We start from the raw sequence: 72,089 nt of genomic DNA on the forward strand, positions 1-72,089 counted from the left end.
CGGCCCATTCGTGTGTTTCCATCGGACAAGCACTAACTCGACCATCTTGCGTCGCAACTTCTTAGTCTTTCGGTCAACAATTGCCTCTGGTTCTTCAATCAACCTTTTGTTCTCATCGATTCTCAACTCCGAAAGTGGAATCATGTCGGGAACTTCCCCCGTGAACTCTCTCAGATAACACACATGAAAAGTGTTATGAATTCCATTCAGTTCTTCTGGTAGTTCGAGCTTGTAAGCTTGGTTCCCAATCCTCTGAAGAACTTTAAATGGTCCAATAAACCTTGGACTCAAATTTCCCCTTTTACCAAATCTTATAAGTCCCTTCCACGGCGAGACTTTAAGCAAAACCGAATCCCCAACCTCAAAAGTCATCGGTCTTCGCTTCTTGTCAGCATAGCTCTTTTGAAGATCCTGAGCTGCTAACATTCTTTCCCTAATTATTTTCAACTTTTCAGTAGTTTGATGAACCATCTCCGGTCCCATAAACTGCTTTTCCCTAGCCTCAAGCCAACAAGACGGCGTACGACACTTCTGTCCATACAAAGCTTGGTAAGGTGCCATCTTAATGCTCGAGTGGAAACTATTATTGTAGGAAAATTCTACCAAAGGTAAATGTTCATCCCAATTACCTAGGAATTCCAAGGTACATGCTCTCAGCATATCTTCAAGTGTTTGTATCGTTCTTTCACTCTGACCATCAGTCTGCGGATGGTAAGCTGTACTTAAACACAACTTGGTACCCAATTCCTCTTGTAGACTTTTCCAAAACCTTGAAGTGAAACGACTATCACGATCCGACACAATCGTTGACGGAACACCGTGAAGCCTCACAATCTCCTTCACGTAAGAATTTTCAAGCTTTTCCATATACCATTTCTCCTTGGCTGCTATGAAATGCGCACTCTTAGTGAATCGATCAACGACCACCCAAATCATGTCGTGACCATTCTTTGTTCTGGGCAGTTTAGTGACAAAATCCATAGCAATGTCTTCCCACTTACCCATAGGCATAGGAAAAGGTTCTAAACTCCTGTACGGTTTCTGATGTTGTGTCTTTACTCTCGCACAAGTCACACACTCAGCCACATACTTTGCAACATCAAGCTTCATCGTCGGCCACCAGTAGTAGGGTTTCAGGTCCCTATATATTTTAGTGCTACCCGGATGAATCAAGTACATGGTCTTGTGAGCTTCTTCCATCAGAAGATCTCTAATTCCTCCGGACATAGGTACCCAAATCCGATCTTGGAACACTTTCAGTCCGTGACTGTTTATACCGAACACTAACGTTTTGCCCAAACGTTCCTCCTTTCGGTCATTCTTTTCAAAAGCTTCCTCTTGAGCTCTCTTTATACTTTCCACAATGGTCGAGACAACTTCAATTCTCAACGCTCTTGGCCTTTTCCTTTCAATATTGACTTTCCGAATGAGAGCATCAGCAACAACATTTGCTTTACCGGGGTGGTAAAGTATCTCGCAGTCGTAGTCCTTAAGTAACTCTAGTCAGCGTCGTTGCCTCGTATTCAATTCTTTCTGATTAAAGAGATATTGGAGACTTTTATGATCAGTGAAAAGTTTTCACTTTGTGCCATAGAGGTAATGCCTCCATATCTTCAAAGCGAAAACTACCGCTGCCAACTCCAAATCATGAGTCAGGTAATTTTTTTCATGCTCTTTCAGCCGTTGAGACGCATATGCTATCACCTTTTCTCTTTGGGTCAAAACACAACCCAATCCAACCCCAGACGCATCGCTATAAACAACGAAGTCTTCAACTCCATCGGGTAGAGAAAGTATCGGTGCCTCACATAGTTTCTTCTTTAGCTTCTCGAATGCTTCTTTATGCTTATCATTCCAAGCATAAGTAGCTCCTTTGTGGGTCAAAGCTGTCAACGGAGTAGCGATCGAAGAAAAACCTTGGATAAACCTTCGGTAATATCCAGCTAATCCCAAAAAGCTTCGGATCTCCGTGGGACTTTTCGGTTGTTCCCACTTCATTATAGCTTCAATCTTTGCTGGATCAACCATTATCCTTTCTTGGTTGACCACGTGACCCAAGAATTGGACTTCACGAATCCAAAAATCACATTTGGAGAACTTAGCATACAACTTCTCCTTCTTCAAGACTTCCAACACTTCTCGCAAGTGTCTGCCATGCTCCTCTTGGCTTTTTGAATAAATTAGAATGTCATCTATGAACACTATCACAAATTTATCAAGGAACGAATTACAAACCCTATTCATCAAATCCATGAATGCCGCTAGAGCATTGGTTAGTCCAAACGACATAACCAAGAACTCGTAGTGTCCATATCGTGTTCTGAATGCAGTCTTCTCTATATCCTGCTCTCTTACTTTCAGCTGATGATATCCTGACCTTAGGTCGATCTTCGAAAAATAACTTGAACCTTGTAGTTGATCGAACAGGTCATCAATCCTTGGCAACGAATATCTATTCTTTATTGTTGCCTTATTCAGCTCTCGGTAATCAATGCACATTCTCATACTTCCATCTTTCTTCTTCACAAATAACACCGGAGCTCCCCAGGGCGATGAACTAGGTCTAATGAAACCTTTGTCCAATAACTCCTGAAGTTGCATCATCAGCTCCTTCATTTCCGTCGGTGCTAATCGATAAGGTGCTTTTGCAATTGGCGTTGTTCCTGGTAACAAGTCAATTCTGAACTCCACTTGTCTATCAGGCGGTAATCCAGGAAGATTTTCGGGAAATACTTCCGGATAATCACATACGACAGGAATGCTCTGCATCGCCTTTTTCTCCTTCTTAGCATCTATCACGAATGCTAGATACGACGTACATCCTTTAGCCAAAAACTTTCTGGCTTTCATCAATGAAATGATTCCAAAATTTACTCTGCGTTTATCTCCATACACCATAAACGACTCTTTCCCAGGCGGGTTTACTTTGACTATTTTCTTCTTGCATAAAATTTCGGCATCATTGGCGCTAAGCCAATCCATTCCCAAAACGATGTCGAAACCGTTAAGTTCTATAGGCAATAATTCCTCGTGGAACTTATTCCCATTCAGATCAATTAAGATGTTTTTCATACGATGGCTAACAGGTACAAACTTGTCACTAGCAACTTCGACTAATAAGGCATTATTTAGTCTAACAACAGGTAAAGCTAGTTTTCTACCAAATTCATGCGATATAAAGGAGTAGTTGGCTCCAGAATCAAATAAAATTTGGGCAGGCAATGTGTTTACGAGAAAGGTACCTGAAGCGACATCAACTTCATCTTTAGCAGCTTCCAGTGTCATCTGGAATGCTCTCGCCTTTGGCTTTGGCGGAATGTTGGGTCTAGCTGCCTCCTTCTTCTTCGGGCAGTCCCTCGACATGTGTCCCTCCTCACCACAACCATAACAAACCTTCTTAGAGAGGGTGCATTCATTGGCATAGTGCCCTGGCTTTCCACACTTGTAGCACGTGGTCGCTACCTCACATTTTCCATGATGCTTCTTCTTACATTTGTCGCACCATTTCGCTTCGCCTCCACTTCCCCGCGAACCAGACTTCGAGAACTTGTTTTTCTTATTGGACCCTGAAGTTCCATCGAACTTCCTCTTTTCACCAACTTCTATCCTTTCCAGACCCTTTTCCTTCTGCTGGGCCTCCACATTCTTAGCTGCACGAACAACCGTTTTCAGAGTAGTTGCCATCTTGACTGTCGGACCAAAGTCGGCAGGCAGTCCATTAGCAAACCTCACAATCTTGGAGAGTTCCGTTGGCACTAGGTACGGAAATAACTTCATTTTCTCAGTGAATGCAGTAGCATAGTCATCTATGCTCATCCTCCCCTTCTTCAAGTTTTGGAACTCATTATTCAGATCAATCAGATCTATCTCTGAACAATATTGCACCCTTAGTTGTTCCAAGAACTCCTCCCATGACATTTTCAGGGCTTCTCCTCGTGGCATAGTATCTACCAACAACTTCCACCAACTCAAGACTCCAGTCTTTAGTTGTCTAACTGCAAAGACAGTCTTCTATTTGTTGCTACGGTCGCAACTTTCAAATACCATCTCTATTTCGGAGATCCAATCCCTTATCTCAACAGGCTTTGGGCTCCCAGAAAGACTTGGCAGCTTGGCGCCCAAGAAGTTCTTGTACATTTGCCCATCCTTGTTGTTTCTCCTTTTCGGATCGTTTCTTCGTTCTCCTTGAGTCCCAACTTGACTCATAATGCGACTATTGTTCCCTTCCTCCGATTGCTCGGGAATCAATTCGGGTTCCTCAATAGGTATGATAGGTTCGTCCCTATTATCATGCAACATCTGTCGCATCTCATCCCTTTATTCGGCTAGCATAGCCCGAATCATGGCTTGCACCCCAGCCATTGTTATTGGTTCTGGTGTTGCTGCTACAACAGCTATTTGCTCAAACACTGGCGGTTGATTCCTGTTTTCATCCGCGTTTCCAACGCCACTCCTTGTTCTCACCATTTTTGATCTACACACCGAATAAGGTGAAATTTAGATCTTCATTCACGATAGATTTCAAATCATCCTTATCACTCCAAAACGATTACATGCTAGTTCTAATATCGTATACATACGCTTAGAATCCTAAACACATAAACCTTTAGATCCGGTTGGCAAAAAACCGTAGAACCGAACAATTAATATCATATATGGCAAGATATAACATTTAGCACATAAAAGCATTTTAGGCAACTTTCCTAAAATAAACTAGTGCTTGTGTCTAAAATCCAACAAACACACATCTCAAAATTCCACTTAGCATTCTAAGTTTAAGTCTAGAAATCCTACAAATTCCTAGTTCGCTTAAACTAATGCTTTGATACCAACTGTGACATCCCCAAAATCACGGCCAGAAAAGACCGATTTCATTTATGCTTTTTAAAATAATTTCAGAGTAAATCCTTTTGATTTAAAAGTATTGCGGAATTTGTTCCCAAAACAAAACATGATAAAATAATATTTATCAAAGCACTCCATCAAGAGATCCATTTTCATTATATAATCAAAACTCGGAATGTCATGGTCCGATACAGACCATAAAGCATAAACGATAACATTACAAGTCATTCAACAAATATATACATATACAGACTTGTAAACAAAACAACTCGATGATTCATCCATCTTACGCCCTTGCGCCACTTCCTGTAATACAAATAAAACTGAGTGGGTCAGGCTTGGGAGCCTGGTGAGCATATAGGGTTTTCAACTCGATGATTCATCCATCTTACGCCCTTACGCCCTTGCGCCATACTTGTATTATTATCGTGTTTATGAAAGGTAGTATACACTCACTTGATCAGAAGATGATTGGACAACACTACGGCTTACAATAGTAGTAATCGTCAGCAGATCTGGAAGATCTCCACAAAAATCGAACTTCTCACGGGCAGAGCTTCGGCTCGGGAATCTTACTTCTCGGGATCTTCGGGATCTTGAGACTTGCTTCGGGGCTCAATAATGATATCGGGGCTTCGGGGTACTTCTGGCACGCAAATCGATGCAAAACGGGAGAGAGAAGAGAGAAAAATAGCAAAGAGTCGGCTGCCCTCGCATCCTATTTATAGGAGGCTGGAGCCTCGGAGTATGCGGGGTGTACTGCAGTACGCGGGGCGTACTGCCTCAGAATCGTCATTGCTTACGTATCCGAAGAACTCGAGTGCGAGGCGTGTCATGCTTCGCTGTACGCGGGGCGTACGCTAGTACGCTGGGCGTACTTCGGATGAGTCTGATAACTCCTCTTCGGATAATGCCGGATTTAATAATTAAATTTAAATACAAATTATTTAATAAACTTCGGAAATTCATATCTTCTTCATACGAACTCCGTTTTCGACGTGCTTTATATCCACGCGTAGGTGAGACTACGCTCTACAACTTTCGTTTAAACTCCGTCGGCTAATTTTGACTTTACTTTTATTATTTATTTTTAATAGGCCGGGACAGAAAAACTTCGTTATAATTTCATAACTTCTTCGTTTGACGTCCATTCTCGCCTAACTTTTCATCGCTTCGATACCAACAACGAGACCTTCGATCCTCTTTTAGATTGCTTCGGCTAAAAACCGCTCGATCTCAAATCGAGTATTTCAGGCTGTATACCGTTAAGTCGAAACTTCAGAAAATCGTAACTTCCTCATACGAAGTTAGATTTGGGCATTCTTTATATATTCGGAAACCTCGTTTCCACTATTACAACATTATCCAAAGATATCAAGTTTATTTTACACTTTAACTTTGACGCTTATTTTTATTCTTAATTAATCAAACCACATAATTAAGCAATTAAGCACAAAACACATAATACTCAAATAAAATACTTCTATTATTTCAAAACGGGTTACAAAAGTTAACCTAGACTATTATATCAACATTAATGACAGGCCCAGAAACACAGGCGTTACAGTTCGGTCCCTGATGATGCCGAGCCGGAGCGAGATGGGGCGAACCAGAAGCGAGAAGCGAAGGCGAGGGGCTCGGTCCGAAGCAGTCAGAAGCGAACTAGACCGAAAGCACCATGATCCGAAATGGACCGAAGGTTCGGGTTCGGGTGATGTGCATTCGGGCTCGAGAGGACCTTTCGGGTTCGGTTCAGCAGCCTTCGGCTCAGAAGGGTTCGGTCCCTTAAGAGGGCTTTCGGGTCCTAAGAGGGGTTTCGGTTCCTAAGAGGACTTTCGGGTCCTAAGAGGGGTTTCGGGTCCTAAGAGGAGTTTCGGCTCCTTAAGTTCGTTTTTCGCGTAGACTTCCGTTTTTGGGCCGTTTTCGCCAAATTCGAGGGTCGGAATGCCCCGAGTGATTATAGAAAGTTGAGAGAGATTTCGAGAGAGATTTGGGAGAGATTTGTCATACTTGGAGAGATTTGGCATACTTAGAGAGATTTGACATACTTGGAGAGATTTCTCATACAAGGAGATATTTGGGAGAGATTTAACATACTTAGAGAGATTTGGGAGAGATTTGACATTCTTGGAGAGATTTCTCATACAAAGAGATATTTGGGAGAGATTTCACATACTTAGAGAGATTTAGGAGAGATTTGACATTCTTGGAGAGATTTCTCATACAAGGAGATATTTGGGAGAGATTTCACATACTTAGAGAGATTTGGGAGAGATTTGACATTCTTGGAGAGATTTCTCATACAAAGAGATATTTGGAAGAGATTTCACATACTTAGAGAGATTTGGGAGAGATTTGACATTCTTGGAGAGATTTCTCATACAAAGAGAGATTTGGGAGAGATTTCACATTCTTGGAGAGATTTGGGAGAGATTATCGATAAGAAGAGATGGAGTGAAAATGATTGAGAGCGGTTTTGTGTGTGACGAATGTGAGTGTCCGGCTTCGCAATGCAAGGTCCGTAAACCCCGTTAAGCCTTGTTTAAGGATCTTGCATACTCCCGATGAGTATGCAACATTGTTTTATCGGTTTGGCTCGCCACGTACCACAGTTTTAGGTTAAGGAGATCCAGATGTACGCACTTTTCGATTTATGATCTCTCATTAGAATAGCGAGTTGTTTAGAAATTACATAACGTAAACTCTAGTACCTACGGGCAAATCGAGTTGACCGGTTTGACTTGTTGACTTTAGTTGACTTTGACTTGACCGAAAATTGACGGTTGTCACATACTTTGACCTGGTCAAGGGTAAAATGGTCATTTTACCCTAAGTACAGCTAGCAGTATTTGACTGAATGTTTTGTGGGAATTATAGCCGGAGGACTTCCGGAACAGCAGCAGCAGCAGTAGACAGTTAGTTCCCACTTGAATCAGCAGCTATTTTAAGGTGAGTTACATTCTAGTAGCGGTGGGTCTACGACCACAATGCCGGCCCACCAGTAGGAGTTATATGTTAGATGATTGTCTTTGTGATATCATCTAGGTTTGCTACGACCTGGTATGTTATGTGCTGACATGATATGTTATATGTGATAGTAGTAGAGTTCGGTCGTTAGGACCGAAGGGTAGGTTAGACACCCCATCTATGTCTGACAGTATGTGATGATGTGTTTGTATGCTGGCCTGATATGATATATACGTGGTAGTGACAGCATGGGTGAAATAGTCCCCGAGGATCGGTTGTTAGGACCGATGGGTAGTCAGCACCCTAGAATGGCTTGACACGGGTAGGACGGCACCCCAGAATGGCCGCACCGGGTAGTCAGGCACCCCAGAATAGCCTGGCAGTATGTTATGTTACGTGATCGCATGGTATGTGGTACGATGGGGGAACTCACTAAGTTTCGTGCTTACTGTTTACAGTTTTGGTTTCAGGTACCTCTTCGTCGAAGGGGAAGGAGCTGGCATGGTAGCGGCACATCATACACGCACACTGTTTTCCGTATTCATGGGATTGTTCTGGGATTCATACTCTGATATTTTGATCGTTCACATGTTTTGGTTTTCAGACATAGTATATGTTTTTGAAACGGTTCGATCAGAAAATGTTTATTTGCAAATGATTTTACTAAATATTAATTGGAAAATGAAATTTTTGGACGTGAAAAAAATGGGTCGATACATATATGAAATTGATCATAAGCAATTCTCTATCTAATTAATCACAAAACAACAAGGTATTTTATGTGTTTCAAATTTAGAAGTGAGATGACTTTTAAATTGCCATTTTTATATTATTCAAATCTAATTTAATGATACCCAAAATTATAAGGTTGAAATCACAGATTTTAGAAAATGATTGCAATCACGATCTTAAAAAATATCGAAGTTTATTGATATTCTAAAGACTCAAAATCTAACATCACAAACCACCGTGGTGTTCAAGGTCAATAGTCGTTGCCACGTAAATCGTGAACGTGCTTGTTGCCGGTACTCGCAAGGCCTAAACCACATGTACCATTTTTAAAATCTGGTAAAATACGTAATTTCAAGTTGCATTGTAAAATGTTGGATATTGTGTTGATATTTTGTACTAATATTAAAGGTTATTTGATATTTGACATTTGTTGTTAGTATTTTGTTTGGAGAAGATACCTTTACTTCTTCACGAAAGTATCCAAAGTCCCGATAAATGAGGTTACACGAGGCATCGTATTTCGGGTAATGCATACGCACACTTCCCTATGTTTGGGCAGAATGCACGTGCATCCTGTTGGCTGCCCGCGGTCAGCGGCAACTCTAAACCACACTCACACAAGGTACCAATAGTCTAGTACCACCGGAGTAAAGTTTCCAGATCTCAGAATATTAAATTTCACTTTTTAGCCCCCTTATTTTCACCTTTAATACATTTCACACCCAAGCTTTCTTTTATCATAAAACCTCTGTTTTCTTCGCTTTTACCCATGTTCTAATTTTCTAATGCCAATGGAACCTGATAAGTTTCTCTATGCATACTCTTAAAACTGCATTACATGATGATTTGTTCTGGTTCTCATTTAGTCAACATGCTAAAATAATGCCCACATTGAGTGTATCAAACATCCTTCATAATCCGATAAATAAATATCAAATTATAAAATAAATATGATAACAACATCAATAAATTCATAGGTTGCGTAAAATAACTGTGAATTTAACATCCCCACATTGTTACTACCATCAATTCAAAAGTATAATAGGATCATGTTTTTAAAGTTAAAAGGTGCTCAAAGCCAAATATCCAAATTTTCATACCATAAACTATGATTGTTTTATTTTTTTATTTAACTAATTAGCTAATTATGTAAAATAAATTAACTTACCATAAACAAAAACTAAATGAAAAGGCTCTATGACATAACCTTAGTAGTAAAAATTTAAATGAAAAAACATAAGTAAAGTCATTATTTTGAATTAGAAAAATAAATATTTCGATTATTATATATCCAAAAACTTATAAAATGATCATCCAAGTCCGAAAAATAGAATATTAAAAAATTCGGATAAATTTGCATCTGATTTTCAGAGACGAATATTTTTTTCAACACCCCTACTGAATGTACTTCATGACACTCTATGGTTGTAAGTGTTAGGTAAAACTCTATGATTTAATTCAGATTATCGTTCTTTTCAACAACTATAAAAGAATTGATAAACGCAAATCGAATACCTGGAAACACAAAAGAAGAGAGTATCTGGAGCAACATGCTAGCCGAATTTGCATAGAGAGCAGAGAGGAGAAGAAGTCTTAGATTTTTTCGTGTTGGACACGAGAAGTCCTGTTTATATTAATCTAAAAACCCTTAAAAAACCAAACTAATGACGACATCTAACGTATCATAGGTTGCCACATCACACTTTGTTTACTAGGTAAAATCCTAAGATTCGACGTTATCTGAAAGCTTTTGGAAGATTTTATGATGCTTATCCATGAAGTTAAAGTGTCGTCAACTCTTACTTGGTCGCAAGATCACAACTTCATTCGTTCATCTCGATTTAAGCGGATGATCATATCATATGTTAGTCCCTTTATGATATTGTGTATTTAGCTGTACATGGTTACATTATTTTTTTTCGCTTAAGGTTTTTTTTTTTTTTTTTTTTCATAATTGTTTTGGTTTGCATCTACAAATTGAAGTTAATGTTAGGAAATTCAAATTGATTCAATCATTAATATCTTAATCAAAATAAATAATAATAAGGATTACACAAATAAAACATTGCGGGTGAGTTTGAAGAATAATATCTTCCGATCCTAATCCAAACCGATATTACAACGTTAATCTTGCAAAATATAATGCAAGGAACACAACTTTCACATGCGGGGACATATATGAGGCACCCCAAAACCATGTAGGTACAGTCGAAGCATAGGCCATAGCGTTTACATAAAGTTATGCTGGACAATTAAAAAGAAATGAAGTTGGGGCAGAAACGTGAAACTTGGTAAAACATTATTAAACCACATAATGTAGCGAAAAGGTATACTGTTCTTCTATGGCGGGTGGTGAGGTTTATGAAGGGTTTCTCTGCTAATACTCGGATCCCTTTTTGTCGGCACTCTCTCTCTCTCTCTCTCTCTCTCTGGTTTGCAGTACAGAGTACGCCTTACTGCAGTTACCCTAAAATCAATCTCTTACAGAAACCCTTAATTATGATCCATTTCTGAGCCGTTATACACCAACGCTTCTGTCAATGATGCCGGATCCCCAAATCCGTACCACTACCAGAAATCGTAATCGTCCTCGGCGTCTCTCCGCCTGCCACCGTCACCCTAGTGAACCCGTGACGGGGTTCTGTGCATTGTGCCTACGAGACCGTCTTGCCGGTTTAGATTCATCGGCTGCTGAAGCTGAAGTTGAGAAGGTAGCCGTTTGTAGCCGCCGTACCAGAGGCCACGCGGATGCTTCTTCGTCCACGGCTGCTCCGGGGCTGCGACGGAGCAAGTCTGTTGCTGCTGAGAAAGGCGAGAGTTTGAACGGTTTGGTTACGGATCAACGGAGAAAGTCGTGTGATGTAAGAGGTCGTAGTACTCTGTCGGATCTGTTCGTCGTCGATGATACGAAGAAAGGAGGAGGTGGTGTTGCGAGGGTCGAATCGAGGAATTTAGGGTTCTCGAGCTTTGCAGAGCCGGTGTTGGAGACGAAGGAAGATGAAGAAGACGACGACGAAGAAGAACACGATGACGATGACGATGACGATGACAATGAAATTAGGGTTTCTGGTGATGTTTTTGTGCGAAATGAAGTTGATGATGATGGCGACATTGAAGAAGGGGATCTGAAGACGATGAAGGAGTTCATTGATATCGAATTGCAGAACAAGAGGAGGAATTTTTGGGAAGCAGCTTCTGTGTTCAGTCAGAAGTTACGAAAATGGAGACAAAAACAGAAGCAAAAGAAGCAAAACAGAGACTGCAATGGCGGAACCGACATTGATAGGTCGAAATTAGGGCAATTCAGAGATACCCAATCTGAGGTAGCAGACTACGGATTGGGTCGTCGATCTTGCGATACAGAACCCAGGTTTTCAATCGATGCTCATAGATTGTCTGTTGAAGATCCAAGATTTTCCTTCGATGAACACAGATCCTCTTGGGATGGATACATGATCGCAAGAACAATTCCTCGCCTTACACCAATGCTGTCTATTGTCGACAGCATGATCATACCTCCTCCCGTAAACAGGGGCACAATTACCACCATGGAAAACCTGCAAATGCATTCCATAAGTGAAGATGGAGCTAGTTCTGGTCAATCTAACTCTAATTCAGACGCTTCTACATCAAATAGAGGAAGCAGTTCAAGCTCCATGAAGAGTTTCAGCACCAAAACAACCGGATTAGGAGGAGATGAAGTGAAATCCGCTTCAAATGCCAGAGTATCACCTGCAAATGATGTTATCTTCCAAGGAACAAAGCTGGTGATCACCGAAAACGAATTAAAAGATTGGCATTTGAAATCAACCAAGAACAGCAACATTGCATCTGTATCTGTTTCAAACACACCGATTTCAACAACAGTCAACAACTCATCAAACATGCATAAAAAGGCAATGCCAAGTAAATGGAGAAAGGTGTGTAATCTATGGAGTCACAAGAAGAACTTAGAAGAAATTCCAGAAAATGTGAATTCAAATCCAAAACTTGATCGAAACACAAATTCTATGAATTCAAGAAACTTTGTGTTGGATAGGAACAGGAGCACAAGGTATTCAACTAGTGATCTTGATAATAATGGTTTGTTAAGGCTGTATTTGACGCCATTTAGGAACTCTACTAGAAGGAGTAAATCTGGAAAAAGCAGCAGCAAGGGAAGAAACATGTCCCCATCAATGGCTTCCAATAATTTTCAGCTGAATTAAACTTTTAGGTACTCTTACAACTTAAGTAGAGCATAAATCTGTAGAGCCTATTAATTTTCTTGTTATGTGCAAAAAAAAAAAAGTTAACTTAATGCATAATGTTTACTTGTCTCGTGCTTGGTCCTCTGGTGAAAATAGTACAAGTTTAAATATTTATCTGTTAATAATGTCTAGAAATAATCCATAATCCATACCCAAAATTTGGTCACGATTTTCTTGTAACTAGAAAGCACATCTGTCTTTTTGCTGTTTTGAGATTTTATTATTTGGGAAAAGATGGACTCCAGTACTTGAAAAAGTAAGGTGATGAGCATGTGTGTAGATATTCTCTGCCTCAATTCCATATACCCAGGGGTAGCGGGGGGGGGGGGGGGGGGGTGTTACTTTTTATAAGGTACATGGGCATTACTATATTATCTAATATACAAGCGTGCCAGTACCTTTATCTGCCATGTTTTTGTGCCTTGCCCTTTTGCAACCACTCCCATGATATGTCGTCAAAACCCGACTTGGACAAGTCTTTTTGGTTCAGATTTCAGAATTCAGATCGGGTCTTTGGTTATTCGGGCCTGGATGAGCTTTTATCAGTTTATCTACAGTGGAACTTAGCTCTATTATTGGGCTGAGCCGACTTCTTACATGTTTCAATGACTTGTGATATGAAGTATTCAAAAATTGTTTTATTTTTTATATTAACAATGCTTGTAGAGGTGAATATGGATTATGGTATGTTAACACATTTTTTTCCGGTAAATGTAGAGTTTGTAATGCCTCTTATATCTCATATTCTCGAGATTCAAGATTCGAGATCCCACAACATTAAAAGACTATCGTCCCTTTAGTTTTGTCATATGTTTTGTTAAAGTCATTTATAAAATCCTCGGCAATTGCCTAAAAAAGTCATTGTCAAAAGTCATTGTCTCGGTTGTTAGTTACGAACAATTGACATGTGGAATGCGAAACATCTTATGGTCCGTTCATTATCAATGAAACTTATAGTTAGACGAAAAAGGCAAAATTAAAAAATGATACTTTTTAAAGTTGATATTGAAAAGATGTAAGTCCCGATTTGAGATTTTCTAGATTCAAATTGGGCAAATGAATTTTGGGGACAAAATGGAGGAAGTGGATTACGGGTAGTATTAAATTTGGTAGAACTTCGTTAGATTCGGTAGAACTTCGGTTATTTTAATGGATCCCAAACTAACGAGTTTGCTATTTGGCGGGTGGTTGGTAAGGGGACTCACTTCACCGTTCCTGTATTCCTTTTAGGCCAACCGGTATACTGGCCATGAAACTCTTTATGGTCTACCTGGCTATGAACCACTATTGCGAACACCACCCCGAATGTTTACTGGTAGCTAATGGTTGAAGATTAAAATTGTGGTGGGGAGGACGAACCATCATATCCAATGAACTTCTTTCTCTCTATCTCTCTTTACCTCTTTACGTTTTAAGTAATTAAAATACAAGATTAATAAATTGCCACAACCCATGAAGAATCCCGACCAGTTGTATTCCTCTATTCCTTTTAGGCCAACCGGTATACTGGCCATGAAACTCTTTGTGGTCTACCTGGCTACGAACCATTATTGTGAACACCACCCCGAATGTTTAGTGGTAGCTAATGGTTGAAGATTAAAATTGTGGTGAGGAGGACGAACCATCATATCCAATAAACTTCTTTCTCTCTATCTCTCTCTACCTCTTTACGTTTTAAGTAATTAAAATACAAGATTAATAAACTGCCACAACCCATGAAGAATCCCCACCAGTTGTATTCCTCTATTCCTTTTAGGCCAACCGGTATACTGGCCATGAAACTCTTTGTGGTCTACCTGGCTACGAACCACTATTGTGAACACCATCCCGAATGTTTAGTGGTAGCTAATGGTTGAAGATTGAAATTGTGGTGGGGAGGACGAACCATCACATCCAATGAACTTTCTTTCTCTCTATCTCTCTCTACCTCTCTATGTTTTAAGTAATTAAAATACAAGATTAATAAACTGCCACAACCCATGAAGAATCCCCACCAGTTGTATGCATTATTGTTTTAGGATACGATCGTCACTCATACACTCAAAACTAGATGAAATTAATTTTATTTCTTTATAAACTAAAAGTAAATGATTAGTCAAGCCGACCAATCATGTACCTTTGTCCATCCTTGTGGAAATGGATTATTTAGTTGGGACAAATAAAACCCATCTTCTCCTCTAACTAACCAAAAACATTCTTGTGGTTTCAAATACTTATCATTCCTACAATATTGCTTACTAATGGACATACTAAAAACATTAAAAAAAGATTCTTTAGAATTCCAGTAGAAATGAGCGTAAAATAGAGTGGATGAATTCCAGTTCACACAGAAAGTCCAGTTGAAATTAGCTCTAGGTACAAGTGTGCGAACTCCAAGATCATCATCATGTGATTGTATATGAACGTTGATTGGATCACCTATCCCATCGATGATATACATGGTCCATCTTACTAGACAAACCTTGTTTTCTGACTTAGCAATTGGGAATGCATCTATTGTGACAATACAAAAAACTAGCAATAAAAATGAGGTTTTCATGGGTGCCATTGACGAGCGGTTTTTCTATCACACTTGCATCGACATAACTTCATTATATATGGAGTAAGAGATTGCGTAAATATATGCATAACTAAAAAACTTTTTAGAATTGTATTGTTATAGGCATTATAAATGATGTATTGATGGCATATTTATCATTTTATAGAATATAAATAATGTCAAGCAATTAGCATTAAATACCCATAATTACTATCACTCCTTATCATTTTTAAATCTTTCTTTCGAACTTTCAATCTTGATTTTTACCTCTCTCAGTTCCATCTTAGAAAAATAGTTGCTCTAAGCAGTGAGAAATTCGACGAGACCATGAAACCCGATAGAAGAGATAATTTTGACCTGTGCATGAGTCTTTGTATTAGAAAACTCTGCCATCACAACGTATTCAGTGGAGGAAGTTCAAAACTAGAGCAAATAGTGGACCGAGTAAGGAATAGGGTACATGTATGGTTCATTTTGAGGGTAGATTATAGACCATTAAAAATATTTTTTCAAGAGATCGATGAATGAGTTTGTACGTAGCGTGTTTACATAGTAGTACCTTGTGTTGAACAAATCACAAGAAAACTTTTAATTTATATTTTCTTGAACCAGAGTAAGGGATACACATGTTGCGTGTTTCCCTATGAAATCTAGATAACGCATTATATATTTGCCCAATTTTCATAAAGTTTATTAATTTGGTCATGTTTTTTTTTTGTCTTTTTTATAGTTTATGTTTAGCTTTTATTTTATTTACAGGCTTGGTCCAGATCTTTATATAACTCTGTTTTTATTTTTATAAGGTTTTAAGTTTTATACATTTGGCCTAATTTTAGAAAAAGTTTATAAATTTGGTGTAAAACCTCCCCCTCCCCCCTTCCTTCCTTTTTTTTTTTTTTTTTTTTTTTTTTTTTTTTTTTTTTTTAGTTTCTTGCTAATTTTTAATATATATATATATATATATATATATATATATATATATATATATATATATTGTTCAAATCTTTATATAACTTTGTTTTATTCTTTTTTATAATTCATTTTACAATTTTTTAAATTTTACATCCTCATTTTTATACATGGTTTTAACAATTATATTATACTATATTACATTTACCAAGTGGTATAAAATCAAGCTATGGTACTTCTGTATAACATTTACCAAGTGGTATCAGGTGGTGTCCTTCTTCTTTGAGGTCGAGAGTTCAAGTCCGGTCGTGGATATAGGTGGAATAGGTGTTAGCTTAGGAGTAGATTAGATTTGCCGGTTAAAAAAAAAAAAAAACTTACAAAGTGGTATAAAATCATGAACTTTTTTAAATGATTTAATTACACTTTTGGTCCTTTTAGTTTTCAAATAAGAATTTGGTTCTTATTAAATTTAAATATGGGCGCTTTTTGCATTAATAGAACTTCAAGGGTCATCTTTTTTTCATTGCAAACTGTATTTCCAAAACTAATCTCACCACCTCAGGCCTCTCTCTCTCTCCATCTACGACGGATGCCAGCCACGGTGGCGCTTCAGGCTCTCATCGGAGACTACTCGGAGCGGCGACGCTTTTACTATTCTTCTACAGTATTACACTCGATCTCTTCTCAATTCGATCCATCCCTGACTTCTTTTGTGTAAGTATTTCCCTCCTTTTTTCGTAACGCGAATTTGCCATGTATAAATGTTTGTTTGAATACAAAATTAGAATCCACATTTCTTCTAGGTTTAGGTCCGTTGCGTTTACTGGATCTGTTTTGATTTTTTTCTCCTTTATTAAGCTCTTTATACTCGTTTGTGGAGATTAAATGCTTGAATTAATTAGGTTCCGATGTTCCGAGTCAGAAATTTGTGCATTTGTGTTTATATAAACGCACAATTTATGAACTGAAGCTTCGTGTTAATTTTAGAGCTGATAATCATTTCAATTTCGCTCATTGTTCTTGCAAAAACGAAAGAAAAAGAAGTTGATTCCTTGCTTCACGACTGCGTATTTCTGGAGAAAGTTAGAATGTGTCAGAGGGAACTGGATTGATTATGCTTGTTTCGTCTTCTCCTTCAAGAAAAATACATAAATACACTGCATGTAACTATGAATTACAATAATCATCTTTCTAACATTATAGTCAGTGATGTAAATCTGTATCTCCTTTTCAGGTCTGAAGTAAACCCTTAATCGGCAATAGCCTTGAAGAAATGACAGAAATATTGAAGGACACATCTGAGAGACAATTATCCCAACTCTTGTATGCGGTATTCTTCTTTCATGCCTCTGAATACCTTTTAGCAATTGCATGTCATGGGAAATCAAAAGTAACAATCGAGTCTCTTTTAATCAGCAAAGACTACCTCTTAGCAATGATCTTATCCATGCTAGAATACCTACTCGAACTACACTTCTTCCCCAGTTTAAAAAACAATTGGTCAATAAGCAACACAGGGCTTATGTTAGTAATTCTTGGAGAAACCATTAGGAAGCTTGCCATTTTAACAGCTGGAAAGGCTTTTTCTCATATTATTCAAAGATACCATGAAGATGATCACAAATTAATCACTTATGGGATTTATGGAGTAATCCGTCATCCAGGGTACAGTGGTTTCTTGATTTGGTCTGTAGGCACTCAGATTATGTTGTGTAACCCTGTGTCAACCATTGCATTTGCTATAATCCTTTGGGATTTCTTCCATAATAGAATCCCATATGAGGAGTTTTTCTTGAAACAGTTTTTTGGGTTGGAACATGATGCTTATGCTCAACGGGTTTGGTCTGGGATTCCTTTTGTGAAGTAAGTAATTAACAACACATTCGTAAATGTCTAACCTTTCTATACAATTGCAATGTGTGAAGGATTTGAATTTAATTAAGAAGTTGGGTTTACATTTTACAACACATAACAATTGTAAATGAATTTGACTTTTATTGATTTTGTGTTTCTAGATTATGTAGTCATGTTTGAATGAAGTGATATATATGGAGACAATGGGTAAAGGTGGTATAATTTTTGTTGTTCATTTTATTGATTTTATAAATAATTTATGTGCTAAATGTGATATGCTAAGATTACAATAAAATGACATTCAATTCGTGAAAATTATCCTACGCGTTTGTGAGTTCATTTTCCCCCGACATAAATCGACTTTACGGGGCCATTCACGAGATCTCTTAAATTCATGAACTACCTTTATTGCGTGTTTTAAAAGATGACATTTTTTCGTGGGTATCAACCAACATGATTAAGTTTGATCATGTCACATGCAGCTGTTTCCCAAGCATAACTTAATTCAATTCGCTAAGAACTAATAATCATTCTATCGTTTGAACTACTGAGTTTTCCGTAAGAAAGAAATTATTAAGGTTCAAATAAGAAGCAAGAGCCGATGACATTTTTGAAGTACATGGATTCCAAACATAAGAATGCATACTTTAATTTTTATGATCTTATTTTATAATGATATTTGGGTGTAACTTCTAAAAATTTAGAAGTATATCATATGAAACTGAAACTTCTTAAACATAAATTTAGAAGTATAAATCTCCATCAACCACCCGGCAACTATGTTTTTGGATGGTAAAATAAAAGTATTGTAAGTCAGTATGTGACTTAAAGCAAACTTTTAAAACAATAGTATCAAAAATATGATTATGTCATGTTGAAGTATGGATTCAACATTAATATTTGCGGTGAAGTGGTTCCATATAAATGATAATATAAAGATTATTCTATTTATGACTCCATTTTTTGGAACGGTTGGTTAATGGTTAGAAGTTAAATTTACGGAGTTAGTTAATTCACTTACACTCGGATTTGAACCTTAGACCTCCTATTTAAGAGACTTTCCAGCTCTACCAAGTGGGCTAGTTCCACATTGGCCTATTTATGACTACCTTGATAAATGATAATAGGATCTTTGCAACTGCCTTAAACATTACATGTAGATGATTATCGTATAAATTGCATTAAAAATATGATATTGGCAAGAAGACTCATATATAGTAGGTTCATAATTACATATATGGTAGGTTCATAATTACATCTGACCAATGTGAATTCATAAATACATGTATGTATACTTAATGTATTAAGTTAACACAATTATAGAGATATTCAAAAGTGACTGTTGTAGCCATAACCATTATCAATTGATAATAGTAAACATTCCCAGCCTATGTTGACCGAAGATCTTAAAATCTAGAGGGTGTTTGGCTTATCTTTTTGGGAGCCAAAAGTCTTTTTGGCAAAAGTTACAAAAAGACAGCATCTCCAGACTTTTCCAAAAAGTCACTTTTTTCTTATATAAAAAATCAAAAAGTAGCTTTTAAAATGGTGTTACTAAACATTTTTGAATTCTATCTTTTCCAAAAAGAACTTTTGGCCCCTCAAAAGATAAGCCAAACACCCCCTAGTTTCAAAAGGGAAAACTTAATTGCATATAACAAAATTGGATCACTATTGGAATAATCCCAACCCATTCATATGAAGAACAATGATATAAGTTATGCTAATAGGTTTTGATGCTAACATGAAAATAATCAAAATTTAGTTTTTGATGATTCTATTTGAATCACTGAATCACATATGTAAGAGAGAAGTGAGATCATTTCGAAGAGAATTATTGGGGCACAATTCCTAAATCCTAATACAGTAGCACAATTTTTCGTTAGTATATTGACTTGAGCAAATCAATTATATAAAGCAATATATGGTGAAGATCTCCTCAACATTATTGTAATAGACACACATGGAACATTTTATCATCAAAGTATATGAAATAGTCTTTGAGCACATCTAATGTTAAAAACACATTGAATTATTATAACATTTTTACCATTAAAATAAGTAAATATTCTGATTTTATGCATGAAGTTAGGGACATGTTTTCTTATAATATTATACGAAATTTTTTTTCAAAGAAAGAGGTTATATATATATGTAATCAAATGGGGCGAACAACTTCACTTATTATTTTGATTGACCATGAATTACATATTGTTTGTTCATTGACTAATGTGGAAATATGTAATTATGTTATTATGAAAATAAATTGAGAGAAGGAGATGACAACTTCATGTATTATTCTCATCTCAGATCGCCAATTAGACAAAAGTTTGCTCTTCCCCATTTGCTATATAAAAATGAACTCCATGCCTCATATCCTTCAAGGCCTCTTTCATTTACTTTTTCAAAATAAGAAGCTTTCTAGGAATTTTCTTATATGTTTAAGGGAATTCAAAGTTAATAGTATAAAGTTTTTTTAAACCGGTCCAAGTTTAAAACGAATCTAACCGGTTCAACCTGATTTGGACTGAGTTGGTTCATACCCGGTATTGGATCCAGAACCGGCAATTCCACTTCCGGTCTTGTCAAATTATCCGGGTACCCGACCCGGCTCTATATGTATCTTCTAATTTGAGTTTCCCTCCATCCCGATTAGCGGATCCATTCTCGTGCCAAATTATGACGAACGAATTGTGTTCAACTGTGCGAATCCGCGTACTCGATTTCCTCATCCAATCCGCTCAAGTAATCATTCGTAAACCTCATCAGATCGCCATTTTTGCTTGATATATGTCCGTTTTTAATTATGAATAAATTATATCATACAAACAGCAACTTGAAGTTCCTCCCGTTGTCAAGTACTCTGCATTATCCCTCTTTGCCGAAAGATTCTACCCGATTGTCTCCAGGTAATTTATGTTTTACATCCTTCTCTCTGTAATTGAAGTCTGCATCTGAAAAAGTTAATATCGAGATCAGTCAGTTATCAGTAGTTGTATTTCCTCCTTGTTATCATATCTGAATCAATCCAAAACCCTAACTGCGTAAATTACGTGGTCTTAAAAACCCTAGTTATCGATTATTCATGGTGAGAGGCATAGAGGTGTAAATCAAGTCATTGCCATCTGTGAATTCCTATATTGGTTAAAAAATAAGGTATATATTAGTCAACATTACCATCATTAACGGTTTAGTTTGCCAGAACTTTCTCTGCCCTTACCCTTTACTTATTTAAGCAACATGTTACAAGGCCAGTTGTGATTCGGTTATGGAGTTTATATCAAGTTAACAGATTAAATGTTAGACCGGATCCTATTGGAATTCAATTCTATTCTAATCTCGTTTTTTATTGCAAATGATGAATGTACAAAGTCTTCTCTTCTGACCCATGGATATCAAAATTCCATCCTAAAACCCATGGAATGCAATTCCCCACATTTCCTCCTTATCAAAAAACATTCAAATACCCTTTTATCCTTAAATATCTCAAGTAAACTCCTCTTGCTCTTTCTCTCTTCTCCCTCACAAATGCTCAGACAACCAATCATTTGATAGAATTCTATTCTTTAAGATTCCAATTTCTTTTGACATATTTAAATTCCTTGCGAACCCAGTCTTATTTTCTAAATGTTATTATTAAGGGAAGCCCTTTCATAGTTTCATGGTTGTCCAATGCATCCTAGGTCTAATGCAATTTCAAAGAGGTGTCGAATACTCTTATCTGTCCCAAAAACATGTGGGTTGACCAAGAAGAAGTACAATGTTTCTTTCTTTAACAGGATTCCTATTCAAAGTTCCATCAAACAAGTACAAGATATTAGTGAGATAAACCTTGCTCCATAAGTTTTACCAATTCTGCCTTATTATTTAAGGGGTATTTCTGGCATGTGATAATTAATTAAATATGCATAATAACCAAAGAGCCTTTGGCCTATTTGAAAGGTGCTCCTCAAACCAAAAGGTTATACCCCAATGAAATAGGTAAGTATTAAGCTAAACGCAAGAAGTAACAACATACTTGTATATGTTTTGTTTATAATAAACAAAGAAATGAAAGTATATTGCTATTTTGTGCGTTTATGTGAACTGTTAGGTTGTTTTACCTTGAACAGATTTGAGCAGGAGAGCACTGGACACTGGCTTTTACAACCAGTAAGAGAAAGTAATCTTCAGCTGTTTTCTCTTATTGCAATATGGATCTCAAGCAAAGTATGTTAATGTTACCTCAACCTACACTTTTATTACTTCAAATAAACTCTATTATATCTTTTACAATAATTAAAAAAAATATTCGTTTTTTTTTTCTAATAAATTTAAAACCACTTGCAGATTGATGATTCTCTTCCCTTATCGGTAAAAAAGTTGAAAAGTCTGGCAGATAAGATAATACAAGAGCAGCATTATACAACTAGAGATTTTGCAGAAGCTGTAAGCTAATTTTATTATCATTATTATTTTTTCAATCTTTATGGTTGTGATTCTTAAATAGATGAAAAAATTGTGCAGGAAGTGATCTTCATGAAGGTAAATTTTCATACTATATCTATCTCTCTGTACAATAAGGCCATGTTATTTATTTTTTATTTTTTTATTTTTTTGTGACATCATTATGTGGCACCATGAATGAAGGTCTTGGATTATGAGATTGGTACATCAGATATTGTCTTCAGGTTTCTTGAAGACCTAGTTATTCAGTTGAAGTGAGTGAGTGGTTTCAAGTTGTTTTGTTTTTTCATTTGCTAATTACTTTTTGTTAGAGTCACTGATTAATTAATAATAATAATTTTTTGTTTGAGTTTAGGGAGGTTGCAACAGTTGGGGAGCATTTGGATTTTGAAGTATGCATGGACATTATGGATCTTCTTTACGAAAAGGAGGAGACTTCAACTCTTTATAATTCTCCTCATTCTCTTGCTGCATCAATTCTGGCATGTTTCTTACTATTTTTTAATACAAAAGAAAAACATGCTTTATTTATTGGAGTAAAACTTGGAAATTTTTTGATAGTTATTTATTCGTCGTGCAGGTTGCCTCGTATGTGATCACAGTTCCTAAACAAAGATGGGAGTTTCCTATTCTTCCTTGGGGTAAGCTTCCTCCATATATCCTATATCTTTTTTTATTGGTTTAACAAACCTTATATATATTCATCATATAAATCTACAAAAAACTTAAGAAAACCCACAAACCTTCATTTCACCTTTCCACGCATGTCAGCATTGATGTCAACATTGAGATGACAATAATAATAATAATAATAATAATAATAATAATAATAATAATAATAATAATATATGGCTTCGAAAGTCAAACTAAACAAGTGCCATTGTGACCTTGTGTACCATATCCCTTAAAGCTATGAAACAATCCCAGATATGAAAGCATTAAAACAAATAAAAACAAGCCCTTAAATTCACATTAACGTATTGAAAGAGTAACAAGCCTCAATTAAATATTACCTTTTACCATAATTAAACGAAGAGGAAAGAGGGGCGGTGGTACTGTCGACACTGCCGCCCTTTCCGACACCACCACCACCTGGAAAAGTTCCTTTGCAGAGCAGGATTACCAGATCGACACAAATCATGTTTTAAACTTTCAATACTCATACTATGTATGCCACAATTCAAGCTATTCTTTCTCTCTATGCTAGTGGTCATACAACCGGTAAGTATTTTCCGATCGTCTTCTTTTTTGGATTTCGGTGATGGTGTGAGTCATACTGTTCCGATCTATGAAGGTTACGATCCTCGCCAGACTGACGACCTAATGAAGATCCTAACCGAAGGTGGCTACTCTTTAACGAAATCATGATCAGAGCAGAGCGTTACCATCCAAGTTGTAACATCCCAAAACTCAAAACAAAAAATTTTCGATTTTTATATTAAACAAAACTCCAACCAAATATGTTTGTCAAAACCATAAAGTTTTCAGAGCAAAACAAATAACATCCCAAAAGTACATCAGAGTCAATAAGCGGGAAAATCATGGTGTGTGCAATGCGATCATTCCAAGCTCTTCCCTTTTGATCCAAAAGTACATGAAACATAAAATGCAAACCGTAAGCACAAAGCTTAGTGAGTCCCCAAAATACCGCATACCATATATATACGCCAACTCAAGGCTTTACCGGGTCTATTTCACTCCGAGTCTATTTCAACTTATATGTCAGCCCAAGGTGTCAGTACAAGACTGTACCGGTTCTATTTCACCCCATATATATATATATATATATATATATATATATATATATATATATATATATATATATATATATATATATATAGCAAACATGCACACATACATACAACACATACAATAGGAGTCACAAAGACCACAAGCACATTACAATCCCTTTACAATATAGTGAGCAAACTCATCTCAGTCTGTTGTCAGTTAAATAGATGCTTGGGCTGTTTAACCGGAGAATCCCCACAATAATCAATCGAATAAAACCCTAATTAATAATTGGGTCATAAACATAGTCGAGACTTAAACAACTAATCCTAAGTCCTAGGGTAAAAGACCATTTTACCCTTCCCTCAATTGGCCTAAATAACCGAGCCCCAAACTCAATGGCACTAAAAAGCCAACAGTGACCCAAATCCAAAAGACACTTGAGGCCCAACAAAAGCCCAAACCCCTAAAGTCTAAAGGTGGCATATACCACAAAAGCCTATGACTAGGCCGAGTACGCTAAGCGTACCAGAAGTACGCCCGGCGTACTGGGTGGCTTCGGGTGATCGGGGACTCGGATGCGTTTGCGTACGCCCGATGTACGCCCCTTGTTAAGCCATTTTGCCATTAAGCACTTAATGCTTAAGACTCAACGTCCAAAGATCCAAACCTTGGGGAACGTCTTAACCCATAATGTCATTAACTTGATGCCTTTGCATGACTCAAATCAACTCAAACCCTAGATTTAGCATCCTACTTTCACCAAGTGGACATAAACTCATGCATGGTTGATCCTCAACCATCTAGATGCTTACTTTATGGACTAGGGATCTCAGAAACATCAAGAGGAGCTACTCATAACTTCTGGAGCTGTAAAATTCCACTAGATCTCATATATGAGACCAAAAAGTGACCAAAACTCCATAATATCTAGATCTAAGCATAGAATGAGCAAGGTCCAAGCTTTATACCTCAATGAAGCTGGAAATGATGAGTGAAATCTGGATCTACAAGCTCCTCCTTGATCAAAGCTCATTCTCCAAGTTTCTTCTTCTTCAAGGTTCACCAACACTCACTAAAACACACACAAAGGGGGTCAAGTCTCTCTATATATGAACTAGGGTTTCGAAATGAGGCTCCAAAGAGCAATGGAGGTCGGGAAATGAGAGAACCTTGGGACATAAGGTTGTTTAAATGGGGTCCAAACCCTAAAATTAGGGTTTGTCCACTAATTACGTACGCCCAACGTACACACTCTCCTCCCAAAAATTACAATAATGCCCCTAAGGACCAAAATTGCAGACTAATTACACACTAAGGGTCAAAATGAAAAATACATTGAATCGGGTGTTACATAAGTAACCACATCTTGCCACCGTTGCCCAAGCCATCACCGGTTGCCACCGTTGTCCAAGCCATCGCCACTCGCCACCGATTCACCTCCATGGATCTCGATCTCGATATATCATCTTTTAATCTCACCCTTGCCCCTTCCCTATGGTTTGTGTAATGAATTTCAATTTTTTTTTTATATATAATTTTATCATCATAATGAGGTTCATGTTTTAAATTAAATCATAGGTGTGCTGATTTGGATTTGCAGGGTAACGATCCAAATTCTGGGTATTCAAAGAAATAAGGGAAGTTGGGTCAAGAGAAAATGCTTATGTTGCAAGGGGTAATCGGGTTACCTCTTCATACTTTCCCAAGGGACTATTAAACCCGACAAAAGTCACTTTATGCTCCTAAAAAGCAACAAAAATAGTTTACGGACCGATCAAACCACTTCTTGAAACTTCGTAGGGCTAGATTGTCATTTCCCCTTAAAACTTTCCTGTTTCATTTCATTGAGTTATTGCATCAAAGACTTTGTGTGCATCCTCATGAAAGTCGATTGGAGGAGCATAGCAATAGCAATGGATTTTACCGGAAAAAGCCTTGTTGCGTGGTGCAACGATGACGGTAAGACGCATTGACAATAGGTCGTTGGCAATAGCAGTAAAAGTAACCACTATACACTCTTCACATCTAAAAACCGGTGGTAGGACACATTGTAGCTGTAGTTTAGTGGGGCGTTAAAAAAAACTTGTGGGAGGAGGCAGCGATGAAGACGGTCATTTTGCTGGAGGTAAGAGTAAGAGACGCCAGTGGGTTTGACGTCGACGACAGTGGCAGTGGTGGTGGGCATCGCCATTGGTAGAAAGAAAATGGTAGATGATTGTTTCTCTTAAAAAACTGGTGGTAGGAGGTAGCAACTTCGGCGATAGGAGGCGGCAATGGGAGAGGGAGGAGACAGTGGTGGCTCCGATTTTTGCGGTAGTGGTGGGTATCAAGGAGTGATTTTTTTTAAGCAAATCTCGATGGTTTCGTATATATAGCACGAAGATGTTTGATTTTTTTTTTTTTATTATCATCTTTGGCCTTTGAAGCATATTTTATTGCATTTTTAGTGCCTACAAATGAAAGTGATTTTTGAAAAAAAAAAAAAGATAATAATAAAAAAAAGCCATACGAATATACGATAACCTGAGTTTTAGATCTCAATACTCACTAAAATGAGAATTTACAGTGTCTCTTACATTCCTTCAAATAAATAATGCAGTGAAATATGGACTGGCATGCAAAGAGGATATCATAGAAGTTGTTAGAGACATATTGAAACATGTGTTGCAACCATGTTCAATGTGAGATGCTTCCACAAGGCAAAAATATCTCGTACATTCCTTTAAAGCAAAGGACGAATTAACATATTCAAATACTATTCCAAAATGCAATCAAACTTGGTATGGTTGTTAGAATGATCAAATATGGATGGAATTGATGTTTGCATAAATCAAAGAGACATCGACCATGCGCAAACATTGGTAAAATAAAATAGTTTTAGGTCTTAACTAGCTTTTATATGTTCAACTCTTTACTTCAGTAGTTACAAATTTATCTAATAATAACTCATCCAATTTAATATCCAAATTAATATGGTTTAAAATAATCATCTATCTCAAAGCATATTAATTTATTTTGAAGCATATTAATCTAAAACTACAAAAACTTTTTTAATTTATGTATCAATTACTATATCTTAAAATCTATATATTTTTAACTAATAACATTTAAATGATTAATTGAAATGTGATGTTCAATATAATATTTTATTTGAGTTATTTTTTATCTAAAAAGTTATTTTTTAATCTTATAAAGGATAATATTTACGTAATGATATATATATATATATATATATATATATATATATATATATATATATATATATATATATATATATTCTAAATTATAATAATTCGAATATAAGTGTCTATTTTTTTTGTTAGTTTTTAAAAGTAATTAAAACTTATTAAAATCATAAAAGTTCATTTGAAAAAATATGGTTTTGTTAAAGTGGAAATCTTTAAATTCAAGAAAACTTTATAAAAACATTACTCAATAATTTAATGTAATGAATCATACATTAAGGACATAATTATTTAAAAGTATAGTTAATTTATCTTTTTATATATCTATAAGTTTTAGTAGTGACATTAATTTATACCTCTGTATCATGTTACCGAGAAAATAAAAAATAAAAGGAGAAGACATAGTTTACCACCACAAGGTCTCTAATTAGCAAGCCGTCCTAGACAATATTATGATCCTAATACATCAAAGAACACAATCACTTAAAATTATAGTAAGTTGTCATTTTATATATCTATTTAGAAGTGACATTTGTTCGTATCATGTAACCGAGAAGAAAAAAGAAAAGAAAAGAAATAAAAGATAGATGGTTCGTCATTACATGGTCTCTAATCAACATGATCGCCTTAGGTAGCATTATGACCTTGACATGACTATTGTGTTACATCGTCATCCTACAAAATATACGTCATATATAACACATAGCCTTGTGGTAGTTGGTTTAAAAATAAACTATTTGACAATTTTTTAATTTTGATTATGATGATTTTTTGAAATCTTAAATGATGTTTTAGTTGTAATATCACGTTCTTTATTAATATAGAAACTACTTTCTTAAAAAACTTATTGTAACATCCCAATTTTAATGGAGTAATTAAATAGTAAAGCAGGAGTCCCGGGAAGTAATTTTATTATTGTTGTATTTTATTATAGCCCAAAAATCGTATGATAATTGGAGGAGTGTTGGTTCGGGAAGCTAAATGTCAATATTTGAACCTCTGGGGGCTTAATATAAAAGAAATTATGGAAGCAAGGGTTAAAAAGTAAATATTGGACTTGATTAGTAAGGATTTTTCAAAGGAGGGGTCGAAATCGTAAATTAGGTATCAGTTTTGAAAGAAATATGGCAAGGAGGGACCGTTTGTGTTATTATGGGAAAAGTTGGTGATAACCGGGTATAAAGCTTCGCTATTGTTTAAACCCTAAACCTAACACTTCTTTCACCAGCTGCAACCATCCTTATGCCCCCCTCCATTTGGCTGTCACCTTCTCAATGACCACCTTCGGTCGTTGTTGCCTTGCCAAACCCGACCACCACCATAACTTGTTGTCGCGCCTCGTGAACGGAATAGGAGAACCACCGAAGACCGTTGGAACCGTGCCCGCCGACGTCAGCTTAGGCCGTCGGGACCATTGCGGTGGCAATGGCGCTGTGAACGGGTCCGCTCGATTGCGCCGCTGCCACCCTCCGTGTTCTTCTCTCTCTCTTCTCTGTTCCTTTGCTGTTGTGGCTGTCGATTCGAAGCAACCATCGACACTAGGGAAGGTTCTGCCACCAAGGGTCGTCGCTGTTGCCATCGTTGCACGCCACCATCGTCGTTTGCGTCACCAGATGGGGTCGTTGGGCTCTTCTTCACTCAAGAAGAGCGCGTGTGTGCGTTTAGGTGGCTGGTGTGGGTAGCTATGAGCTTGGAAACCAAAAGAGACCACTGCCACCACCTTACGGTGGTGGCTACCATCGTGAATTAGCTATGGTCGCTGCCAAACGCCACTAGGAGGGTGGCTGAATCCAAGTGCAAGCAAGTAATGTATGGGTGTTTGTTTCTATTGTAGTGTGTGTTGTGTGTGTAGTTTAATGGCTGGAAAACTAAGAACCGCCACCGCCACCACCGTGAGGTGGTGGCTGCCACCATGTGTGTGTTTATGTAGTTAGTGTGTGTATATTCTTGGTTAAGGCATTGTAACTTGTAACTAGCAAAAATATAATGAAAGAAAAACCCAAAACACCACTGTAGGGTGGTGGTCGCCACCTCCTGCCGCCGTGTCGGGTGGCGGTGTGTTTTGACCTCGTTTGGGGGTGTTTGGACAATGTGGAATCAAGGAAACCCTAATGGGACCAAAGAAGCCCTAGTGGGCCCAATAAGGCCCAAAGTGACCTAAAAGCCCAATCAAGGGACTAATGGGCTCGTATTGGGTTGGGAAACCCTAATTAGGGTTTGGGAAAAAGCCTAATGCTAATAAAACCCTAATTGTGTGAATTTATCGGAGCACACACGAGATTATTTAGTAACTTGAAATATAAAATAATAATTATTGGCAAATTAACCTAAGGCAATATTGGACTTAATGGATTAAGTCCTTAGTGAATTAAGTCCTTAATAGGTTAAGTAAGAAACACTTAACCCTAATCATCATTTCATGTGAAAGCCCTAATCTCTCTCGGGCCTTGAGTTGGGCCTTCCTATTGGGCTTTGGCAAGTGGATTATTAATGGACCATCCAAGAATGATCAGATGGACTAGAATATATTGATGGGCTTTAGGGTAAGGCCCATCTGAGGGGTTAGGCCCAATTTGGAAAATTAGCCATAGTTTGGGCCTTCATGAGTATGTGATATTGGGCCATGGGAATTGGACTGGAATAGTTGGATGGGCCTTAAGGAAAGACCATGTAGAGGTTTGGGTCCAATTTGGAAAATTGGGCCATATGTTGGGCTTTGGCCCATTACTTGACTGTTGGACTTTTGGTGTGTGTGTTGGATCTTGGGCTTGGAACCCAATTATTAATTGGGTATTGTTTGATGTTGACAGTTAGGGAATCTGTCAACCAGCAGCGGGAGTTTTATTTGCGGGACTTCAGCAGTGTCAGGTGAGTTCTCCTCACTATACAGACAGGGTCTACGACATTAGGTCGGTCCCTTTGGATTTTATCCTGGATTTAGTATGTTATGTTGTTATGATCTGATAGATATGTACCCTGGTAGTTAGGGTGTTACTATGCTGTTATGATCTGTTAGATTTGTACCCTGGTAGTTAGGGTGTTGCTATGCTGTTATGATTTTATATCTGTACCCTGGTAGTTAGGGTGTTGCTATGCTGTTATGATCTGTTAGATCTGTACCCTGGTAGTTAGGGTGTTGCTATGCTGTTATGATATGTTAGATATGTACCCTGGTAGTTAGGGTGTTGCTATGCATTTATGATCTGTTAGATCTGTACCCTGGTAGTTAGGGTGTTATTATGTTGTTATGATCAGTTAGATTTGTACCCTGGTAGTTAGGGTGTTGTTATGCTATCATATGATCTGTTAGATCGATATCCTGGTAGATAGGATGATGTTATGCTTAGCAGTCGGTATGATTTGTGTTATTGTTCGATTATTTGTTGTATGTATGTCGACATATGTGGTTGGGTTGGGTTGAGGCGGTCCTGCTTTGTGCTGCAGGCCAACATATCCAATGAGCGGTCCGGATAGGTTGTAGGCCCTACGAGGCGGTCCAGTCATGCCGAAGGCTCGGAGAGCGGTCCAGATAGACTGAAGGCCTATGAGGCGGTCCAGTCAAGTTGACGATTCATTATGCATGTTGTTCTGTATTTGTTAATATGATATGATTATGGTTATTTGAGGTTGGTATTTTGGGGGTAACTCACTAAGCTCTCGGGCTTACAGTTTCAGTTTATTGTTTCAGGTACATCAGATGATCGTAGGAAGACAAATGCGTGATCGTACAGCTCCTCATATTTTATGGTTTTATGAATTGATTCTGGGGATACTCTGATGTCTGAACTATTTTGAAAACAAACTATAGTAACTTGATGGTTTTAAAATGTATTAAAAAGTTTTAATTTGGCTTGAATTTTATGGGTGTTACAAGTTGGTATCAGAGCCTTGGTTTGAGTGAATTGGAGGAACATTCGTGTGAATCCAATCTCAAATCAAGGAAGAGTTTTCAAAATGATTTGTAAATGGTTTTCAAAATAAGTAAAGGAGGATGCAGGGTGTACGATCAACCGGAGCTAGTAAGTAGACCTCAAAATACCATACAATTATTTGATTATGTGATATGTTAGAACATGCTATTACTAGGCTTGGGATATTCAGGAATTGCATGATAGAATTGCCTGATTACATGATGCCTGCTAGCCTAGGGTTTTCCTTATATGAGATTGACATCATTACTGTAGTTACTTGTGTATGCATCACAACTGTATTTAATTAAGATCTTATAGCCTGAGAATGTTTGAATTGGCCTTGTGTTCTGTTCTTGCTTAAGTCTATAGGGTCCAACGTTATGTATAGCTAGTATACACCAGTGCTGCAGGGTTGGTGGAAGTTTCATGGATGGGTGAGTTGTGTGAGGTCGGTAGGTCAGTTGTGAGACAATTAGCATTCCTCTAGGAGTGAGGATTGAGCGCTTGGTATGGTTATGTATATTGTTAGGGCGTTGTGATGATACTTGAGACAAATATGGGTAGGTGTGGAAGGTAGTATGGGAGTCACAACCCCTGGGGTTTAGTTGGAAGTTGGTCCCATGTTATGGTATGGATTATTCGAGACGTTTGGAGACCGGATCCAGGTCAGGATCGAGAGTTGGCAGCCATGATAGGCTAGTGTTGTCAGAGGATCATGTCAGTGAGATCATCCAGGAGGAGGTGATCAAGATTGTTTGGGGACCGTTGTCGGAGATGTTTAGGTGTAGCAAGATCGCCATGGTTGACTATTTTGACGAGCGCTTTACAGCTAGTGCTGACACGATTGTCATGGAGGCTATAGCAACTGTAAGAACGACAAGGAGAGGAGTTGGTCGAGTTTTCTAGTACTGGGATTTGCTACTGGTGCGTATTCTGATGAGTCGAGGGCTGCAGTTATGTGGGATTAGAGAGATGTTCTGTACTCGTTATATTCCGCGGATTGAGCGAGCGGGAAAGGCTAACACATGAGTTTCTGGATGTGAGGCTTCGGGGGGTTTTGCTTGAGGGTGTAATGTGAGTCTCGGGGGACTTCGGAAAGAGGTGATAATTATGTTCAGCTGGGGTTTTGACAGTTGGAAGTGGAATGGTTAATTGATGGATTGGGTTGTCGTTTTATAGGGAAAGGATTGTGCCCTTTCAGTTTTTCAAGCCCGAAGGAGTAAGCATGCTTGTGACCCAGGATCAAGTTGTATTCCAGCTCGGGGAAAATTGGTTGTAGGGATTTGTGATATTATTTCAGCGCCGGTGAGAGCGGGTGGGTCGATGTGGCATAAGCATTTTGGAGGTCTAGTTCGTCTTGGATCTCTTGTATCGGGCGATAAGGATTGATTGCACGATCTATTGCACTTTTGGGATTTCAGACTATGTCTTGGGAGTAGTTATAGCCCGGTTTAGGGCAGAGGTAGTTTCAAATACTGCAGTTTAGCGGTGGATGACCGAGCTGGTGAGTGAGTCAGGGTGCGAGACCCTGAATGACATGATTTCTAGAGCCGAGGGCGGGAGATTGTTGGAGCACTTTGGAAGAACGGTATTATATGGGAGGTCTGCGGACAGGGTCCCACAGGATGGTTATTCAGCATCGTCGGGATTCAGTAGTTTAGTAACCACTATTGACTCGTAGAGGTAAGCGCCACGGGAAGTAACTCATTGTTGAGATATTAGTTGGAACATCTACCTCTTGGACTTCAAGATTTAAGTATGGGGTCATTCGAGCGTTTGGGACTGCTGATTTCACTGGAATTCGGGGAGTGTTCATTTGGTTCATAGAAGTGTGTGATCATTTGGGATTGGCTAGTGATGGAATACTAGTTGGAAAGAACTGGTCGTCTGATCGATCGTTGGAGAGTGAGAAGGATTGGAAATTCTTAAACTTTCATGTAGTGTGCAGACTTAGTCGTATCTAAGCGGGGGAGTATTGTTTAGGGTTTTAGAAGCAGGAGTGGTTTTGAAATTGGGATAACTTCCGTATCCCTGTCATGGAGAAAGGAAGCCCAAGTTGGATGTTCGGTTTGTTGGTTGTGTGACTTGGGAGTTTGGTAAAACTCCCAAGCATGTGTATCACGTCTTCTTGGTGCTTGATAGCAAAAGTCAAGAAACCAGGTTGAAGTTCTAGTCATGAATTGAGTTCAATTCAAGTATTCGATCGGGGTGTGCTCGATTCTGAAGGATTTTGGATTGATTGATTGAAGGTTTGTTAGCTGCCAGGGCTCGGCAGTACCTTCAGCACATGTGTGAGGGTTATTAGGGTATGTGGTAGACACGCGGGTCAGGGAACAGACCACGGACTTCCGAGAGAATGGACGATCGACATGAGGCCTAGGGTTAGGCCGGGGTTAGAATCCACGAAATCGGTCAAGAGTTCGGAACCCTAAGTGGGTGAGAACATTCTGTTTGGAAAGTATCACCGGGGGGGGGGGGGGGGTAGGTTGTTCCCAAGTATTGAACATGTTGCTGAAGACTTTGTATGTATTGTAGATTTGTGTGCGGGTATTGAGTATGCTGTTATGCTATATCAATCAGTTGTTCCCAAGTATTGAACATGTTGCTGGGGTAGGCTGAAAACTCTGGTGTATTTTTGGGTTGATCGGAAGTTGTTATTAGAAATCGGATAGAGTATAGAGAATCTTGGTGATTTCATTAGTTCAGAGTGTCTCATAGGATTAATCTGCCTGGATCAGGTAGTACCCTAGTTGGGGGCCGGGAGTGGATCTGAATGGGTATCCGTCAGTTTTGAGAAGGCTTGGGATTAGAATGTTCTGTCGTTCAGGTTCTGGGAACCGTATTAGACCTGGTTAAACTAGTGATAAGACTGTAGGAACGCCACTACAATTATGAGACCAATAAAGCAATGGATTGTAACGTAAAAAGTGAATTTTTGATAAGCTACCTTTAACCTTAGCAATCTAAACAAAAGTTGTAGTAGACGTTAAACCGAGAGCATACATATAGAGAACATCCAAATTTGACTTCGTTTGAGGAAGTTATGATTTTTCTAAGATTTGGCATCACAGTATACAACTCATAAATTGAATTTTAGATCGGCCAATTTTAGCCAAAATGATCTAAATGAGAATTGAAGATATCATTAATAGGAGTTAAACGATACAAAGGCAGTCGAAAACTGAGTCTGTATGTAGAAGTTATGAATTGTACACGGTCGTTAACAGTATAATCTTCTCAGACTATTAAATTTAAAATTGGTCAAGAATTAGTCAATGGGGTCATAAGGAAAGTTGTAGATCTTGTCAATACCTACGCGTAGATATAAAGAATGTAAAAAACGGAGATTGTATGCGAACATTATGATTTTTTAAAAATTGGTTGTTTTACCTGCGTCCGGCGCCATGTGTCATCATTAGGTGAAGCCTTGGGGCCTACGCAAGGCTCACAACGTGAGAGGCCCCCAGACAACCTATAAATAAATGCACAAATCTCTCATTTCTTCACACCAAAACCATTATTTCTCTCTCGATACCCCCAAACCCTCTCTTCCATTCCCTAGCATTTCCCAAGTGTTAGAGGCGAGTCCCGGAGCACCAGAAGGCTCTGAGAAGAAGAGCTTTCGGCTCAGAAGTTTTGTTACTGCAGAGTCCGACTCCTAACTAAACCCATTTGTAAGTGAGTTATGCTTACCCTTCTTTAAGTATATCTTATGCTTAAGTTCATTATCATTATTATGAACCTATAAACAATATATGTGCTAAGTATTATAAATTATACAAAGTGTTATTATAATACCTTTTAACTGCTCACGGTACGGGGAATCGGGTTTGAAGGGCCGCATAGGGTTGTTGGATTTCAGAACAACTTTAATGCCAAACTGGTCTTGCCTCCTATGTTTCATGTATGGCTCATGTCTGTACGTAGTAGTTGAAAAATATTGTTTAACACTTATATAATACAAGAAAAACAATATTGCTCGTAGACGTTGAGTTAATGATAAATCTAGACTAATAAATAGTCACAATAAACATTAGACAAAAATCTAGTAATATAATACTAGGTTTCATCGAAAGAAAAGAAAATTGTTAAAAGCGAAATGCTGCTCAAATTTCGAGTCGTCACTTTAACAAGTGGGTGCATAGTTACTTTCATCTTACACATAAATATAAAGTATTTAATATATATTACGTGTTATGTGTGCATATTATTTGTGTTCTTGATATCTATGATGAATGAACCAAATATACATGTTTTATTTATATACATATTTAAAACATAACACGGTTATGAACAGTAAATTTATAGTTTTTTTTTACTCTTTTGCCTCAAATGTTTTATCTATTGCCATTTTTCCCTAAGCTTTTGTTTTTGACTTTTTTGGCTCAATTCTTTTGCTCGCTTTTGCTTTCAACAATTGTCATTTCTTTTATTTTAAATAAACGGTTCTTAGGTTTTGCTGAATCTGACTTTTTTGGTTTATTTTTGTTTTTTTATATATATTAAAGATTTTTGTAGTGTGTTCTGTGAGAGAATTGACTTATTTTACATAAATGGTCTTTAGGTTTTGTTGAATTTGACATTTTTGGTCCATTTTTGTTTTTTATATATCTTAAAGATTTTTTTAGGAAAATGGCTTAATTTACATGAATGGCCCCTAGATTTTGTTGAACTTGACACTTTTCGTCCGATTTTTGTTTAAAAAAAAGGTTTTGGATGAAGCTCGAATCAACTACTATTTTCATTAATCTTAAGCCATTTTACCATTAACTTTTGGTTTTAAACCATCTTTTACCGTTTATTATAAAATTGGTCTCTTATATTTTCTTTTTAATGTTTATTTTGTCAAACTTTTTTTTTTTATAACTTTTTTACAATTTTCTTTTTATATATTTTTTTAAACAAAGTCTTTATTTAGAAATCTATTTTGTTACAACTTTGTTTTATATAAACTCATTTTTATAAAAAGTAGTTCTTACAAATACTTTATTATTTGTATTTTATGTATGTTTTCTAAAACTTCTATTTTTTATAAATTATATTTTTTAATTCATTTTATATATTTTACCAAAAATATTTTTTATAGCTTCTTCTACTTGTTTATTTTTTTTACAAATTGTTTTTACAAAATTACTATTTTTTAGAACATTAATATATATATATATATATATATATATATATATATATATATTTGTTTGTACGTATGTATAATAAGATTTCTCCATATTTAAATTTAATTTTTTTTTCGAAATTCATTTTCTATTTTCTATATATTGGTTTTTAGGCATCAATAGTTGTAATAATTATAATTTTTCAAAAAGCCAACTTTTATAATTAAAAACAATATTAGTTATGAATAACATAAATTAAAAAAAATCATATTAAGATTATGTTTGGCATACTAACCAATAAAAAATAATGTTTGATTTGTCAAACATAACAACTTAAAAAATCTCATAAAATAAGATAACTTATTAAATGGTTATGATACCCCAAACATCTTAAGTTATTTTGAAAATGATAATTAATATTTGAAAAAGAAGAATGATGAACTAAAAATGGTCAACAAAACTTATTTTTTAATTTAATTATATGTTCATTCAAGCTTATTAAACATAATAATATTGAATATAATAACCTAAATCAAAATTTTATATTAAGAAAAAATATGACCGAAATCTAGTTTGATTTAAACTGTATATGTATTTTATACCTATAAAAATATTGGGTAAAGATGGGTAGATGAATAATGAGAGATGAAAGATGATATAGACGAACATTAGCAGTTATGGACATAAATTGAAAATTAAATTTAACATTATCACGTGTAACCCATATATTGATATCAAGATTTTGCGATTCTAGTACTATTTATCAAATGGGTCACAATATTACAATGTTTATATCAATCTAGTATAAAAAATATTATTTTGATAGTTACCAGGACTCACGTAGTTATTTTGGACAACATATATTAGTCAATGTCTTAACTATATAATCACATTCTGCACAACATAGGGAAATCCACCTAATATATATATATATATATATATATATATATATATATATATATATATATATATATATATATATATGTTGATGTGTTTCCCACATCTATTGTATGCTAGAATTGACCAATAAGAAATGTAGCAAAAATTAAATTGTTATTTAATCAAATAAAAATAGATATTAAATGATATCCATAATTGTATGGATATTAAATGATATATATAATTAGAATTGTTTTTTAGGGAAATGAATTAAATTCACCATTAATGTTAGCAATAATATTATAGAATGAATTCACATCTATGTTTTATGTATGTTTTTCGTGTTTTGTTTCGGTACCCACTCACTCAAAATACAATAAAGTTGCATGGAACATGGAAAACAAGAGTTTATTCTTGCAGAATGAAAGTTTGTTCTTGCAGAATAAGAGTGTATTCCTGCAGAATGAGAGTGTACTCTACTGAAATACACTTGTTATTTATTTCCAGACAACTTTATTGTATTTTAAGTGATCGGGTCTGAAGCAAAACACGAATTCATACATGAAAACCTAGATGCTAATTCATTCTAAAAGAATATTATTGTTGACATTAATGACGAATTTAATTAGTTTCCATAAAAAAAATTATAATTATGGATATCATTTAATGTAAATACAATTATAAAAATTATTTAATATCTGTCTTTATTTGATTAAATAGTGATTTAATATTTACTAAATTCTTGTTGGTTCACTCTAATATACAATAGATATAAGAAACACATGAGCCAAGTTCTATATATAACTGTGATGTAGAAATGAAAAGAATTATATATATATATATATATATATATATATATATATATATATATATATAATTCCTTTCTTTCTACATCACATATACAACCAAAATTTATCATGAAATATAATCAATGATTACACTTTTTACCGAGATAATGAAATTTACATGAAATATAATGAATCATTATATCCTATTATCATATTTTTTTAGGTTAAGACAATGGAATACGTCATCAAAAAATAAAACAAAAGCTCATCAAACCTACATGAAATTCTAAAAGTTTATTTTCTAACTATTGTTAGAATTTAAATTGTTTTTAATTAAAGTCATGAATCCTTAAAATAAGATTTGTATCATTAGAAAAATACACAAATAGAGTATAAGTCAGGGATGGAAAAAATACACGTATTTGACGAAAAAACTAAATCCGAAACTTTTGTGATAGTTACATGGTTATGGGACCGGATATAAGTTTTTATTTTTTTATATAGAAAGATCGAGTTTGGTATGGTTATAGTATTAGTGTTATACCCTATGGATTACTCGATCTTGTCCTAGTCTCATTCACCCGTCCCGAAAATTATTACTTACTTGTAACACCTAGTTTGCAGGAGTATGATAAATTCATGTTGATGTGATTAAGATTAAGATTTAGGGTTTTTGGCAAAGTGCCTCGCGACATGAAGTTGTCAGAGCCAAAAACCAAGTTCTCGGGTTTTAAGCCCTATATAATGGTGCTAACTTTTAGGGTTTCCCTTATTGCTCAGCCTCCAACCCTAGAAACCTCCACCTCCAAAACCTAGCCTCCTTTGCTTTTTTTTTTCCTTGAGTTTGGTGTGTGTGTGTGTAGAGAGAGAGAGAGAGATGTATTTTATTTTTAACTGTTTTTTAATTGGTGTATTAAAGAAAAATAGAAAATAAAATAATAAGAGGCAAATATGTTATTATAAAAAAGTTTAAAACACTTTGAACTAGGGGTGAGCAAAATCGAACCCAGAAACCGAAAAACCGACAAAACCGAAACCGAAGCATAAACCGGCGGTTTGGGTTTAGAATTTTCGAAAACCGAAATTTTTCGGTTTGGGTTCGGTTTTTGGGTTTGGTAAAATCGAAAGAAACCGAACCGAACTGAACCGACTTTCATATATTACATGTATTTTGTGAGTTATATATGTATATATACGTAGTCCTTGGGTTATAAACACAAACTGAAGCACTGGTTTAGTGGTTAACACGTTCGGCAATTGTAGGAAATGGCGCAGGTTCGAAACTTGCTAGCATCGTTTTTCTCAATTTATTTTGGCAACGAGTTAACTACATTCCACATCGCCCCATTACTAAAACTTAGCCACCATTCTCTTCTATATAAGCTCGCTATCCTCTTTCTTTCTATTATCTCTAACATTGATTGAGTCCCACATCGATTGGGATATCTATCACTTATCCTCACCATTATATAGTTGATGAGTTGAGGTAAGATTAAGAAATAAGTTTGAGATTTGGTTTGAATTATAAAACTGAAACCGAACCGTGAAACCGAAGTTTAAAACCGATAAACCGAACCTATTGGTTTGGGTTTAAATTTTCAGAAACCGATCATTTTCGGTTTGGGTTTGGGTTCGGTTTTAGGTCAAAACCGACCCATGCACAACCCTATTTTGAATCAAACTCACAACAAAATCAAACTTTTAAACCATTGGCGTAAGTCTTGTGACATAACACATGGATCATTCTTGCAATTTTGTCATGAATAAACTAGTACTTAAAATATGAAAAAAGAAATTACCCATTGAGCTTTTAAATTTATAAACAATAGGTTTTTTTACATAGTTTATTTGAACCAACAAGCCTTTGAAAAAAAAACCCTATTTGGATGCAATAAGTCTTATTTATTTATTTAAAAATTTGTCGTTTTTTTTCCACTAGAGATGAAAATTTACCCTGATTCGATGGGGAACCCAACTAATCCGCCCTCCGCACTGATCGAGGCCGAGTATTCCCGCCAAACCACATCAAGGGACGGGATCTCCATATGGCAAAAATCAAGGACGAGGCCGGGGGCAGGATACATTATGCCCTATCTCGTCTCGTCCCGTGTGTGTGTGTGTGTGTATATATATATATATATATATATATATATATATATATATATATATATATATAGTGAATATAGCTTTAAATGTATATAAGTTTAGGTACCCAAAATCACTATAATACGTCGTTTTGTATTATATATACATTGTAATTTTCTAATTTTCTTATAATTCAACTTCTAACTTGATTTACTTCCAAGATTTTTATAAATTTCACATTTATCTTCCTCTTACATAATTTTCATTTTCAACTATAATATATATAACCTAGTGGTGTTCGGTAAAAAGATGTGATGTAAGACGAAAATAAAATTAAAATTTCGAAAATTTTGAAAATAAATCAATTTAGGGGTCAAAGTTTAAGAACATTATAATGAATATATCAAACAAAACGACATATTATTGTGAGTTTGGGTACCTAAGCTAACATACCCTTAAGGGTATATATATATATATATATATATATATATATATATATATATATATATATATATATATATATATATATATATATATATATATATAACGCCTCATAAGATTAAAGTAGTTAACCTTGGTGAAAATTTTACTCAACTATGAAACAATAATTGCTGTTAAAAAATCTCATAAATTGATAATGGTTTTCGACCGTACACCATTCCAACCCAAGTTTCATTTTATCTAGAAAATGTAAGTTGTAGAAGATGGAAATAAAAGTTAGTGTTAATTTACTAGGTTATAATGCTTAATACTTTTAATAAAAATATCAAACTATCACCAAAAATATTAATATATTAATTTGTGTATAGTGAACTTGAATAATAAGAGAAGCAAAATATAATAGTTCAGGAATGGATCGGAGATAGGTTGGGGATGGGCTCATGATGGGTCGCCCAACTTTTAAATGCTATTACCGGCATCCATCGGGGAAGGCTAACCCCGCCCCATCCTCAGTCTGTGTCCATCCCTACCTTCTATTTCCCATGTTTCCTGTCGCCCATTCCCACCGATAAGTCCTAAATTTACAAATTTACCCTCGTTTAGTTTTTCCATTTCATATTCCCATGCTCACCATATTTTCTCAAATAATTTTTAAACACCATCTATCCAAACATCACTTGAAGTGAAAAAAAAAAAGAAGCAAGGCCTTAGTTGTGCAAGATAGATACATAATCTAACCAAACAAAGCAAGTTGACTTGTGATCTTAGGCAAAACTTCATCAAATCCCTACCTAAAGATGCCAAACTTTTGGCCTAGTGATTCCCCACAATATAATTCTAGTAGAGGCCAGAGGGGAGATGTTTAAATATATATAATAAAAATAATAACGAGAAGAATAAATACATTACCGGAGAAAAGAAAAAAAAAAGACTTATCTTCTCTAACTAATGCTGAAAACAGGTACAAAGCTAGCAGCCTCCTCAAATCCTCATCCATGTCATCTTCGTCCAGTCAAATACTTGGTCAACACAAGTTTAGAGCTGGTCAAAGGTGTAGCATCAGCCCGAGCCCTTTTCCTAGACACTTTAGAACAAGGTCCACCCTTTGACTTTTCTTCATCATCTGTATCTACCATTATACAACCAGACCTTGTTTGCACACTCATTCGTCTAGGAACATATACGTTCAAATAATAGCTCACTATATCTTTCTTGGATTTCAATGGAAAACATTCCAATGCAGGTTTTATAAAATCCATATCTTTTGAAACTGGCACTCTTTTCATAAGATGTGTAAGCTTCTGCTGCTCTGGTTGCTTCCATAACTTGGCTACAGATTCTCCCATTTGATCAAACTTCCATTTATGGAAAGCGGGTCCCAAATCTTTTTGCAGTTCGGATGATTTTTGAGCGATGTGGCGCTTCACACACATGATGGACCCACTTGATGCACAATTGCAAGATTCGGGTCTTCCTTTCCCAATCACGATAACGTCACCTTCTGTAGTAGTTTCGGTTGATGACCAAGTCACTGTGCCTAACCATTTTGAAGAGGTTAGAGAATTGTGGGGGGTCTTTTTGTGAGGTGGGCCGGTCCATTCGGGTACATGGGCTTGAAAACGGGGCCCGATTGGGATTGCAAGTTTTAGATTCTCATTGTTGATGTAGTCAAACCGGTCAACCGACTTGTGACGTTTTAGAGTGTTGTTCTTCGCTTGTGTTGGTAGTGGTGTCTCCATGGTTGAATTGAAGTTGTACCAATGTCGAAAAGATGTTTTTTTTGTTTATTTTCGTGTGGGTGTTCTGAAATGAAATTAGATGGAATTTGTTTGTGTGATGTGGCAATTTTAATGATGTTCATAGACACACACACAAAAAAAAAACACATTTGTTGGCCATGACGACAGTTTGTTATGCATGACAGAATAGATTGTATTGTGTTTGGCATGCATTGGACTGATACTGATATTGATGCATTGGACTGATACTGATATTGATACTGGTGTTGATTGGACAAAAGGTGCACCAAAAAAGGTGGGACATAGACTTGCTCTTGATCTCTCATCTATACAAAAGAATCACGAATGTCTATTCTGTTTTCTAGTTTCCACCATTAAAATGAATATATTCTACCATAAACAATCTACATCAGTGTAAATATATATAAAAACTTTGCTTATTTCATGATATCACCAAATATACCAAAATTCCCTCAATCACAATGCTTGAAAAGTTGGTATTGTGATTTCTGTAAGGCCTTAAAGATGCATTATAAATGATGAGAAATAATGGAAGGAGTTTCTACAATTTTTTAATAAAAGAGATATAAAAGGTTTTCAATCCTGGTATAAGCTACATAAAAGGGTGAATTATTTTTCTATAAAACAAAAGGGCAATAAGAAATTGAGCTGATAATTTACAAATCCGCAAAACATGCTAAATTTCATTATAAAATCAAGAATTGCAGAAAAAATTGTCAGGATTGATTTATAATTTTCTTTAAACGAAGAAACAGGGGAACACATTAACATCAGATGCCCACATTATCACCAAAAATAAAAGTAAGAATAAATCAACGGTCGTTAATTTGCATATCACATATTAAAAAAGGAAACGATTATCTTTAATTGAGTTGAGATTTAACTCACCTTAAGAACGAGTTGGATCGTCGAAAAATTGTCGTTCGAAAGCGAATCTCTTGAGTTCAACTTAGTTCAGCCGATAATCGATTTTCTTTCGTCTTCGATTGTAATTCAGTTACAGAGAAACTCTTCTCCATAGATCTAAAACCTATTTTTGCATCTGATGCTAATTTAACACGATCTAAAATATAACTTTAGATCTACTTTAAACCGTACAAGAACAAGTACACATAGAAACAGAAGTGAAAGTGGATGGTAAAGAAGATCTAGAAGTCGTTCAGCTGCCGGTGATGGTGAAGAATCTAAGCGCCGGAGGAATATTCTCACTCAATTTTATTTTTATTTTTTTCCATTAAATAGAAAAGGCAAAGATGGGGAAGACAAAGGTTAGCATTATCGAGTCTTCGGAGGTGTGGTAATTCTTGTAAAAACTTAATGTGTTTTTCTTGGTCTTTTGGCCCTAAAAAATTATAAAGTTAATGTTATAAAAAGGTAACGAATTATTAATTTGTTTTTTAGGTCCTTATAGTTTTGAAAGTGACAATATTACTACTTGCTTGTTTTATTGGTTATCCGGCTAATTTGACGTCCTACATGTATGGTTAAATTTTTCAACCCTTTTTGAACGATATTTATCGTTAATGTTTCTGGATTTCTAGAGTGGGGAAAATTTTCGATATGAAAAGGGAGGTGAGAGTTGGAAAGATGAAGATGTAAAATTTCAAATTGTTTCGTTGTTGTGAATTTCATACTACATTTTTAAACACTTAGGATTTCTTCGCCGAAAACGTATTCCAACCCAAATCTTAGTATAAACTAGATTGATTTGTCCTTTAAGTAAGTGGGTAAGTGGGTTCGGTAAATCAAAGGTGGAGATGAAGTGTTTATAGGTAGGTTAGTGTAAAACCTTTTAGTGATTTCTATTTGAAGGTTCTTGTGAAACCTTGTTGAGATTTATGTATTTTAGGTTCTTTACGAGTTATTGTGAAACTTCATGCAAGTTGTTTATAGGTATTTGTTGGGTTTTCTATGCAACTATACATTAGATTATGGCAGTGAAAACAATGTAGATTGGCTCAGTTATGTGCTTTAGATTCTTAAGGGGGAAGGGTGTGTGCCGAGAGTTATATGTTATTTGTTATATGCATTTAGGCCTCTTACCCTTCTCGATATCATAGCATCCTTTCTTCCTTCTCGTAGATCTTGGAATCATTAATATCTCTCAACACTAAGGAAAATGTTTCCATCTCAAAGGGACAACAATCAAGGAGCGGAAAGAAGTGGTCTAAATGACCAAGAAGGACCGAAGTGGGTTGCATTTTTGACGCCTCAAGTTGCTCGTGACCCAAAAACTCAAATATTTCATAGCGTTCGAAGTTCAACTAGTGTTACGCTTATCGGGGAACTAGAAGATCATCTTAGAGTGATGATTTGATTATGCAGATTCGACAAGCCTTATAAGTTGTTGGTTTATCGTTGGTTGATAACAGACTGGGAAGAGAACATTTATATGGTCTAAGGATGTTAGTGGGTTATGGAATTTAGAATGTGAAATAGGTGTACAATTTTTAACCTAAACCTGTTGTTGTGATATGCTGGAGAGGATGGAATCGAAACTGCATAGGGGATCTGTATGAGTATCGTCTCTTGTTATCACATTGAAAAAGAGAGAAATGACCGTTAGTCAACGTCTGGGAGGAGTTCCCGGGACGAAGCTCCGACGATCAAGTCAGAATGAGATCTGAGAAAGGTGGTAGAAGATTGCAGGGAAGAGAGAATTGCGTCCTTTTCCTTGTAAAGAAGATGGATCCTTTTATACTTGTTTTAAAGGTGTGTCCCTCAACCGATTCTGTTGAGGATTCCCTCGTGAGGTGCGACGTGGCAGACCCATATTGGAGGGTCCTTCGTCATGCCTTTTGCCTCATTCCCTCATTGACTGGGAGGGAATCTCCTAAACATTTATGAAGATCATGACTATCGTCTAATGGGCGAGTGGGACTCTCTGATTGGTCCCACGTTTGTCGGGATGAAACTTCCTAAAGAAGGGGTTAAGGCGCGGTTCTACACCTTAATTGCCATATCAACACTCTCCGCGTTGGCGAAGGCTCGGACTTGGCTTTAGACTAGGTTCTGACTAGGCAAGCCCGGTGTCAGTTTGACTTCTTTCTTGACGTTCCTCATAGAGATACATTAATAAGTCCCTTAGACTCTTAGGTGTATACGTCAGCTTGACAGCGTCGTCGTTCGAGTCTATGTCCCAACACGTGTATGTTTGGGATTAGTTCTATCGTTTGATAGGGTTTAGGCAGCGCTGTCAATGTGTGTCAGCCCTGTTGAGAGACGACTTGTGACACCAGTTTCGCCTTTAAAATCCCCCCTTTTCCCCAGGACTTTCACTCTCATATCCCCATTCTGGCTTTGCAGCATCAATCTGGGTATTCTGTTAATTTTTTTCGATTATTCATCCTTTTCTCAACGATGAACCGTTACAGTAGAGACCCTACTGCTGAGGAGTTCAAATTTCTGCAAGATCGCTTCGGCTTCTTACCGGAGCATGGCATAATGATTTTGGCAAAGGGGGCGTCAATCTACGACCGCCCTCAAGAGAAGGTGGGGGTTCCGGTCCCTCTATTCGAAGAGGGGTTACGCTTGTCGACATCCGATTTCTTCAACATGATTGTGGACCACTATGGCCTTTCCGTCGACGAGTTGACCCCGAGCGCTGTAAATAAAATCGTCAGTTTTAAACTGATTTTTCGATCTCTGGGTTACGTTCCAACTTTCTGGGTTTTCAGTTACTTCTTATGTTCGACTACGAATTCCGGGGTCCGTACTTTAGCGAAAAGAAGAGGCATTCATCAGTTTATTTCCGAACAAGACGCTCCGAGGAAAAATTGGCAACGTCAGTGGATTTGGGTTAACCAAAACCTTATAGGGAGCGGATGTCGTAGAACCCGAGATTTTTCTGCCCCGTCTCCCTAAGTTGTTTGGGAGTAATCTGACTCTTGGCAAGCGTCTGGGAAACATCACCATCACTGGGAGGAACTGGGAAGATTTCATTTTTGCAGCGGCCGGTATGAGTGCTGCTTGGAGGGCTTGCGGAAGAATGATGTAGATGTTCGTCGTGAGATGCGGTATTAACCCTTCTCCTTCTCCCCCCTCCCCCCCCTTTTTTTTGAAAACATAGCGATGATAAGATATCTTGTTGGCTTGTGAGATCTTACTTTTGGCGTTTGTTTTCATAGGTGTTGAGGCCGAGATTTCTTTGGAGATGGCCCTGCGTGGTCACTATCAGGGCAAGATTTGCCATCGGGAGATTGATCTTGTAGAGGCTCTTCTTCTTCGTGTCTCTGAAAGGCACATGCGAGAGCTTGTTGGACTACCCTTGATGGAAGGAGAAGATGTAGGTTCTAGCGGGCCTGCGTCGCCTTCCCAACCGACCGTTGGGGTCGTTTCCCCAGTTTGCCTGCCGGTTTCTATTCCTTCCAGTTTGCCTGTGGGGGTAAAATTAGGAAGAGGTAGTGCTCCTACTCGGAAAAGGCGAAGTTTGCGTGTGGTGCCGTCGTCAGATGAGGAGACAGAATCCGACGATGTGGATCTTCGTCCTCGTAAAGCCCGTAGAACTCTATCTGTGGCCAGGATTCTTGGCGGTTTCAGGGGTATTCTCGGCGGTCAGTTTTCTGTGCCTGGGCAAAAAGTGGTAGTGGTGGTGCCTAGTTCTCCAAAGAAATCTTGGCAACCGTCTGGGAAACATCACCATCGCTGGGAGGAACCAAGAAGATTTCATTCTTGCAGCGGCCGGTATGAGTGTTGCCTGGAGGGCTTGCGGGAGAATGACGCAAATGTTCGTCGTAAGATGCGGTATTAACCCTTCTCCTCCCCCCCCCCATTTTGTTTTTTTTTTGTTTTTTGAAAACAGAGTAACGTTGGCGTTTGTTTTCATAGGTGTTGAGGCCGAGATTTCTTTGGAGATGGACCTGCATGGTCACTATCAGGGAAATCTTTGCCATTGGGAGATCAATCTTGTAGAGGCTCTTCCTCATACTGTCTCTGAAAGGCGCATGTGAGAGCTTGCTAGACTACTCTTGGTGGAAGGAGGAAATGTAGGTTCTAGCAGGCCTGCGTCGCCTTCCCAACCGACCGTTGGGGTCGTTTCCCCAGTTCGCCCGCCGGTTTCTATTCCTTCCGGTTTGTATGTGGGGGTACAAGAAGGAAGAGGTAGTGCTCCTACTCGGAAAAGGAGAAGTTTGCGTGTGGTGTCGTCGTAGGATGAGGAGACAGAATCCGACGATGCGAGTCTTCGTCCTTGTAAAGCCCGTAGAACTGTATCTGTGGCTAGGCTTCTTGGCGGTGTCGGGGGTATTCTTGGAGGTCAATTTTCTGTGCTTGGGCAAAAAAAGATAGTGGTGGTGCCTAGTTCTCCGGAGGCGTCACCCTCACCATCCGCTGGTTCGCCCTTGGTTAACCCTGGTTTCGACTCTATATCTGGGGGTGCGTCGAGTTCACCTGGAGGTTCTTTTCAGCGTGAGAAGCCTTCCCTGGTTGATGAAATAGGAACTTCATCTCACTCCCTGTCTTTCGAGGCCTACGCTCCGGGCTGGGCGATTACTAGAGACTCCTTACTGTCGGAAGACACTACCGCCCAGGAGTGGAGCATATGCGCTCATCCTCCGGCCACGATGAGCTCGCTTGCGGGTCAATCAAGTGCTCGTATGGTTGGTGACCTTTGTTACGTTACGGCCTAGACCTCTGCCCTTATGGTTGCATCTGCCGACCGGGTTCGTCGTGCTGGTGCGAATCAGGGGTAGTTGAAAATATTGCAGGGTGCATTGGCAGGCATGAAGGAGGAGGTTCGTGATTTAGAGGAGGGTCGCCTAGTTCTTGCTGAGTAGAACATCATTGTGGCATGTGAGAAAGCTATTTTAGAGGATCAAGTGGCCACTTTGGAGGATCGGTCATAGCGACTTGAGGACCAAGTGAGCTCTCTCACTCGAGAGAAGGATGTGCTAGCGAACAGACTGGCAAGGTGTCAACGTCAATTGGCTCGAGCCTGTGTTGAAGGTGTCGCCGCTCGAGGTAATTTGCAATGGGTACTGGAGAAGGGGGTGATTGAGAGCGTGGAATTTGCCAGTGGGGTCCGACATGTTCGTGAGGCATGTGATGACCTTGGATTTGAAAAAGGGAAACGATTAGGTGGTTGCTCTACAAGTGTCGAAGAACCTAAAGTCCCAGATCATGGCCATGTTGCAAGAGGGGCTGAAGAGGTGGATGCCGCTCTATCGTCCCTGGCTGAGACGGATTTCGCGAGCCTCTTTCGCTTGGGGAAGCTAGATTATGACAACTTCCACCAGTTTTGTGGTAGGTCGAATCCGGGAGGTTCTTCTTCAAACTCTGAGGGCTGATTTTTGTCTTGCCGTTTTGCTTGTTGTGTAGTTTCCTTTTTATGTACTATGTGTATAGTAAAGAATGTTGGCCATTAGTAACCATAAACTGTGTATTTTGTTTTGTAATTTTTCTTGGAAGTGTCTTCTTCCGTTTTCTTGTATGTGTACACATTGTTGTGGCATGTTAGCACATATACTATGGTTTGTCATGTGGTACCTTTAAGCACACTCCCTTGTTCTAGGATTTGTGTTAATTGGCTAATGTGTGCTTCAGACATCGTATGACTGCTATTATTGATCCATGCTCCGTTGATTTGTATGCTTAGGTAGCCTTATTGTGTGAAGCCGTAAAATGTTAGTCGTTGTTGTGGACTTGTATGGTTTAATCTGCCAATACATAGGCTGAGATCATCACCTCAAGACCTTTTACTGTTATGATATCAGGAGAAAGGTTATGAATCTTTTAGAACCTCTTGTACTGTGCCATTAATTTTGATTTATACATTCTCAGTTCTGAGATGTTATCGACACATTGTAGGTAACGATTATGACTCTTTTAAGACCTACGGTTGCATCCTTGCATGGATTTTGCACAAGTAGCGTTGGTGATCATCCTTTGTTGCTACTTGGAAAATATGTGCAACCTCCATGCTTTGTGTTTTTGCAATACAAAATTCTGGAAAGCTTTTTCAAAATGCAAATTATATTATTTCTTGAAAAGGAAAGAAAGACTTAAGACAATAGACCTTGAATGTCTAAGTGTCGGGGCATATGCCCGGTCTTCACTTCGGTACATGGAGTATAGTTATCCTGGGGCGAGTTCGACCATACTCCTTTTTTTAGGCCTCTGCTTTATTTTGGATTGAGTTTTCTACTATGGCTACCTCACTTTTGTTGTGTTTTTGTGCTTTATCTGTGGCAAGTGCTTCTTGATGGGGTTTCCTTTTGTCGCTGCTGGTGGTGCATAGCATGAGAGAGATGAACTTCGTTTTTCATACTCTGGAGGTGCCTGAACTTCCCTTTCTTCTCGATACAGTGTGGGACACAACCTTGGGAAGTGCCTCCCTGTGGCCTAGTGGGAGTGCCACCTGCGCTGTCTATCGTGTCTATCTACCTTGCGTCTCACGCCGTTGCATGGGGTGTTGTTTAGTGCGTCAAGGGCACCTGTTAGTTTTCTCCCATAGGGAAGTTTGTGGATTAGCACTCTGCCCCTGGCTTCGGTGCTTTTGGTGCCCATTTCCTTCATTCCTCGGGGTTTTGGTTCATATTCTGCATTGGCCAAAATGTACTTTGAGTCTCGAATCACTCTCTGGTCGAGCACGGCTCGACCATCGGTTATGGGTCTGGCTAGTGCCTTTGCCTATGAGTAGGCGCTTTTATGCTTTGCGATTTTAGCTTCATACTTTGGCTGATTCATCGTTAGTTCGGTGCATTCTTCCCTTTGGGGGAGAGGAGTTGTGATTCGGTTGAATGCACCTCTTCGTCTTTTGTGGGCTCGCGGGATAGCGCTTGTGCTGCTTTCCGTTGTGGATTTTCCACCTTCTGGCGACCTTCACTCCGAGTTGATTGGGTTTCTCGTTTCATTCCTCGTTGGGTATCACATCTATTACCCGACTTAGCGGCCATGGTCATTGTCGATCTGTCATCCGTGCTGAATTTGAGGACACAGTGAAAAGCAGACGGGATTGCCTACAGCTGGAACAATGTCGGCCGTCCTAGTAGGATATTGTGATTAGCCGGGCGGTCAACAACCGAGAATTCGAGCGCCTTTGTTATTCGTTTGGTTCCATCATGACTGATCAATGTAAATAGGTGTGTGATTGTTCTTGTTGGCTAGATGCCATGACCGGTGAACCCAACTAACGAGCCCTGGCGTCATAACTGGATGTGCTTTTTCCATTCAATCGGTAACTGCTGAAGGCAATGTTCGTAAATCACGTTGACCCTGCTTCCGGTATCGATGTATACTTGTTCAACACGGTTCTGGCTAATGAAACCGGTGATGTGCAGAGGATCGTTCAGATCCCAGTGCTCTGGTAGGGGATCGTGCATTGAAAAATGTTATGTTGAGGATATTTTGGTGGTATACCTGCGCACCCACACGCTGGCTCTGGCGATTGCTACATGGGCGGGACCTGTGATGGTGAGTATCTCGACCTTTCTTTCATTATCCTTGCCCCCATCTTTTTGATTTTTAGGCTGGTGATTCTCCCCGTCAAATCTCGCCCTGAGGCCCTTCGCTATGTCGACTATATTTCCCATTAGTTGTTTCTCATCAATATCTTGCTTCAATACTGTACACTCGTTGGTATTGTGTGTTTTGCTTCGATGGTACTCACATAACTTGGTCTTTTCTTTGTTCTCCTTGGCTGGAGTCTTATTGATTGTGTGGACATCGGTGTGGCTACTTCTGTTATCATCCATATTGAATGGTCTATGCTGTTGTGATATGTGCCTGGAATGAGGGTTGTGTCTCTGCTGGTTGCCGTCTTGCTTTTCTTGCTGAATCGGGCTTGGCTGGGGTGCCATTTCCTCCTGTTTAAGGTGAGCATTGGCCATGAACTTGAGATTGGCCTCTTTTTGTCCCTCCCCCTCGATTTGACGCAAGTATTTTTCCACACACAACTTGAGTTCGTCCCTGGATCGGGGAACTGTTCCTTGCATTTTTCTTGATAGTGGTCCTAGAAGCAGACCTTGGGCAAAGGCGCCTGTGACCAGGAATTCTTCATGTCCCCGGACATTCAGGGTAGCTAGCGTGAACCGATCATAGTAGTCACGGTTCGATTCTCCTTTTTGTTTGCACGCCATCACAGAGTTGTCATCTCCTTTTCTTTTTCTCAATTGTATGAAGTTGTTGAGGAAAAGGTATTTCAGTTGCTCAAAGCTTGAGATATTGCCTGACCTTAGAGACTTGATTCACTTTCCTGTGTTTCCTGTTAAGGTACAAGGGAAATACATGCAGGTGAAGTGGCGGTCCATCTTAAGAGATGTCATCGTCCACTCGTAGTTGTCGATGTGGTCATCTGGGTCTATAGTGCCATCATACTTTGACATGTTTGGAATCATCGCAGTATGCGAGACCTCATACTACAGGAGTTCATGGTTGAAGTTGGAACATGCGCTTCGCATGGGGTTGTCTATGTATGAATATGACATACCACCATGAGCCATGTGTTTTTGCATCTGGTAGGGGCTCGCATACATCTGGTTGTGCGTGGCTACCTACGAGATGTATGGCTGATACTGTTGTAGGTTTGGCTGCAATTCAAGGTTCTGGATTGCATATTGCCCTACCGGAGGAACTAGATATGGGCTTGCTCCTGTGTACTGTTGTGTGTACGGGTTCAACTGCTGACTGGTTGTCATGAAGGGGTTGAATTCGGATGCTACCGAGAACTGGACGCTGGACCCATAAGGGCCAGGTTCCTGGTTGGATGAAGTTTGCATGCATGTTACTTGCGGCTGAGACAGTGCAGGGGTTGCACTTGGTGTCTGCTGTGCAAGTTGGTTGAAGCTCGGCGGTTGCTGTGCAAATATCGGCACATGACACAACGCTGCCATGGTGGTGTGTGGGTGGACCACCAAGGAATATTGTGGTTGTGGCTGAATGGTGTGAGGGATCCAGGTTCCAGTGCAGAAACGTGCGGGAAGGATTGTTGTTGTGATGCAGGGACCTCTGATTGTTGCGTTGCGATGATTTGTGGAGTTGCAATTTGTGGGGTTGTGCTGGTTGTTGGTCGCCATAGATGGGCGATGTAAGTTGCCGTCGTTTCGGCTATAGAACTGGACCGTGTTTGTGAGACCGGTGTGCAGTTTGAGGCGTGCTCCTCCTGAACGGAAGTTTGCCCGCCATCAAGCGACTACATTGGGCGCAGTGGGCTTTTCGCCGCCGCTCCTGATGTTCCTGGGATATCATCCGCCATTGTTTTTTTTTTCTTGTTTTGTTTTGTGGATGTATCATTCTAAAGATATGCCTGGATGCCGTCAAATGTTGTGATATGCTGGAGAGGATGAAATCGGAACTGCAGGGGGATTCGTATGAGTATCGTCTCCTGTTATCATAGTGAAAAAGAGAGAAATGACCGTCAGTCAATGCACGGGAAGAGTTCCCAGGACGAAGCTCCAACGATCAAGTCAGTATGAGATCTGAGAAAGGTGGTAGAAGATTGCAGGGAAGAGAGAATTCCGTCCCCTTCCTTGTAAGGAAGATGGATCCTTTTATACCTGTTTTAGAGGCGTGTCCCTTAACCGATTCTATTGAGGATTCCCTCGTGAGGTGCGCCGTGGCGGATCCATATTGGAGGGTCCTTCGTCACGCCTTTTGCCTCATTCCCACATTGGATGGGAGGGAATCTCCTAAACGTTTATGAAGATCGTGGCTATCGTCTAATGGGCGAGTGGGACTCTCTGATTGGTTCCACGTTTGCTGGGATGAAACATCCTAAAGAAGGGGTTAAGGTGCAGTTCTGCACCTTAACCTCCATATCAACACTCTCCGCATTGGCGAAGGCCAGAACTTGGCTTTAGACTAGGCCAAGCCCAGTGTCATTTTGAATTCTTTCTTGACGTTCCCCATAGGGATACGTTAACACCTGTGAGACAGGAGGCTCGATGCTTATGTTAGCAAAGCACCCTAGATATACACACCTTCACATATTCGGATGTCCTTTCTTCCTTCATCACACCACCTCTCACAAGCTTGAACCATGATCATCATTGTACGTTTTCCTTGGGTATCCAACCCATCATCGCGACTATTGATGCCTTGATCTTTCCAACTGCAATATCATATTCTCTCGTCATTTTATTTTTGACGAAAACACATTTCCCTTCCAAGCCGTCACCCCAAACGATCCTCCACCATATGACTTTCTCGATGACATATCCGATAGCCCTTTACCCTTTCACTTTCATACTTCCTCAGCTACTACTTCCTATTCACCTGATCGACCCACACATTTCCAAATTCATCTGCACCAACTCCACCTTCTTTCACTCCCCCACCAATTCTGCACCTTCACCCCATCCTCGTCAAACCCATTCGTAAACTTAATCTTCATGTCTCTTCCTTTTCCATATCAAACAGTCACACCTGCAGGCTATTGAGGACCCGAACTGGCATCAGGACATGCACGACGAGTATAGTGAACTTATCTCAAATAAGACTTGGAATATTGTTCCTTAACCCGCCAGGGTCAATATTGTCATATCTATGTAGTTGTTTCGCCATAAGTTTAATGAAGATATATATATATATATATATATATATATATATATATATATATATATATATATATCGCTCGCTACAAAGCCATACTACTAGCGAACGAACGTAGTTAGCAACATGGTATTGATTGTGATGAGACATTTATTTTGTTTGTTAAAGCGAATACCATGCATGTTGTCACACCGCCGAACCAGACGGCGGAAACGTCCGAGGGCTTGCGTGACTTAAATTGAATATCATCACAATGAATATACATGAATCATAAAATAAACATCACCATGCATCAACACATTAGAACTGACATTGTTCACATCAAGTACATTGTTTAATCATTACATATCCATAATATAAATTGTTTGATAGTTTTTCCAAAAGCATAATACCCTAACATACTCGGTGTTACTCCTCGACCTACTTGTTACCTAAGAATACAAGTTATTTTGAAAAACGTCAACATATGGAATGTTGGTGAGTTCATAAGCATGGTTGTTTTGAAAATGTTTGTATAGTTTATAAAACCTAGAAAATCTGATATTTTCTGAAAAAGACAATTATTCATACCAAAGTGTGAAGATCCATAGGTTTATGCATGAATGATTTCAAAGCGTGTATAAATGAAAGGTTTTTCATTATAGTTATTGAAAAATACAATTGAATGGTGTTGATTTCCTCGAAAAACCCGATGTTTTCCGATAAAGAAAAATATTATTCTTTCAAATTGTTATACCGTCACGACGAATAATTATGAATTTTCCCTGATTACTCGGATAGTGTTAGATTTGTTTAATTTTGAGTCGTTATAACCATACATGATAATGACTAGTTCGTCTGTCTTGGCATTCAAACGAACGTCAGAATTGATATTAAGATTTTGTCACCCTAGACTGGCCGAGTCTAACTGTAGCGAACAGCTGAGGTGTGGGGGAGTCACCTCCGTATAGATCTATACACAAACTTTCGCTCTCCCTCCATGACTTTGATTATAACTGTTGGAATAGTGTCTAAGGCTGTAACTATATTAGGCAAGTACTTGACCCGGTTGTACATGATCCTTTTGGGTTGCCTTCACCATATCAACTTGACAGAATGATTTATAATAAGAGAAGAAATATTATTAATATATTATGAGAATAATATAAGGAATAATATTATTATTATTTGATTAATATAAGTCATAAATTAATTAGGAATGAATTTGGTGACTTAAAGAGATTAATTGAATAAAGGGGCATAAACTGTCAATTGTATGATAGTTGTACTTTGGGCTATAATTCCTTTAAGATAAAGGGGGACGGTTTTGAGGGCTTAGGATAGGCCTTAAAATCGTCCAAGGCTTATCATTAGGGTATTGGATTGCTTAGGGCCTAAGTTATCCAATTAAGGTTTAAGGGTGAAACCCTAGGAGCCTTATTAGTATAAATAGACCCTAGGGGTTAAGGGAAATCGGCACTCTTGTCTCTAAAGAAACCCTGGCCGATTTTTTTCTCCTCTCTCCTCTCTCTATAATCATCCTCTTTTTAGTTGGTGTTTGTAAGCCATTGGAGGAGTGACAATTGTGACTTTAAAGCTCCAAGGACAAGAAGATTCAAGCAAGTGATTCAAGGTAATCTTTCAAATCCGATTTGTTATGTTATTATACTCTAATAGTCATTAGAAGTCTTGGATTCAATGCATGTTCAATTACAGAAACCTAGATCCAAGCATTAGGGTTTGTATGTGCACATAGGAATGTTCATATGGCCAAAACCTATCAGTGGTATCAGAGCCTAGATTGGTTTCTATTGAATTGATGCATTGGTTGCTTGTTTGTTGCTTGCAAAATTCGAATTTTGTGTTTATGCATGATGGACTCGGCGAGTCCCATAGTGGAGTCGGCGAGTAGGCTCAACTCGGCGAGTCCATTGAGGTACTTGGCGAGTCCGAGCGTCAGAAAGAGCTAATTTCGGGATTTCTTGTTGTTTATCCTTTGGATACTTACCATAATCTTAATAGGTCAATATAAATCTGATTTTATGATATATTTGAGTATATTTTTGACCTAATTGAAGATATTCATCAATTAATTAAATATTAATTTCCTTATATGATAATTGATTAATTATTTTAATTAAATTGGTAAATTGTTTTGCAAGAAATAATTAAATAAATCAAATATAGATAATTATGTGATTAAATGTTAATTTAGATTATTTGTTATTTGATCCCCTATGTTTGAAAAGTTTAAAACTTGCCCTCAAGTTTTGAAATTTATGTTTTGTGATTAAAAGTTTAATTTAGACAATTTAAATTTCAAACCCTAGAATTTTACAAGTTTAAAATTCAACCCTATACTAATATAATATTACAAGATTAATATATATATATATATATATATATATATATATATATATATATATATGTATAATTAAAAATGTTAGTCTTACTGTTAGTAGGCCTCATTCACGAAGCTGGTCTATAAGGTGGGTATAAGGTTGTTGCCTATAAAATGGCGCTTAATGGGTGTACACTCACACCCACCGCTTGCTTGATCGGTGGAGGGTCGTTAGCCGAACGGGTAGGATAGGGCAACCTCATCTCCTCATTAAAAGTATAATATGAAATACAAAGTAACTACATGTTTTTTCAAAAATTCTCAATCCTAGTTACTTTAGGAAAAGTGAATTGATGCAATCCCATGAAATTACACTTTGCACCCTTGCTAAGAAGTTAGTGGAGCGTGTGTGGTTTACCGACACACTAATTGGTTCTAAACAAAGGTGGCAAAGGGTGATTCATTGTTTATCATAGTTCGATGGAGCGTGTGTGGTTTACCGACACATCGAATAGGTGATTGTTACAATGAAGGCACCGTGTGAATTTGCATGGTAATTCACACCCACTTTGTGATCCTCGGTATCCCAGTCACAAACGAGAGGGGCATATCGAGATTTAAACATGTCATTGAAAGGTTTCAATGAATCTCATCAAAACCTAGGAATTCTCAATACATTTAGAACTTAAAGTTATGTTTTCATGGTGGAGAATTAGTGAATCGTCAGTCACTTACCATCAAATTGTTTGCATGTTAGATTATGGCATCCCTTTTCTAATATGTAAATATTGTTGTTGGATCCTAGCCCTAATTTTTCTTATTGGGTGATAATTAGGGATTCAAATTCTAATCTATCTTTGTCCTTTCTATTTGTAGATGTCGAACGCGAACAACGCTGCTGCTAGCTCGTTCACATTGATGAGCCTTTGCCAAAAGGTGACTTTCGATGGGACGAACTTTAGCGAATGGATAAGATACATTCGCACTATTGCTCGCTGCGAGGACAAGGAGTATGTTTTCGATGAGAAGCTCGAGAAGATCAACCCAGAAATCGCTACTCCGACTGAAATGACTGCTTTTAAGACTCATGAACGTGATGCGACGAAGGTTCATTACATCATGATAGCCACAATGAACGCTGAATTCCAAAAGTCCTATGAGGACATGTATCCGTACGAAATGCACAAAGACTTGTTGGAGAGATACCACCAAAAAGCGAGGCAGGAACGTTACGAGATCTTCACTAACATGATCTCCGCTAAGATGGGTCATGGAGAATCTCTAACCGTGCACCTACAAAAGATGCAAAGGTATGTCGATCGTCTTCGCAAGTTGAATGTTGACTTTGGGGAAGACTTGGCAATCGACATGGTGCTTCACTCCTTGCCTCCGTGTTACAATCAATTTAGGATGACCTACCACATGAACAAGGAATAGGTCACCCTAAGTAAGCTCCAAGGTCTCCTTAGGGTTGCTGAGAGCAACCTCAAGGACAAGTCTGTTGCACCCACTCCCAATCCACCCGCTGCTCCTGTTTTGGCCATTGGGCAAGAAAGAGGCAAGAAGAGGAAGGCTCCGTCTAAGAGCCACCGCAAGGGAAAGTCCCGAGATGGTTCCTCTTCTAGTGGAACCAAAGTTGATCCCGCTAAGCCTAACCCTAACCCAAAGGAGGCAGAGTGCCACCACTGCCATAAAATAGGGCATTGGAAGAGAAGCTGCCCAGACTACCTGCAAGCCATCAGGGAAGGAAAGATCAAGCCATCTTTCGCAGGTATATACACAATTAAATCTAATGATTCATCTCATGCTATTTCTTGGGTACTAGATACCGGGTGTGGTTACCACATTTGTTCTGAATTGCAGGGACTAAGAAGAAATAGGGATGTGGAGCATGGAAGAATAAATTTAATCATGGGGAACATAAGATCGTCGCCTGTGACCAAGATTGGAGTGTATTCTTTAGTGCTTAGGAATGGTTTATCTTTAGATTTGAACAATTGTTGCTATTCTCCAGAAATGGCTAGAAACATCATTTCATTTCATGGTTTGTTTAGACAAGGATTTAGATTTTCTTTTAATAATGAGAATGGTTCTATTTGTGCTTATCTGAATGGTGTCTTATATTTTGAAGCAATACCATGTAATGGAATTTATGAAACTGTTATGATTGTAGATAACCTAGGAAATGATGTTTTATGCATGGATTCTTCCAATAGTATGGATAGAGCATCCTTGTGGCATTGTCGTCTTGGACATGTCAACAAGAAGCGCATAGCCCAACTCGAAAAGGAAGGAGTGTTGGAGTCATTCGACCTTAGGGAAGATGACACATGTGAGTCTTGTTTACTTGGAAAGATGACCAAGTCACCCTTCACTAGTACATGTGAAAGGGGTGAGGGTCTATTGGACGTCATACATACCGATGTATGTGGACCATTTAGATCAACCACAAAGAATGGGAACCGCTTCTATGTGACTTTTACCAATGACTATAGTAGATATGGGTATATCTACTTAATCAAGCAAAAGTCAGAAACGTTTGAAAAGTTCAAAGAGTTCAAGAATAAAGTGGAGAATCAATTGGGCAGGAAAATCAAGATGCTTCGATCCGATCGAGGAGGAGAGTACCTAAGTCTTGAATTCCACGACTATCTCAAGGAGTGTGGAATAGTTTCACAATTGACGCCACCTTGGACACTGCAGTTGAATGGTGTGGCAGAAAGGCGTAATCGAACCTTGTTAGACATGGTCCGCTCTATGATGAGTCGTGCTTCACTACCTATCTCATTCTCGGGGTATGCCTTAGAGACTGCCGCCCATATCCTTAACCGAGTCCCTACTAAGAAGGTTGCCAAAACACCTCACGAGATGTGGACAGGGAAAGCTCCCTCGTTAGCACATATCAAGGTTTGGGGTTGTGAGGCTTTCGTAAGACGAGATACTCACGACAAGCTTTAACCTCGTAGTGAGCGATGTATTTTCATCGGCTACCCGCAGAAATCCTTTGGATATCTCTTCTATAGACCGAAGGACAATGTTGTCTTCGTTGCGAGGAGAGGAGTTTTCCGAGAGCGAGAACTCATAATCCAAGGAGACAGTGGGAGGCAAATCGAGCTTGAATAGATTCAAGAGTCGATAGATGAAGGAACCTCTACCGCTGGCACTCAACCCAAGGAGGAAACTTCGGTTGAACCGATTGACGAGTCATTACCTCTTAGACGTTCCAAAAGAGTTAGAGTTCAACCCCAGTTTTATGGTTTTCATATTACTACCGAAGGGGACACGTATATTAGTGATGGTACACTAATAAATCTAGATGAATCTAATAAGCTATAAGGAAGCCATGGCAGGCCCGGAGTCTGCAAAATGGAAGGAGACAGTGGACAGCGAGATCCAATCCATGTATGATAACCAAGTTTGGAATTTGGTTGATAATGTACCCAGACGTAAGACCGTTGGGTGCAAGTGGATCTTCAAGAAGAAGACCGACGTGGATGGAAACGTACACACATATAAAGCGCGATTGGTTGCGAAGGGCTTTACTCAAACTCCCGGAGTTGACTATGATGAGACCTTCTCACTAGTTGCGAAGATAAAATCTATTAGAGTGATGCTAGCAATTGCCGCATTTCATGATTATGAGATTTGGCAAATGGGTGTCAAGACCGCTTTCCTTAATGGGAAGTTGGCTGAGGATGTTTACATGGCTCAGACAGAGGGTTTTGTGGATCTGAAGCATCCGAGTAGAGTGTGTAAGCTTGAGAAGTCCATTTATGGACTTAAGCAAGTATCTCGCAGATGGAATCTTTGCTTTGATGAGAAAGTCAAAGAGTTTGGATTTGTACGAAGCGAAGATGAATCATGTGTATATGTCAAAGCCAGTGGGAGTATAGTAAGCTTCCTCGTTTTGTATGTTGACGACATACTACTCATAGGAAACGACGTCCCGACACTGCAGGAGGTTAAGTCCTGGCTCGGGAAGTGCTTCGCTATGAAGGACCTCGGAGAGGCTTCCTATATTTTGGGAATAAGGATAGTGAGAGAAAGAAGTAAGATACTAATAGGACTTAGTCAGAACACTTACTTAGATAAAGTACTAAAACGTTTTAGTATGGAAAACTCAAAGAAGGGAGAATTACCAATACAAAGTAATGCCAAGTTGAGTAAGACTCAAAGTCCGAGTACCGAAGCTGAAATAGCAGAAATGAGCCGAGTACCATACACTTCCGCAGTTGGCTCAATCATGTATGCTATGACTTGTACTCGCCCTGATGTAGCCTTTGCTTTGAGCATGGTTAGCAGATATCAAGGGAAACCTGGCAGAGCCCATTCGATTACGGTTAAGAATATCCTTAAGTACCTTCGGAGGACAAAGGAATGGTTTTTAGTCCTCGGAGGGAGTGATGACTTGAAGGTGCGAGGGTATAGTGACGCCAGCTTTCAGACCGACAGGGACAACTACCGTTCGTAGTCGGGCTGGGTCTTTACCCTGAATGGAGGAGCAGTAACTTGGAAAAGTTCCAAGCAGGAAACCGTAGCTGATTCAACGTGCGAATCAGAGTACATTGCAGCGAGCGAGGCGTCGAAAGAGGCAATATGGTTGAAGAACTTCATCGGTGATCTTGGAGTTGTACCTGCCATAAAGGAGCCCATGGATATTTTCTGTGATAATGAAGGAGTGGTTGCCTTGACCAAGGAACTGAGGGATCATGGTAGATCTAGACATATCGACAGAAAATATCACTTTATTAGACATCGTGTAGAAGAAGGACAACTCGTGGTTAAGAGGATATCATCAGAAGATAACCCAACCAATCCGCTTACGAAGGGACTGAGTAGGGTTAAGCACTCACAACATGCTAGGAGTATTGGGCTGAAGGATGATATTAGTATAGATTAGATAGTATAAGAAACGTGTAATAGATAAATGTAATTAACATTTGATGATTAAATAAAAGAGTATTATTTATGAATAATGTTACCGTCTTATGTTAATTGTTTAACTATTGTTTCACTTTGCATGTTTTGACTTCCAGAATAATTGAGTTTATTAAGAATAATCGAATTATTCAAATTATCCACAATCGTTCATATGTTGGAAGTAGGTATGAAAGAAGATTGTCATGAATTGGTGTGTAGATTGTCTAAATGGTATTAGACATAGCAAAAGTTTGCTGCAACGTTCATGAGTGTTTATGAACTAGTTTTGAGCATTGGAACAAACCCGTGCTTGCTGGAATCACCTTATGGAATGTGATAAAAAGGATGATCGCAAGACGATAATATCATATGGTCTTAAAACCTAGATATATGGTTTGTTATTTGTTAATTGGTTGTACATTGATAATGCGAAACCGCATCAGTAACTTGATGTTATAAAACGCTTTGTTGTGTATAGTTGATTAATGAATAAGTAAATGCATATAAGTCAAAGTTTATCTGTTACTTTTATCCTAAGAGGGTAAAAGCGATATCTCGGCCGCTCGATGATTTGATTTGACTTATGTGTCGGGCCCGGTCAGAACTGAATTGATGTGTTCGATTAAGTTCTATGTCAAATAAATCTGAGATCGAGAAACCAAATGCTAGACAATTGGTTCCATGTAAATGTCTGCATGATATCTAAACAGAGGACTGTACGATCCCTTATCTAAAGGACAAGATTGATAAGATCAGAGTTTGACAACGTCTTTGAGAGCTACGATTGCTAATCGGATTATACTTGTATATAGTTAGTAGACTTATCCAAGTGGGAGACTGTTGGAATAGTGTCTAAGGCTATAACTATATTAGGCAAGTACTTGACCCGGTTGTGCATGGTCCTTTCGGGTTGCCTTCACCATAGCAACTTGACAGGATGATTTATAATGAGAGAAGAAATATTATTAATATATTATAAGAATAATATAAGGAATAATATTATTATTATTTGATTAATATAAGTCATAAATTAATTAGGAATTAATTTGGTGACTTAAAGAGATTAATTGAATAAAGGGGCATAAACTATCAATTGTATGATAGTTGTACTTTGGGCTATAATTCCTTAAAGATAAAGGGGGACGGTTTTGAGGGCTTAGGATAGGCCTTAAAATCGTCCAAGGCTTATCATTAGGGTATTGGATTGCTTAAGGCCTAAGTTATCCAATTAGGATTTAAGGGTGAAACCCTATGAGCCTTATTAGTATAAATAGACCCTAGGGGTTAAGGGAAATCGACACTCTTGTCTCTAAAGAAACCCTGGCCGATTTTTTCTCCTCTCTCCTCTCTCTATAATCATACTCTTGCTAGTTGGTGTTTGTAAGCCATTAGAGGAGTGACAATTGTGACTTTAAAGCTCCAAGGACAAGAAGATTCAAGGTAATCTTTCAAATCTGATTTGTTATGTTATTATACTCTAATAGTCATTAGAAGTCTTGGATTCAATGCATGTTCAATTAGAGAAACCTAGATCCAAACATTAGGGTTTGTATGTGCACATAGGAATGTTCATATGGCCAAAACCCATCAATAACTACATACTACAGACGACCCATAGAGGTGCCGCCTGCTATTACTAACTAAATCTAACATGAATTTGATCATCATTGATTAAAAACTTGTATATGTTTACTGAATTGAAGGTAGGCCTAATAAACGGGGAGAAGAGGATTACAAGGTCCCATTAATCCCCCGAATTATTTATGGCTATTGGGTATACGAAGGACACGTTGGCCCATTTCACATTTGATTTACTTGGACCTTACTAGCAATGCTAATGGGCCACTAAGACCCAATAGCACTTAAAAGCCATTGAGGGTCCCTTAAATATGAAATTGGGTCATAGAAGGCCCAATAACATTTATTATTATCCCTTGGGCCCAAAAATCATGTTAATGGGTCACAAAGGCCCAACAAGCATGATTGGAACTTTCAAGCCCAAATATTTGAATGTTTACTTGTTTTAGGTATAGTTTAATTGTTGTAAAGTTTGATTGGGTGATTGTTAATTTTGCACTAGAACAAGGTCGGTCGGTTATTTTTAACGATGTTTGGAATTATACGTATTTTCATCTTTCCATTTTCATGAATTGTAGTTTGATATTTTTATTTTAACTCAAATATCTTAAAAATAAAATAACTGACTCAAAATCTTGGTTTGAACCCCTTTCAACCCTTCTTTGGTAAAATTGACAATTTTAGTCCTTTATACAAAATAAAGAGACATTTTAAGCCCTTAAAAGATTTTCTTGACACTTTTGACCCAAAGACTTGTTCAAGTGATATTATTAGCTCAAAACTTATTCTTTGGCAGTTTCAGCCCTTCCAGAAAAGTATTTTTCGGTTAAAGCCCAAACTTTTTGCAACTTTTACAATTTTGGCCCAAAATCCGAAAAGTTTACAATTTTAATCCTTGTTTGGAAATTACATCATTTTAACCACTGAAATTGTTTTATTCACCCTTTTACCCCCTGTTTTGAGAAGTTTATCACTTCATCCCCTTGAAGGTTGTAATTTTCGCAAGTTTTGGCTCATTGGGCCCATTAAGCTACAAATTACATTTCTAGCCCTTAAAAGAGTATGATATTCATAAAAACATTCATTTTTACTGTTTTGACTCTTTTAGTCCTTAAGAAAAACGTGAATGACAATATTTTCCCAAACCTTTGCTTATATGACAAAAATAAGCCAATAATGAGTCTTATATTGTAACTTGTTTGTTTTAACCCTTATATGGTAGATTTTCTTAACTAGTTATGTGTAATACATCCTAGATCACATATTTTTCCCTCATGAACTATGGATCTCGAAATATCTTTCATTTTTGGCACATATTTACCACATATACACAAGAAATCACACGTAACATACAAATACACATAGATCTACACATTTTACTTGTATTCTCCCCCATAAAACATATAAAAACCGAAAATAGAGGGGTATGAACTCACCTTGAGGTTTGGATTTGGTTTTGATGAAGATTTGAGAGAAGATTTCCGCCTAACAAGCTTCTTTAGAAGTCCTTGAGCTTAGATTGCTTCTAAGGAGTATGATCATGAAGTTGAATGAATTAAAAGATGATTTTTGATGAGGTATAGAAGTTAAACTTTGGATTTAAGTAAGAACTTACCAAATATTTGTAACTTGAAATGATTTTTGAATGAAAAACTCCTTGGAATGCATCTAATTCTCGAAAATTTGGATGAAAAGAAGGAGGGTGTTCTTATGTGTTTGAGAGAGATTTTTGAGAGTGTGTGGATGTGTCTTGAGTTGGTTTCGGCCGAGAGTAGGGGAAGGAGGAAGAAAAAGAGGGATTTTGCATAGATACATGTGATTACATTGTTGTATGTTGTATACTAAGCTTGGTTGTCCCCTAAACAAAGGTGAGGTGTCATCTTCCCCTTAATTCCTCCATTAATTTTTTTTTACTTTGGGCCGAGAGTGAGAGAGAGAAGAAGTGTTTTGGGCCTTTTGTGCTTAATTTCTATAATATGAGGCCCAATTTGATGGTTTTCGGACCAATTGGTCCTTGGAGGCGATTCATGGCCCAAATCTAGCATAAAGGAATGGATTTGAGTCCATTAAAGCTAATTGGATTTGTTGTGGCCCAATAAGGCCCATTAAAGATTAACTAGTCCATTTTAGATCTATTATGACCCAAAATGTTAAGTTTCATGAAAGCGGGTCCATTTAGAGCCCATATAAGAGTTCTAAGCCCATAATAGTCAAATTAGATACATATTGGCCCATTAGGCCCGATAAGGAAGTCCTAGTCCATAATGGACTTAAACCGGGATTTCTTGGGTTTCCAATTCTTTGTTGACTATTTGAAGTGCTTGTATAGAGTGTTTGATGGAAGTTTTATTGTTATTGAATAAGCATCATACATGCTTTCACATTTTTGGTTCACAAATGTTATCATTGTTGTTGTTACAAAGCATCAAAATTCCTAGTTGTGACACACGGTATTCTCAGTATTGTGGTCTCAAGACATTGACACAGTCACCAGCTTGATGTAAAGAATGCGTTTCTTCACAACCATTTACAGGAGATTGTATATATGCATTAGCCGCCTGGTTTTCAAGACACTCAATTCCCAAATCATGTATGTCACCTTGATTGATCCTTATATGGCCTGAAGCAGGCCTCGAGAGCCTGGTACCACCGTTTTGCTCAACATGCCCTAACAGTTGGTTTTTAGCAAAATCGTACAAATATTTCTCTATTCATCATGCACACTGCTGAGGAGACAACTTATTTATTATTGTGTGTTTACGATATTATTCTTACAACATCTTCTACAGGTCTTCTTTAGCAAATCACAACCAAACTCAACCATGAGTTTGCCATGAAAGATGTTGGGTCGCTTAACTATTTTTTGTGTATCTATGTTGTTCGCTTATCTACATGTCTTTTCTTATCTCAACAAAAGTATGCGACATAGATACTTAACCGAGCCAACATGGTAACTGTAATCCTTATCGTACTCCTGTCGAACCATATTACAAATTGGACTTCATCGGTTCTCTAGTTGCGAATCCTACTTCCTTCCGTAGTCTTGCGGGAGTGCTCCAGTATATCACCTTCACGAGACCCGACATTGCATTTGTTGTCCAGCAAATATGTATGTACATGCATGATCCTCTTGGGCCCTATCTTCATGCTCTAAAAAGGATTCTTTGGTACTTACGGGGTACTTTAGATCACAGACTTCAGATACATGCCCCCCACCCCCACCCCACTGAGTCTCTAGTTGCTTATTTGGATGTTGACTGGGGATGTTCAGTCACTCATCGATCTACCTCTGGATACTATGTATTTCTCGTGGTCAACCTCATTTCATGGTCCTCCAAAAGACAAGGTTGCATCTTCTGATCCAATGTTGAAGTCGAGTACCACGGCGTTGCCAACGCTGTTGCAGAGATGTCTTTGATCCATAATCTTTTACTTGAGATATGTTGTCCTACTCCTACGGCAACCATTGTCTATTGTGACAACATTAGCACGGTCTATATGTCCTCCAATCCGGTTCAACATCAAAGGACAAAGCACATCGAGATTGATATTCTCTTTGTTCGTGACAAAGTTGCTCTCGGCCATATTTACGTACTTCACGTTCCATCCACCGCTCAATATGTCGATATCTTCACCAAAGGTCTTCCTAAGAGTTTATTCACAGATTTCCGTTCTAGTTTGAATGTTAGTCAATCTCCTACCGATCAAATTGCGAGGGATGTTAGGATATTTGTATTTAGTGTGTATTAGTCAATCTCCTCCCGATCAAACTGTGAAGGATGTTAGCATATTTGTATTTAGTGTGTATTAGCCCAAATGTGTAGCCTCTTTTGTAGTAGACCTACACATTTGCGGTCCTGGACCAGTCTCGAGTCGATCTCGAAATGGTCCGGTCTTTTTGTGGTTAGTCTCGGCGCAGTCCGACCTTCTTAGGATCGGTCACGTCCGGTCTCGTGTCGGTCTTTTTTCAGTCCAATCTTTTCTGTCTCTTTCGGTCGATCTCTTCTGGGATCGGTCTTGGTCTTTTTCGGTTCGGTCTCGCAGTCTTCCTTTGCACATTTTTTGATTCGGTTTTCGGGTCTTTTCGGCCTTGTTTTGGTATTTGTTGATTTTGTAGTTTCGGTTTCGAGTTTTTCCTTTAACAAATGTATGATTAACACCAAAATGATAATTTAAACTTTATTAAAAATAATACACTAAAATATAATAAAAGAAAAAAAGAAATCAAGTTAGATAGTGTGATTAAAAATTGTGTAATTAAACAAAAATGATATATTTATTAACTTTGGCTTCCGGTCTTTTTTGAGATCGGTCTCGGCCTCGGGTCGGTCTCCGGTCTTGTGTCGGTCTCGGAATGGTCAGTCTTTTTTTGGTCTCAAAATAGTCCGGTTTTTCTTTCTTTGGTCTCAGAACAGTCCGTTTTTTCTTGGACTGGTCTTGGACGGTCTCGAGCCGGTCTTTTTTCGGTCCGATCTTGTTTTAGACCGGTCCAGTCTAGGTCTTTTTTCTGGTTCGGTCCGAGACCGGTCATTTTGTGCAAGTCTATTTCATAATGTTGTCTCTCGGGACAAATGGCCTTGTACTCAACTACTGATGTATGTATTTCGCTGTATACTTCACTATCCAGTCAAAGAGATTATTGGACATATTCTATTTAATATCCAAAACATTGTTCTAGGAAATGTTGGTTACCACATTTCAGATTTTTATTAAAAAGATCATTTAAATGGACATGTATGCATCAGTTATTAGGTCCGAGACAACCCATTTGACCATTTCAATTCGGTGCTCATTTTGTGAAGTTGAAATTATTTAGTTTTTTAGTATTATCCTAAGAAAAAACATGCAGTCAAATTTGCGAGTATCCGTTGTTTAATCGACTAAATGAATGACGCTTTCTCCAAGTTATTTAGTTAAGCACCAGGTGTTCCACCAACTTAAGCAGACTCCATTAAAACCAATTCGATTACAACTCCAGCCCAGTTGGGAGGATTCAATATGCATATTCGAGCAACAACATCAAATTCTTGTAATTCATTCCTTTATCATATTCTGATATTCATATCACCCATTATTTGTTGGTTACCTTTACCATTACAATGACAATCGACGCACACAAAAGCTTCAGAAACTTAAACAAACATCAAATTGACAAGTTCAAACCACACCCTCCCACAAACCAATTCTATACCTCCTAACGAAGAGTCCCCAATGGCCGCTTGTAAGTGTACCATTTAGCAACAAGAAGATAAGCTCCCAGATTCAACACACTTAGAACACTCAAAAGCCAGAAGAAATTCTGCAATTGCCCTCGATTCAAATTATCCGGTATCCACCCTGGTTTCCCTCCTTTCGTACTAATACTCATCACAATCGTCACCAACAATGAACTCAAGTAATTCCCTAACGCAACAGTCGTGAGCGATAAAGCAGAACACAAACTCCTCATCGAATCAGGCGCTTGATCATAGAAAAACTCCAATTGTCCGATGAATGTGAACACCTCCGCACACCCAATCAAGAAATACTGCGGAACCTGCCAGAAAATCGACATGGGTATGTGTTCGTAATCGTAATAGTTGTTTCTGCGCACAATCCCGAGCCTGATTACTTCCAAAACACCAGCTGATACCATTGCGAAGATCGAAATTACTAATCCTATTCCCATTCGTTGAAGCTGGGTGATTCCTGATTTGTGGCCGGTGTATTTCCGGGCAAAGGGTACAATCATCCGGTCGTAAATCGGGACCCAGAAAATTACACTGAGGGTATCGAATATGCTGAGTGATGCTGGTGGGATCTCGAAGTTGTTGATCGTGATGTCCATGTAAGAACCTTGAAGAACGAAGAGATTGCTCATTTGACTGTAAACGGCGCTGAAGATGATACCTGTGGCCCATATCGGAAGCAGTTTGATGATGGATTTCAATTCCTCCACTTGGGTCACCGTGCAAAGCCTCCATGGGTCTACGGATTCCTTCACATGATCCGACTGCAACTCCATTGCTGCCTTGTCCAAGAAACTACAAGAAGACGATGACACATTTTAGAATTACTAAATTGATTTATATTTTTGAGAAAATCACAAAGTTTGTGTAATACTCTTATTTTTTTATTTAGACTATTTTCGATTTAATAACTAAAAAGCTAGTTGATAATTTATAACTTAGCTGATAAAAAACAACGATAGATAAAAATAGTTGAACTAACCGCATGATATAAAATGACATAAAATAATATTTAAAATTTTTAAATTTTTTTTATAATAATTAAGGATATATTTGAAAAAAATTTAAAAAGCTAGTTGATAGTTTATGACCGATAAAAAATGACAATTGGTAAAAAAATAGCTGAAAAACTAATATAAAATAACATAAAACGATATTTTAAAAAAAATATGATTTTTATAATAATTAAGAATATATTTGAAAATTTCTAAAAAACTCCTAAAAAAACTAGTCTGAACTCTGAATAGTTTTCTTAAAAAAACTAGCTTATAAATTACTTTTTGGTATATCAAACATGACAACTTAAAAAAAACTTGAAAAATAAGCTAATTTATCAGCTAGCTAACTGTGGCACGCCAAACACAACCTTAATATAGTCGTAGCTACTTTCTATTTTTCTAAATTTTGCTTTGATATATTTCCTCAAATAATTTTATAACTAAAACTTGCTTTGATATATTTCCTCAAATAATTTTATGATTTTTGGACGCATAATTTATCCCGACAACACTTTATTTGTTGATACCCATAATTTGATTACCTAAAATCTTTGGTGTGGTCAAGTTTACGGCTTCCAACAATAGCAGACTTTGCATTGGTGGTCTCATACAAAACCGATGTGTCCTCAGGCGCGTTGACCCTACGTTTCCTCCAGGAAGCCACGATGACCTGACAAATCCTGGTCAACGGGCTTCCACCTGGCTTCTGATTCCGGTACAATCGAGTACCGGAAAAGAACGACCCAACCGCAATTGCCATGGCCACGGCCGGAATCCCAAACCCCCAACCCCAACCCACATTATCTTGAATCCAAACAAGAAGTGATGATGCAATTAATGCACCGATATTAATTGAGAAATAGAACCAATTAAAGAAAGAACTCTTGTGCTTCTTTTCAACCTCATCCGCATCATCAAATTGATCTGCACCGTAGGATGAGACACACGGTTTGATCCCCCCAGTTCCTAGGGCCACTAGATACAATGATAAAAAGGTTAAAGCAATGTCTATATCGGTAGCATGGCAATTCTCTTTTGAGATACAAGTTGGCTTAAGTCCCGAAACTGATGCTGATATTGTTAACAAAGTCATTCCCTAGAAAACACAAAGATCTGGTAAGCTATATATGAGTGTTTCTTTTTAAAGAGTGGATAAATAAAGTTAGGGATCTAAAGTTTACCATAACATATATGATAGAGAAGATGGCAATGGTCCAATATCTGCCTAAATACGCATCTGCCAGAAATGCCCCTAGCAATGGCATGATATAACAAGTTCCGGACCAATTCGAGAGGTTTTTGGAAGCGGTCGCACTATGTTGATGAAGGTTATTTTTGAAATAAAGCAAAAGATTCGTGCTCATTCCATAATATGCCAATCTTTCACAACATTCGTTTCCTGTTAAACATAATCAATCGTCAAAATGGTCTTTTAGCAGGATTAATTTGGAAATTACAAAATTTAAGATAAGTTGCTTCAAATTTATCTATTCGAGGTACTAGTTTGACTCTCTAAAGTCAAAATTGAATATTGAGATAACAGGATATACCAAGAATAAAAGGGCACGCCTTCCAAGTTCCTGTGGTGTTCTTGTTAGCAGGATTGTTTCTGTAATCAACTGTGCCATCTTTAGTGTATATATCTTCTTCTGTATCGACCTTAGTGGATGCATCTCTTATTTCAGCCATAATTTAGAGTTCTTATAACCCTAAATCGGGTTAGATTCGCAAGAAATTCTCAATTATCTGCAAATTTATAGGAAAAATGCGCAAGAATCAGCAACGATGAGATGGCAAGCCAAATAATCAATGTCAGGAATAAATCTAAATTAAGTAAACTTTACAACATGTACTTCTTCCTAAAAAGATTCACTTTGAAAAGAAAGATAAAAATAAAAAAAGAAAAAGAGAAAAAGAATCTTGTGATCCCAAATCAATCCCAGTCGATGTAGTCAAGATAAAATCAATTATATATATTTAACTATTTCTAACTTGGAGACTTTCCATAAAACGGAAATGTTGCAATTTCATTCATGAAACTTAAAAAACTCGCAATAGATATACATCAATAGCGAGCAATACTAGGATGGGATCCCATAGTTTTTCTTACAAAATCAATATAATGAGTATCCAAATCAAATATTTGATACCAAAAACTGAGCACGAATTGTAAATCAAATTTCCATTGAGTAAGGAGAAAAAACCAGATAAGCAACAAAGAAACCAAACCCTAACCAGAAAAATATCGAAAACACTTGGAATCTGTTATATTCATTAACACTGAAGTTCAAAATCAAGAACCCTTTTTCTAAAACATAATCCTAAACAAGAAAGAGAAGAAATTTAAGGTGAAAAATGATAGAGAGGTGAAGGTGTACCTGAATTAATGGAAGTTTCATTTGGATTAAGAACACTCTACTGAGAAAATGTTTTGAGGAGAGGGTTTATCAAGAGAGAAATTGGTGTTAAATAATGAGAACTGATTTCCACTTCCCTTTCTTTATCATACTGTATTGATGACCGAGGAATCTTAAGTGTCTATGGCAGAAGATTCAAAAGATTTTAATGCTCTCTCACGACTTTAATGTTTTTTTTTATTTCAGTTTCCAAAATATTACAATTTTCTTTTTTAAAAATATGGCAAGTGGTTATTGTTTAATCCATAATTCATTATTATTCTTTTTTGTCTTTTTGCCAAATTTAAAAATAACATAAAATAAAAAGAACAAAGGTTGTAGCCTTACAAGAAAAAGACACACAACGAACAAACAAAAAACAATATGATCGAAACGACACCAACCCCGAACCACAAACTGAAGTTACATGATGATGATGCTAAAAAGGAACACCACCAATTGTCCAATTACAATTCTCAAACTACCCCTCTACTTAACCCACCCAAGCACCATAATCATGATGTTGTCCGCGAACTTGGTGGAAGAGGTGTGAACCAATTTAAAGATTTTATTATTTCTACTCTTCCAAATACTCCAAAAAGCTTCGTACAAGATGGAGAGAAGGATCCTTCATTTTTAGGGCATTTCCCCCATTTAGCAGCAAAGTTCAAAGCGTCTGACACCAAAACGAAACCGTTAGAGGGAACATTACACCACCGAAAGATT

The 72,089-nt window shown here is 37.9% G+C and overlaps 3 protein-coding genes, 1 long non-coding RNA gene and 1 pseudogene across 8 annotated transcripts; 3 read left to right on the forward strand and 2 right to left on the reverse strand.

Annotated features, from left to right (window-relative positions):
- Positions 1-10,805: 10,805 nt before the first annotated feature.
- LOC145055279 (protein OCTOPUS-like) lies at positions 10,806-12,864 on the forward strand. The gene has a single exon (XM_079003576.1). The coding sequence runs from the start codon at positions 11,085-11,087 to the stop codon at positions 12,750-12,752; it is 1,668 nt and encodes a 555-aa protein (XP_078859702.1). The 5' UTR covers positions 10,806-11,084; the 3' UTR covers positions 12,753-12,864.
- Positions 12,865-16,762: 3,898 nt separating this feature from the next.
- Positions 16,763-18,264, forward strand: LOC145055280 (protein-S-isoprenylcysteine O-methyltransferase B pseudogene; annotated as a pseudogene). The gene is made up of 2 exons (XR_013685126.1): positions 16,763-16,959; positions 17,480-18,264. The product of XR_013685126.1 is annotated as a protein-S-isoprenylcysteine O-methyltransferase B pseudogene (transcript).
- A 2,407-nt stretch (positions 18,265-20,671) lies between these two features.
- Positions 20,672-31,917, forward strand: CYCJ18 (cyclin J18). Of its 4 annotated transcripts, XM_079003578.1 has the most exons (10): positions 20,672-20,844; positions 20,932-21,008; positions 22,212-22,308; positions 22,429-22,527; positions 22,606-22,623; positions 22,729-22,799; positions 22,901-23,027; positions 23,126-23,186; positions 30,275-30,332; positions 31,153-31,917. In XM_079003578.1, exons 1-10 carry the CDS (start codon positions 20,779-20,781, stop codon positions 31,163-31,165), a joined length of 687 nt encoding a protein of 228 aa, XP_078859704.1. In that variant the 5' UTR covers positions 20,672-20,778; the 3' UTR covers positions 31,166-31,917. The 4 variants fall into 4 exon arrangements, with proteins under 4 accessions (XP_078859704.1, XP_078859703.1, XP_078859705.1 ...); XM_079003577.1 differs by lacking the exons at positions 30,275-30,332; positions 31,153-31,917 and adding an exon at positions 26,879-27,174; XM_079003579.1 differs by lacking the exon at positions 30,275-30,332 and having other exon boundaries at positions 20,673-20,844; positions 31,153-31,915.
- Positions 31,918-41,390: 9,473 nt separating this feature from the next.
- LOC145055282 (uncharacterized) lies at positions 41,391-43,769 on the reverse strand. The gene is made up of 2 exons (XR_013685127.1): positions 43,328-43,769; positions 41,391-42,482 (listed from the first exon to the last, which is right to left on the reverse strand). It is a non-coding gene; the product is annotated as an uncharacterized LOC145055282 (long non-coding RNA).
- Positions 43,770-67,740: 23,971 nt separating this feature from the next.
- LOC145055283 (protein NRT1/ PTR FAMILY 8.2-like) lies at positions 67,741-71,523 on the reverse strand. The gene is made up of 5 exons (XM_079003581.1): positions 71,346-71,523; positions 70,518-70,713; positions 70,149-70,366; positions 69,510-70,063; positions 67,741-68,764 (listed from the first exon to the last, which is right to left on the reverse strand). The coding sequence occupies exons 2-5, from the start codon at positions 70,654-70,656 to the stop codon at positions 67,936-67,938; spliced, it is 1,740 nt and encodes a 579-aa protein (XP_078859707.1). The 5' UTR covers positions 70,657-70,713; positions 71,346-71,523; the 3' UTR covers positions 67,741-67,935.
- Positions 71,524-72,089: the final 566 nt, after the last annotated feature.

The sequence above is a fragment of the Lactuca serriola genome, chromosome 5 (assembly GCF_051521515.1).
Source record: "Lactuca serriola cultivar US96UC23 chromosome 5, Lser_US96UC23_V15, whole genome shotgun sequence".
In the NCBI taxonomy this organism is placed as follows: domain Eukaryota; kingdom Viridiplantae; phylum Streptophyta; class Magnoliopsida; order Asterales; family Asteraceae; genus Lactuca; species Lactuca serriola.

What these genes read in the sequence shown, in the direction of transcription:
- LOC145055283 (XM_079003581.1), bottom strand. Translation starts at nt 70,656, where the DNA reads ATGGCTGAAATAAGAGATGCATCCACTAAGGTCGATACAGAAGAAGAT. An exon ending in TCTCTATCATATATGTTATG is followed by an intron (nt 70,064 to 70,148) that starts GTAAACTTTAGA and finishes TGTGTTTTCTAG; the next exon opens with GGAATGACTTTGTTAACAAT. An exon ending in GACCACACCAAAGATTTTAG is followed by an intron (nt 68,765 to 69,509) that starts GTAATCAAATTA and finishes GTCTTCTTGTAG; the next exon opens with TTTCTTGGACAAGGCAGCAA.
- CYCJ18 (XM_079003577.1), top strand. Translation starts at nt 20,779, where the DNA reads ATGACGAACGAATTGTGTTCAACTGTGCGAATCCGCGTACTCGATTTC. An exon ending in CAATATGGATCTCAAGCAAA is followed by an intron (nt 22,309 to 22,428) that starts GTATGTTAATGT and finishes AACCACTTGCAG; the next exon opens with ATTGATGATTCTCTTCCCTT. An exon ending in CTCTTGCTGCATCAATTCTG is followed by an intron (nt 23,028 to 23,125) that starts GCATGTTTCTTA and finishes TTCGTCGTGCAG; the next exon opens with GTTGCCTCGTATGTGATCAC.
- LOC145055279 (XM_079003576.1), top strand. Translation starts at nt 11,085, where the DNA reads ATGATGCCGGATCCCCAAATCCGTACCACTACCAGAAATCGTAATCGT.